The sequence below is a fragment of the Salmo trutta genome, chromosome 40 (assembly GCF_901001165.1).
Source record: "Salmo trutta chromosome 40, fSalTru1.1, whole genome shotgun sequence".
NCBI lineage: Eukaryota > Metazoa > Chordata > Actinopteri > Salmoniformes > Salmonidae > Salmo > Salmo trutta.
Genome location: NC_042996.1, coordinates 24,300,133 through 24,372,221, shown reverse-complemented (window position 1 = coordinate 24,372,221; position 72,089 = coordinate 24,300,133). Strand labels below are relative to the sequence as shown.

At 43.3% G+C, this 72,089-nt stretch overlaps 1 protein-coding gene across 3 annotated transcripts; it reads left to right on the top strand.

The window, feature by feature from the left end:
- Positions 1-32,090: 32,090 nt before the first annotated feature.
- Positions 32,091-63,174, top strand: brd1a (bromodomain containing 1a). 3 transcript variants are annotated; one of them, XM_029742004.1, is made up of 14 exons: positions 32,091-32,474; positions 33,807-34,372; positions 35,595-36,418; positions 37,170-37,335; positions 37,652-37,780; positions 37,971-38,099; positions 39,284-39,596; positions 39,915-40,205; positions 47,225-47,776; positions 48,044-48,182; positions 48,549-48,682; positions 49,684-49,793; positions 62,077-62,231; positions 62,470-63,174. In XM_029742004.1, exons 2-14 carry the CDS (start codon positions 33,824-33,826, stop codon positions 62,651-62,653), a joined length of 3,675 nt encoding a protein of 1,224 aa, XP_029597864.1. In that variant the 5' UTR covers positions 32,091-32,474; positions 33,807-33,823; the 3' UTR covers positions 62,654-63,174. The 3 variants fall into 3 exon arrangements, with proteins under 3 accessions (XP_029597864.1, XP_029597863.1, XP_029597862.1); XM_029742003.1 differs by having other exon boundaries at positions 37,649-37,780; positions 48,552-48,682; XM_029742002.1 differs by having other exon boundaries at positions 32,092-32,474; positions 37,649-37,780.
- The last annotated feature ends 8,915 nt before the right edge of the window (positions 63,175-72,089 follow it).

Genomic DNA, 72,089 nt, shown 5'->3' with positions numbered 1-72,089 from the left:
GATGAGTGGCCGTGACGCTCGTTGACAAGGCAGAGATTATGTGTGGACCACAGTGGGTGCATCAATTCAGGCTATAAGTCTAGGCCTAACAGGGTGCCATGTTCGCGATTTTACCAAAAATTGGGCTACTTTGAAAACGATATTGAGGGTGAAAATGTATTGGTCACGGGTTGCAGGTTTTTGAGCTACTTTTGGCATTTCTCTTAAAAAAATTGTATTTCACAGTGACCTGCTGCTGATGACTATCAGGCAGTGAGGCAGGCTGTTGCTGAGTGAGTGGTTGGGAGGGCCGGAAGGGTGTGTTTGAGGGGTGATTCATGCCAGAATTAAGCCTTGTGAAGCTACTGATATCTCTCACCAAGTCACCTCTCACCAAGTCACCTAACATCTTCCAAGAGCCATCAAATATCACCATGAATTAACATGGGCTGTCAATGGAGACATTGAGACAAAGTTTTTTTCAAAGCCTTCAAACTGCTGAAACGTTAACTTCACGTGACACATACACATCATGTAGGTGTAGTGTTCACATCGTGTAACGTGGCACTGACATGTCACGTGTCAGTTTGCTTGTAAATTTATTATGAAAGATCTCACCATGAACGCCTTAAAAACGTCTACATGACATCTACGTGTACATCATGCTTTCACGTCGTGTACACGCGACATTTACCTGTCACGTGTTAGTTAAAGTTTCTGTTTAGTTTATTATTAAAGATCTCACCATGAACGCCTGACAAACGTCGACATGACATCTACATGTACATGATTTTGTTAAAAAAAAATCCTTGCCAGAGTAATCAAATTTCATTTGTCTATTTAGCTAAAATAGGCCTATCACCTCAATACAAAATGTATTAGACTAGTTGATTTGCAGCCAGCCACCATTACTGTGTAGATATGCCTATTTCTCAAATCAATACGGACACAAGGGCTTCTTTGTTGGAGGTTGCCATATTCAGAAATTAGAGGTAGCCTAGGTCTCTAGTGGCGCATTCAAAACCCCTCGGAACTCTGCAATCTCTGACTTCTGACGTCAGTGCATTCAAGACAACTGGGAACTCGGGGGAAAAAACTAGCTCAGACTGGGAAAATTGTTTTGAATGGTCATCCAACTCAGAATTCCAAATCAGAAACTCTGGCGTCTTTCTCTGACCTGAAAATCACTGATGTTATGATTTGACCTCGTTTTTTCCCCCGGAGTTCCCAGTTTACCACAAATGTACCGGTTTAACAGACACAATCTATCACATTTCAGGTATGACCCAGATGCAGACAGTGTCAAAGAAACAAAAGTTTATTTCTAATACGGGGGCAGGCAAACGACAGGTCAAAGGCAGGCAGTGGTCATTAATCCAGAGAAGGTGCAACGGGTCCAGAACGGCAGGCAGTCTCATGGTCAGGGTAGGCAGGGGTCAATAATCCAGTGAGGTGGGGCAAGGTATAGAACGGCAGGCAGGGTCAGGGCAGGCAGAAGGGTCAAAACCGGGAAGGACTAGGAAACAGGAGCAAGGAACAGACAGGCGCAGGGGAACAACCACTGGTAGGTTTCACTAACAAAACTAACTGGCAACCGACAAACATATAACACTGGTATAAATACACAGGGGATAATGGGGAAGATGGGCGACACCTGGAGGGGGGGAGGACAAGCACAAAGACAAATCAAATCAAATGTATTTATGTAGCACTTCTTACATCAGCTGATATCTCAAAGTGCTGTACAGAAACCCAGCCTAAAACCATAAACAGCAAGTAATGCAGGTGTAGAAGCTCGGTGGCTAGGAAAAACTCCCTAGAAAGGCCAAAACCTAGGAAGAAACCTAGAAAGGAACCAGGCTATGAGGGGTGGCCAGTCCTCTTCTGGCTGTGCCGGGTTGAGATTATAACAGAACATGGCCAAGATGTTCAAATGTTCATAAATGACCAGCATGGTCAAATAATAATAATCACAGTAGTTGTCGAGGGTGCAACAAGTCAGCACCTCAAGAGTAAATGTCAGTTGGCTTTTCATAGCCAATCATTGAGAGTATCTCTACCGCTCCTGCTGTCTCTAGAGAGTTGAAAACAGCAGGTCTGGGACAGGTAGCATGTCCGGTGAACAGGTCAGGGTTCCATAGCCGCCGGCAGAACAGTTGAAAGTGGAGCAGCAGCACGGCCAGGTGGACTGGGGACTGCAAGGAGTCATCATGTCAGGTAGCCTGAGGCATGGTCCCAGGGCTCAGGTCCTCCGAAAGAAAGAAAGAACTAGAGAGAGCATATTTAAATTCACACAGGACACCGGATAAGATAGGAGAAATACTCCAGATATAACAGACTGACGCTAGCCCCCTGACACATAAACTACTGCAGCATAAATACTGGAGGCTGAGACAGGAGGGGTCAGGAGACACTGTGGCCCCATCCGATTATACCCCTGGACAGGGCCAAACAGGCAGGATATAACCCCACCCACTTTGCCAAAGCACAGCCCCCACACCACTAGAGACAGGTGAAACAGATCAGGGTGTGACACAACCACTGTCACCATGCAATCCTTAGGCTACACATTTCTGTGGATATGTCTTATGGTTAAAAGCAGGCCTTGAATTGAGTGGGTATGTGAGGATATAGGCCTAACCCTTGTAATTTTGACAGGTAAAAAGCATATGCTACCCCTTGTTTGCTTAGCCTTAGAAAAAACAACGGTCCAGATTATATAAAGCGATATAGGCTATAACAATGATTAACTCCACGATTATTTCCACATCGTCTACTAGCCCATCAAAGGTCTTGCTCAGCCTCAACATCACAGGACAAATGTGGTTGTTTTAGTAAATGCTCCCTAATTTAGAATATTAGTGGTAGGCTATGCATACAGCAAAAGACCAAAAAGATGGAATTGGTATGGGTCTATCCATAGGTCAAACAGCTATACAGATACACTTTTTTATTTAGGAGAATCACATTGAATCAGGCTATTGATTTCAGTGCAGTTGCGTTCTTACACATAAGCTTAGCCTTAATGGAACCGAAAACATCCCAGCCTATTTTGATCACAGATCATGATGAAGCCTGAGCATTTCAGCTGTTTGTCATTGATTTAGCCCACAGACTTGATTCAAATGAAGACCTATGTTAAATCTGGATTTGACAAATAGCCTGACTAGGATTCTTTGACTTTTCCCCATGTTATATTTGTTCCCAATTAGGCTAAATGTAGTCCTATTATTAAGCTTTGAATGTTTTCCTATTAATTTGCATAAGCTAACCATTGCGATTAATGATATTTACTATCTTCTGTTTTTTATGAATAAACAGGCATCGGGAATAAATGTTTTTAATAATTTGTTTTGATGCCCCCCCACACACAGTAATGTTACCTACCTTACAGATCACAAAGTCAGCTAATTTCCACTCCATTCATATGCAAATACATTTGATTCATACACTGGCTTGTCTGGCTGGCATGTTTTCATTTTAAAATGGGCCTTCCCTTATCTACACTGAAATAATATATCAGTAGTCCTCTATTATGATTTAAAAAAAAATCATAGCTCATTAGTACACCCTTGTGGTTGAATATATATCTGTTTTAGGTCCTAGGGTACAGCCATGAATAATGTAGAACTAGCAAATACCATCAAGGGATAAGTTAAAATGTACAATAATGAACACCTTGTGAAACAGTTGTTGAAACCAATCTGGCAATGTTTAAGATTTAAATATAAACGTAGATTTTATTTATACGTGTGTCAATTTACTTTCACAGATTTGTTGTACACTCACATGGCAATCAAAAACTTAAATACTGAATTCTGGTGTGTGGAATAGAGAGGAGGTGGGTGCTGTGTTGGGTGGGAGGTTTTGCCTGTCACTTGTTCTCAACAGGCAGTCGGTCTCTGAAGGGGGACTCGAAGTCCAGGCACTGATGCGCTCTTTGTTCCGAGTGTTCGTAGTGCTAGTCTGTGCGTCTGTATATCTCACATTATGTGCCCAGTATGATAGTTTTCTTGCTCTTTCTTAGAAGATAATGACAACATGACAATAACAATAGCTGTAGATACCTGTCTGTAATTTGTGAGAGAAACTTCATGGTGGTGTCATGACCACTGGAGTCATACACCTTAACAGTACCTACCTGGAAGTGGAGGTTACTTAATGTGACCCAGTAGTTGGCCTTGAGATTTGGAGAAACGCCTGAGCCAGTGTTGCTACTGCTGACAGCATGGCGATGCCGCCCACCACGAGGAGACAAATGCAAATAGTTATCATCTGAGATTTTTATATTCACCTTAACGGATGGTGACCCCAGCTAGGAGCAAAAGAGCAGCAAGGTTTCCCAGGTCTCACCCTCCTTTTGTCCTTCTTCCAAGCCAAGTCATTCACCCGGATGTCAAAGCACTTGGTCCCCTTCTTGATTCTCCTCCGGTGGCTCTCCTTCTGTTTCTCCTGTGCCTTGTCCATGTTCAGTCTCACCTTGATTGATAATAGAAATAAATGCAATTATATTTCATATTCTTACTAATACATCTCTTACATATCTCTTGGAGGGACATAAAATAAATTAACAGTGGACAATCATTTTTATCGGGTTAATAACATCCACACGCTTCTCAGCCCATGCCTGAAGATAGTACTCGAAGGCGGTCTGATCTGGTTTGACAACTTCCACCACTTCAGGTGGGGTTTCAATGATCTCAGTGATTTCAGTTATAATAAATAGCAATAGACAAACAATTCTAAGTTAATCACAAATTCTAATACTACAATATATGCAAAAATTTTATACACAATTGCGTTGTTTACCTCAGTAAACAGCTGCGGCTCCGGTCCGTACACCAGGCGACAGGATGAGTACACTGGAGGCCTGGACACTGCTGTTGTGTGCAAAGAGAATTACCTTCAAGTTGTCCTCCCACCATTCCTGCCCTTCAAGGGACTTGCCCATGGCAGTCTTGAGGGACTGGTTGGTCCATTCATCCAAATCTGGAGTCACCATAGTTCTCCACATTCACATTATATATAACTCACTGTACTAGCAGTGTGAATTTCGAAAAAGCTATAAATTACTGGAGGCCTATGCGAAACAATGCTACAACCATTACATTATTAAGCAGTAACATGTAAGCTAAGATTGACAGAAAGATTGCCTAGAGCTAGCTAGCGCTTAGCCAAGATGCATTTGGTTAACATCGAGGTAGGGAACTGTTAAACGCTATTTTCATACAAATATTAACACTTTAACACATTTTATCATGACATCATATATTGACATATATTACCTGAACTAAACTGAGCCTTCGTTCATAGAAAATAAAACAAATAGGATCTAAAACGTTGAAAAAAAGTACAGAAATTTTGGATGTACAGAAACCTCCATTAAAATGTGGAAAATTCCAACCAGTTTTTCCACTCAGTTAAAACTCCCTTCAGTTGCCTTCAAACATCACCAAACTCATGGACTATGTAGTTAACCATGTCACCTCAATATTTTGAAAGTCAAATTGCACTTTTGCACATTACATACCTGAATGTAAAATGATGAGAAGGAGAAACGTTAGTTAGTAGTTTTCAGTAGTAGGCAAATGTCCAAGATTAAAGAAAAAACCTCTAAGACCTCACAATCTCACTAAAGCTCCCCATTGACGTTACAGCACCACCTAGCGGCAGTAATCATATACATTACTTTAAATGCAAATAGTTGGGAGGCCTACAAAATGGTACAAGGGATGGCTTGATAAATAACAAACAAAATAAAACAAAAAATATAGCCATACATATTTGTGTGTGTCATATATACACATGGCATATGCTTGGGTATCACCTTGACATCTCTAATCTGCTTGCCTCAATAAATAAATGCAAGAACATTGGAAGCCAGGATTAGCTATTTATGTAAAGTCGCAAAATAAATGCATAACGGTGCAAGTTAGACACATGTTGTCAGACGGTTGCTAGGAGTGGTGGTAGGAGTCAGGCGCAGAGAGCAGAGGTACGGAACTTTGTGTTTATTTAAACAAAAACACAACACGATAGACGCCAACACAAACGGCGTGGAAAAAATGCCCAAAGTGCCCAAAACGGGTGCACAGCATGCATACAATATTACAGTAGTAAATCGCCAGCACATCCAACTACAAAAACACAACCTGACGCTAAAATAATCCCGCACAACACTGGGCGGGCTAACCAGGCTTAAATAACCAAAATCAAAAGACCAAATGAGGAACAGGTGCAAACAATAAGACATACCAAACGAAAAGGAAAAAGGGATCAGCGGCGGCTAGTAGGTCGGTGACGACGACCGCCGAGCGCCGCCCGAGCAGGCAGGGGAGCCACCTTCGGTGGGATTCGTGACACATGTTATCTTTTGTTTACATATGAGCATGTCTTTTTCTGTCAGTCCTGTCAATGTTGAGGGATCACACATGCCTCAGTACGCATAGGTTACTTTCCCTGCTTGAAAATGTGTGCTAAAAGTGGTGATGTTTCATATTATTTCTGATTATCTTAATTCCCCACCACCAATTAACCATTTTAGAAAAATTTGAAAACCACGGAAACACCACTGCAATATAGGCCTACACTCAGAAAAAAAGGTGCTATCTACAACCTAAAAGGATTATTCCGCTGTCCTCATAGCAGAACCCTTTTTGATTCCAGGTAGAACCAATTCTGTACCAAGATAGAACCTCTGCTCAGACTATAATATGTAAACTGGAAACCACATATCCTTAGGCTGCATTTATTGTAGCTGGGGATTTTAACAAAGCTAATCTGAAAACAAGGCTCCCTAAATTGTATCAGCATATTGAATGCACGACCTGGGCTGGCAAAATTCTGGATCATTGCTACTCTAATCTGATTCCATGCTTTAAGATTGCTTCGATCACGTGGACTGGGATATGTTCCGGATAGCCTCAGACAACAACATTGATGTATACGCTGATTCAGTGAGCGAGTTTATTAGCAAGTGCATCGGTGATGTTGTACCCATGGTGACTATTAAAACCTTCCCCAACCAGAAACAGTGGATTGATGGCAGCAATCGCGCAAAACTGAAAGCGCGAACCCCTGCTTTAATCATGGCAAGGCGACCGGAAACATGACCGAATACAAACAGTGTAGCTATTCCCTCCGCAAGGCAATCAAACAAGCTAAGCGTCAGTATAAATACAAAGTAGAGTCACAATTCAACGGCTCAGACACGAGACGTATGTGGCAGGGTCTACACTCAATCACAGATTACAAAAAGAAAACCAGCCCCGTCGCAGACACCGATGTCTTGCTCCCAGACAAACTAAACAACTTCTTTGCTCACTTTGAGGACAATACAGTGCCACTGACATGGTCCACTACCAAAACCTGCGGGCTCTCCTTCACCGCAGCCAACGTGAGTAAAACATTTACACGTGTTAACCTTCGCAAGGCTGCCAGCCCAGACAGCATCCCTAGCCACGTCCTCAGAGCATGCACGGGTTTACGGACATATTCAATCAATCCCTATCCCAGTCTGCTGTTCCCACATGCTTCAAGAGGACCACCATTGTTCCTGTTCCCAAGAAAGCTAAGGTAACTGAGCTAAATGACTATCATCCCGTAGCACTCACTTCCGTCATCATGAAGTGCTTTGAGAGACTAGTCAAGGACCATATCATCTCCACCCTACCTGACACCGTAGACCAGCTCCAATTTGCTTACCGCCCCAATATGTCCACAGACGATGCAATCGCAATCACACTGCCCTAGCCCATCTGGACAAGAGGAATACCTATGTAAGAATGCTGTTCATCGATTACAGCTCAACATTTAACACCATAGTACCCTCCAAACTTGTCATTAAGCTCGAGACTCTGGCTCTCGACCCCGCCCTGTGCAACTGGGTCCTGGATGTCCTGACGGGCCGCCCCCAGGTGGTGAGGGGAGGAAACAACATCTCCACCCCGCTGATCCTCAACACTGGGGCCCCACAAAGATGCATTCTCAGCCCTCTCCTGTACTCCCTGTTCACCCATGACTGCGTGGCCATGCACGCCTCCAACTCAATCATCAAGTTTGCAGACGACACTACAGTGGTAGGCTTGATTACCAACAACGACGAGACGGCCTACAGGGAGGAGGTGAGTGCCCTCAGAGTGTAGTGTCAAGAAAATAACCTCACACTAAAATGTCAACAAAACAAAGGTGATGATTGTGGACTTCAGGAAACAGCAGAGAGAGCACCCCCCTATCCACATTGACGGGACAGTAGTAGAGAAGGTGGAAAGTTTTAAGTTCCTCTGCGTACTCATCACGGACAAACTGAAATGGTCCACCCACACAGACAGCGTGGTGAAGAAGGTGCAACAGCGCCTCTTCAACCTCAGGAGGCTGAAGAAATTTGGCTTGTCACCAAAAACAGTCACAAATATTTACAGATGCACAATCGAGAGCATCATGTCGGGCTGTATCACCCCCTGGTACGGCAACTGCTCTGCCCACAACCGCAAGGCTCTCCAGAGGGTAGTGAAGTCTGCACAACGCATCACCGGGTGCAACCTACCTGCCCTCCAGGACACCTACACCACCCGATGTCACAGGAAGGCCAAAAAGATCATCATGGACAACAACCACCTGAGCCACTGCCTGTTCACCCCACTATCATCCAGAAGGCGAGGTCAGTACAGTTACATCAAAGCTGGGAACGAGGGGCTGAAAAACAGCTTCTATCTCAAGGCCATCAGACTGTTAAACAGCCATCACTAACATTGAGTGGCTGCTGTCAACATAGTGACTGAAATCTCTAGCCACTTTAATAATTAAAAATTAGATGTAATAAATGTATCACTAGTCACTTTAGTCACTTTAAACAATGCCACTTTATATAATGTTTACATACCCTACATTACTCATCTTATATGTACATACTGTACTCTATACCATCTACTGCATCTTGCCTATGCCATTCGGTCATCGCTCATACATATATTTATATGTACATATTCTTATTCATACCTTTATACCTGTGTGTATAAGGTAGTTGTTGTGAAATTGTTAGATTACTTGTTAGATATTACTGCACGGTCGGAACTAGAAGCACAAGCATTTCGCTACACTCGCATTAACATCTGCTAACCATGTGTATGTGACCAATACAATTTGATTTGATTTGATTTAATAGCAGTGTTCCAAGAACCTCCACCAGGGGTGACTGTAGTGGCCTCAAACTGACAAAAAGAAGACACAATCATTTTAGATACCAAGGTATCTTTATTTTCATACTGTATGCTCTTACTCTCATCACTATCTCCTTTGCCATCTTCCATTTTTGGCATTTCGACATTGACACAGAGGGGCACATCACACTCATATCTTTTCTTGGAACTCCACACACACACACACACACACACACACACACACACACACACACACACACACACACACACACACACACACACACTCTTGTAGCATCTTGTTTACATTTCTCACATTTTAGGCGTCCAACTGAGGCCTTGGAAGGATCATGTTGCAATGAGATGGGCACAGGGGTATGTATGTACAGTCCTTTTCAGTTTGGCGACAAATTAGTTGAACAGGAGAAGAGGATGTGGTTGCTTGTGGAAGGACAGCAGTGGGGGTGGTTGGTAGAATAGCTGTAGTAACGCTGATAGGTTGCTCTGGATCATTACTTCTTGACTAAAAGAAAGATAGATTTAGAAATTAGAGAATCAGAGAATCTTGTTTCTCATGGTCTGAGAGTCTTTAGGTGCCTTTTGGCAAACTCCAAGCGTGCTGTCATGTGCCTTTTACTGTCACGTCCTGATCTGTTTCTTCTGTCCTTGTGCTTGTCTCCACCCTCTCCAGGTGTCGCTCATCATCCCAAGTGTATAAATCCCTGTGTTTTCTGTCTCTCTGTGCCAGTTCGTCTTGTTGACTTGCGAAGTCCTAGCTCCTATTTTTCCCAGTCTCTGTTTGTCCTAGTTCTCCTGGTTTTGACCCTTGCCTGTCCTGACACCGAACCTGCCTGCCTGACCATTCTTCCTGCCCTGACCTCGAGCCTGCCTAACGCCTTGTACTGTTTGGGCTAGGACCTGGTTACTGAACCCCTGCCTGTCCTGACCTCAAGCCTGTCTTGCGCCTTGTACTATTTGGACTCTGACCTGGTTTATGAACGCTCACCTGTACCCTACCTGCCTTTTGCCTACCCCTTGTGTTATAATAAATATTGGAGCTCAACCATCTGCCTCCTGTGTCTGCATATGGGCCTTATGCCCTTATATTTACTGAGGAGTGGCTTCCGTCTGGCCACTCTTCCATAAAGGTCTGATTGGTGGAGTACTGCTGAGATGGTTGTCCTTCTGGAAGGTTCTTCAATCTCCACATTAGGAAATATGTATGTATCTTACAGTACAATGGCATGTAGCGGTAGTGTATTACAATGTAAAGTATGTATATATCTTATAGCACCACGTGTGTATATTTTAATTTACAAATTATTTAATCCATTAAATAAATAATAGTGGCACATAAAATAATGTTATTATTGTACACTAGCCTACTCCTCTATCGACACAGGAAATAATATTGCCAACGTGTTTTCGACAATACTTTATCAACTCGTTATCAAAAAAAGTAATTATTTTCAATTAAACCAAATTTGCCTTAATGCTAATGTCTTGCCTCACGCAGACGTTAGTAAGGTGTTGTTATGATGACATGTTAGTTACACGTTCAATGGTAGGCGACAGCCACACGATGGTATTGTTGCCTAACGCTGAATTTAGGCCTTTATCACCCCCATAGGTGTGTGTGTTGACAAAGCACTGTAGCGTGCATCCACTATTGGTTGAGTCACGTGAGCGAGAGGCGACAGAGCAGCACATGCGCACATCGTGATAACTTTTTACCAGTCATTATAAGCAAGTGGAAATTTGAATTGGAATTTATGGCACTCCCTCGTGTGCTTTTGTTATGGGAAAAAGTACTCAATGAAACTGACATTAAATGTGGAGAATGATACATTTGCATCTTTTGGCCATCAAGTAGCCTATTTATTTATATGCCATTGTAGGCTACTTTAGGCTACAATTGGATACAATAAATATGTTGATGTTGAAATGACTATATATATATATATATATATATATATATATATATATATAATATACAGATAAAAAATGTTTTACCTTTATTTAACTAGGCAAGTGTCATAAGGGACAGACCAAGGCGCAGCGGGTATAGTGCTCATCTTCTTTCTTTATTTAGAGTGAACACTCAAACAAAATAAATAAACGACCAAACAGTTCCATAAGGCACACGGCTATACAGAAAACAACCACCCACAAACCCAAAGGAAAAAACAGGCTGCCTAAGTATGGCTTCCAATCAGAGACAACGAAAGACACCTGACTCTGATTGGAAACCATACTCGGCCACACATAGAAAACGAACATAGAAAAAGAAAACTAGACCAAATCACCTCTAAATAAACCAACCCCAAAACACACAAAAACAACACCCCCTGCCACGCCCTGACCATACTACAATGACAAAGACCCCTTTACTGGTCAGGACGTGACAGCAAGTCAGTTAAGAACAAATTCTATTTTTAATGACGGCCTAAGAACAGGCCATATTTATCACTGGAGTCATTGCAATTTGTGTTACTTGTGTAGCCTACCTGGAGCTGGCAAACAGATTTAATAAATAGCCCATAACATCAGTGTATTGTTGTTGTAGCCTTGTGTTATTATGCAATTATTAATAGTCATGTTAGTAAAATTGGAAGTTATCAAAGCTCTATGGCAATTGCCGATCAGTTGTTTGAACTCATTAGATTGATGGTAACAGTCAGTAAGATTAGGCTACAGATAAAACAAAATAAACACTGACTGTTCTTGACAAGCATATTCAGTTCATATACATACATTTACATTTGAGTCATTTAGCAGATGCTCTTATCCAGAGCGACTTACAGTAGTGAATGCATACATTTCATTTCATGCATTTTTTTGTACTGGCCCCCCATGGGAATCAAACCCACAACCCTGGCGTTGCACACACCATGCTGGCATTGCAAACACCATGCTCTACTAACTGAGCCACAGGGAAGGCTATGTTAGTCACATTTAATTCAGTGATTGAAATTACGACCCCATCCTCAGTAGCCTATTCCAGCAGGATATTGGAAAACACAACCATTTCTTACCTAACTATTCATGTTGAATAAATGAGTCTGTTAAATTGAACTAAGAAAGCTGCGAAATCGTTCACTTTATATCTTGCCTACATTTTGCCTAGGCTACTGTAGACTTACCTAAAATAAAATGTCAGCCGATCAGGGGCTATAGGCTGCCTGCATCAACACACTATACAGTACATTCAGAAAGTATTCAGACCCCTTCCCTTTTTCCATGTTTTGTTTCGTTACAGCCTTATTCTAAAATGTATTAAATTGTTTTTTCCCCTCATCAATCTACACACAATACCCTATAATGACAAAGCGAAAACAGATTTTTAGAAATGTTTGCAAATGTATTAAAAATGAAAAACAGAAATACCTTGTTTACATAATTATTTAGACCCTATGCTATGAGACTTGAAATTGAGCTCAGGTGCATCCTGTTTCCATTGATCATCCTTGAGATGTTTCTACAACTTGATTGGAGTCCGTATATGGTATATTAAATTGATTGGACATGATTTGGGAAGGCACACACCTGTCAATATAAGGTCCCACAGTTGACAGTGCATGTCAGAGCAAAAACCAGGCCATGAGGTCGAAGGAATTGTCCGTAGAGCTCCGAGACAGGATTGTGTCGAGGCACAGATCTGGGGAAGGGTACAAAAACATTTCTGCAGCATTGAAGGTCCCCAAGAAAACAGTGGCCTCCATAATTCTTAAATGGAAGAAGGTTGGAACCACCAAGACTCTTCCTAGAGCTGTCTGCCCAGCCAAACTGAGCAATTGGTGGAGAAGGGCCTTGGTCAGGGAGGGGACTAAGAACCCGATGGTCACTCTGACAGCTCTAGAGTTCCTCTATGGAGATGGGATAACCTTCCAGAAGGACAACCATCTCTGCAGCACTCCACCAATCAGGCCTTTATGGTAGAGTAGCCAGACAGAAGTCACTCCTCAGCAAAAGGCATATGACAGCCTGCTTTGAGTTTGCCAAAAGGCACCTAAAGGACTCTCAGTCCATGAGAAACAAGATTCTCTGGTCTGATGAAACCAAGATTCAACACTTTGGCCTGAATGCCAAGCATCACGTCTTGTTTAAACCTGGCACCATCCCTTACAGTGTCACGTTGGTATAAATGGGTCGGGAGACAGGGGATGAAGACCAAACAAACACTATACAAAACACAGGGAAACCAAAAACAAAAGTGCACAATGATTAACACACGGGACAAGACCCGTAATCATCTGCGCAATCTACAATGGCACGAAAACAAAAACACACAGCACATGTACTCACACACACCAACGGACATTGTAACAATAATCGACAGTACACTGGTAAACCAAGGGCACACTTATACAATTACTAATCAGTGGTAATAGGGGCCAAGTGTGCGTAATGAAAGTTCCAGAGGGATCCGTGACATACGGTGAAGCAGGCTGGGGGCAGCATCCTGCTGTGAGGAGGTTTTTCAGTGGCAGGGACTAGGAGACTAGTCAGAATCAAGGGAAAGATGAACGGAGCAAAGTAAAGACAGATCCTTGATGAAAACCTGCTGCAGAGTGCTCAGGACCTCAGACTGGGGCGAAGGTTCACCTTTCAAAAGGACAATTACCCGAAGCACACAGCCAAGACAATGCAGGAGTGGCTTCGGGACAAGTCTCTGAATGTCCTTGAGTGTCCCAGCCAGAGCCCGAAACTTGAACCCGATCGAACATCTCTGGAGAGACCTGAAATGCTGTGCAGCGGCGCTCCCATCCAACCTGACAGAGATTGAGAGGATCTGCAGAGAAGAATGGGAGAAACTCCCCAAATACATGTGTACCAAGCTTGTAGCATCATACCCAAGGAGACTCAAAGGCTGCAATCACCACCAAATGTTGTAGAAAGAGGAGGAAGGGAAACGCTACTAAGGTACACAATAGTAAATGTTGGTAGACAGAAGGTGCTCTTTGGTAAAAGGGTTGAGTTGGTCTTCAAAAAGAAAGGAGGACCAAGGCACTCTTCATATAATTGATTAAAATGCCTTTATTAGTATGGCATGTTCAATAGAAACAATGTTTTTAAAAAACCGACGCGTTTCGGCTGCATGGCCTTCATCAGGGTGTACAAAGAAATAATACAATGTTCTCTGTTTAACAGCTTTTCCAATTAACCCTAATTAGAAGGGGGAGTGGTTAAAATTGATTGGACACACCTAGTAAGCAATAGTATACACACTTTAAAGTGAAATACTGTAGCTATGTTATCATAAAAATGTAACTCCAAACTAGAAGTATCAGAACACTTAGAAAGGTAGTTCTAACCTTAAATATGTCTGGGCGAAGTGTCAAGAATAAGAAAGCAATACATTCCATAGTACACTAGAACACAGCAAAACATGAACAACAAGAGTCTAAACATAGCTGAGGGCAATTGAGCAAAGATATCCACTAGATGACAGCAAATGTACCCATCACAACCCTACAGGAAGGGTGAGAAATCCATATCTTCATTCAAACCCGGGTATTTAGTGGCCTGTAGTTTGTAAATCCAAAAACTTTCCATTTGGTTTAACTGTTTAAGGCGGTCCCCTTTTCTAATAGAGGCCGGGATATGATCAATACCCATAGCTTGTAGGGAGGCAGGGTTGCCATGGTGTAAGGACTTGTAGTGCCTTGCCATGGGGTAGTCTTCATTGCCTACCCGTATGGCGTACTTGTGTTCCGCTAGGCGATCTTGAAGGCGTCTCTTTGTCCGTCCAATATAGAACACCTTGCACTGTGGACATTCCAATCTACAGATGACATGAGTGGTTTTGCAGTTAATGAAATGCTTGACGTAATATTCCATTTTGGAAGCTGTATCAACGAAATACTTTTTCTGTGCAATATTTCTGCAATGGTTGCACTGGTTACATTTAAAAGAGCCCTTGGGTTTGTGGCCAAGCCAAGTTTTTTGAGAGTCACCCGGAAGATAACTGTGGACTAATTTGTCCTTTAGGGTAGGACATCTTTTAGAGCTTATGACTGGTGGCTCAGGAAAGACTTGGCGTAGTAGCGTATCACTTTGGATGATTCCCCAATTATTTTTAATGATCCTTTTAATGTTCTCTGCTTCAGTGCTGTATTTTGTAACAAAATACACTCTCTCTGATGCATCACGAGGCACTCCCCTTCGCAACAAGTTCTCTCTGTCAAGTAATCCAGCCCTTATACCTGCATCTTTCAGGACCTGGACGCTGTAGCCCCGATTCAAGAAACGATTCTCCAATTCAGCAGATTTGACAACATAGTCTGTTTCCTGATCGCAAATTCTGCGGACTCTTTGGAATTGGCCATATGGAATATTCTCTTTTAGCCTTTTGGGGTGAAAGCTGTCTGCTCTCAGAATGGTATTCCCATCTGTAGGCTTCCTAAAGATTGATGTGTGCAAACAACCTTTGTCATTTTTACTGATGTCGAGGTCCAAAAAATGAATGTTATCCTTGCTATACTCCATAGTTAGTTTGATGTTAGGGTTAATGCTGTTAAGGTATTGGTGGAAGGAAATAAGTTCATCTTCTGAGCCGGACCAAAAGAGGCAAACATCATCAATATAGCGCCCCCACCATATAATCCGGTCAAAGAACTGGTTATTAGAAGGATCCAAAATGAAGTCATTTTCCCATTTACCCAAGTACAAACCAGCGTAGGAAGGGCTATAGCAAGCTCCCATGGCACATCCTTTGACCTGTTTAAAAATACGGTCCTGAAAGATAAAGATGTTATGATTAAGAGTCCATTCAGTCAGTGAGACAATGAATTCTGTAGGAGGCATCTCAGTTTCAGGTCGGGTACTCAAGAAATGGTGCATAGCTGCCAAACCTTGTTCATGTTCAATGGTGGTGTAAAGAGACTCCACATCCATGGTGACTAAAAAGGAAGCTGTACCTATATTATTCAATTCCTTAATTTTGTTCAACACATCTGTGGTATCTTGAAGATAGGCTGGGAGTGACGTCAGAAAAGGCTTAATAAAGTAGTCAATGTACTTAGAGATGGGTTCTGTCAGACTTTCATTACCACTAATGACTGGCCTGCCTGGGGGATTTTCAAGATTTTTGTGGACTTTTGGAAGAAGGTAAAAAGAAGCCATACGTGGACTGCCATTGAAAAGAAATTTGAACTCATTGTCTGAAATGTAGCCATTCTCCTTAGCTTCTGTGAGGATCCCTTTCAACTCAATTTTTAGGTTCTCTGTAGGGTTGAAGCTAAGAGATTGGTAGAATTCATCATTGTCTAATTGACGGTAGGCTTCTGTCACATATTTGTCTTTACTCCACACTACTGTAGCGCCACCTTTGTCTGCTTTTTTAACCACAACCCGTTCATTTTTGGACAATGATTCAACTGCATCCCTCTCTATCTTAGAAAGGTTACGTCGTGATTGGTTGGAGTCAATTTTACCCTTAAACAGATTTTCCACATCAAAATTCACCTTCTTGGCAAATGTATTTAGTGTGGCATTCTGGACAATGGGACAAAAGGTGGACTTGGGCTTAAAAGGTGTTTTTGAGGGAACAGAAACTGCCTGACCTGAGACACTGGCGTCTGTAGTTGGAGAGATGTTTTGCTTATACCAGGCCTTCAGATGTAGATTCCTGTAGAAACGAAAAATTTTATTCAACAAAGTACTGGGTAAAGGGTCTAAATACTTTTGTAAAAAGGATATTTCAAAAAACAATTTTTGCTTTGTCATTGTGGAGTATTGTGTGTAGATTGATGAGGGGGAAAAACTATTTAATACATTTTAGAATAAAGCTATAACGTAACAAAATGTGGAAAAAGTCAAGGGGTCTGAACACTTTCCCAATGCACTGTATACAAAAGTATGTGGACACCCCATCAAATGAGTTGATCCGGCTATTTCAGCCACACCCGTTGCTGAGAGGTGTATAAAGTCAACCACACAGCCATGCAATCTTGATAGACAAAGATTGGCAGTAGAATAGCCTTTCAGTAGAGCTCAGTGACATTCAAAGTGGCATAAGTCATAGGATGCCACCTTTCCAACAAGTCAGTGCGTCAAATTTCTACCCTGCTAAAGCTGCCCCGGTCAACAGTAAGTACTATTATTGTGAAGTGGAAACCTACCCTGGTCAACTGTAAGTGCAAATAGTCTGGGTAGCCATTTGATTAGCTGTTAATGAGTCTTATGGCTTGGGGGTAGAAGCTATTAAATACCGATACCGCTTGCCGTGCGGTAGCAGAGAGAACAGTCTATGACAAGGGTGGCTGGAGTCTTTGACAATTTTTAGGGCCTTCCTCTGACACCGCCTAGTATAGAGGTCCTGGATGGTAGGAAGTTTGGCCAAAGTGATGTACTGGGCCGTATGCAATACCCTCTGCTCTCGATGGTGCAGCTGCAGAACATTTTGAGGATCTGAGGACTCATGCCAAATATTTTCAGTCTCCTGAGGGGGAATAGACTGTGTCATCTTGACGACTGTCTTGGTGTGTTTGGACCATGTTAGTTTGTTGTTGATATGGAAACCAATGAACTTGAAGCTCTCAACCTGCTCCACTACAGCCCTGTCGATGAGAATGGGGGCGTGCTCTGTGTTGTTACCTACCCTTACCACCTGGGGGTGGCACTTCCGGAAGTCCAGGATCCATTAGCAGAGGGAGGTGTTTAGTCCGTGGATCCTTAGCTTACTGATGAACTTTGAGGGCACTATGGTGTTGAATGCTGAGCTGTAGTCAATGAATAGCATACTCACGTAGGTGTTCCTTTTGTCCAGGTGGGAAAGGCAGTGTTGAGTGCAATAGAGATTGCATCATCTATGGATCTGTTGGGGCGGTATGAAAATTGGAGGGGATCTAGGGTTTCTGGGATAATGGTGTTGATGTGAGCCATGACCAGCCTTTCAAAGCACTTTATGGCTACAGACGTGAGTGCTACGGGGCAGTAGTCATTTAGGCAGGTTACCTTAGTGTTCTTGGGCACAGGGACTATGGTGGTTTGCTTGAAACTTGTTGGTATTATAGACTCAGTCAGGGATAGGTTGAAAATGTCAGTGAAAACATTTGCCAGTTGGTCAGTGCATGCTCGGAGTACACGTCCTGGTAATCCATCTGGCCCTGCAGCCTTCTGAATATTGACCTGTTTAAAGGTCTTACTCACATTGGCTACGGAGAGCGTGATCACACAGTCGTCTGGAACAGCTGATGCTCTCATGCATGTTTCAGTGTTGCTTGTCTCGAAGCGAGCATAGAAGTAATTTAGCTCGTCTGGTAGGCTCGTGTCACTGTGCTTCCCTTTGTAGTCTGTAATCGTTTACAAGCCCTGCCACATCCGACGAGCGCCGGAGCCGGTGTAGCATGATTCAATCTTAGTCCTATTCCTTGAAAGCGGCAGCTCTACCCTTTAGCTCATGTTGCATGCAATCCATGGCTTCAGGTTGGGGTATGTACAGTTGAAGTCGGAAGTTTACATACACCTTAGCCAAATACATTTAAACAAAATGTTTCACAATTCCTGACATTTAACACTAGTAAAAATTGCCTGTCTTAAGTCAATTAGGATCACCACTTTATTTTCAGAACGTGAAATGTCAGAATAATAGTAGAGCGAATGATTTATTTCAGCTTTTCTTTCTTTCATCACATTCCCAGTGGGTCAGAAGTTTACATACACTCAATTAGTATTTGGTAGCATTGCCTTCAAATTATTTAATTTGGGTCAAACGTTTCGGGTAGCCTTCCACATGCTTCCCACAATAAATTGGGTGAATTTTGGCCCATTCCCCCTGACAGAGATGGTGTAACTGAGTCAGGTTTGTAGGCCTCCTTGCTCGCACACACTTTTTCAGGTCTGCCCACAAATTTTCTATAGGATTGAGGTCAGGGCTTTGTGGTGGCCATTCCAAAACCTTGACTTTGTTGTCCTTAAGCCATTTTGCTACAACTTTGGAAGTGTGCTTGGGGTCATTGTCCATTTGGAAGACCCATTTGCGACCAAGCTTTAACTTCCTGACTGATGTCTTGAGATGTTGCTTCAATATATCTGCATAATTTTCCTTTCCCCATGATGCCATCTATTTTGTGAAGTGCAGTGGCTTCTTCCTGGCTGAGTGGCCTTTCATGTTATGTCGATATAAGACTTGTTTTACTGTGGTTATAGATACTTTTGTGCCTGTTTCCTCCAGCATCTTCACAAGGTCCTTTGCTGTTGTTCTGGGATTGATTTGCACGTTTCGCACCAAAGTACATTCATCTGTAGGAGACAGAACGCGTCTCCTTCCTGAGCGGTTTGACAGCTGCTTGGTCCCATGGTGTTTATACTTGGGTACTATTGTTTGTACAGATGAATGTGGTACCCTCAGGCATTTGGAAATTGCTCCTAAGGATGAACCAGACTTGTGCAGGTCTACAATTTTATTTCTGAGGTCTTGGCTGATTTTATTTTATTTTCCCATGATGTCAAGCAAAGAGGCACTGAGTTTGAAGGTAGGCCTTGAAATACATCCACAGGTACACCCCCAATTGACTCAAATAATATCAATTAGCCCAACAGAAGCTTCTAAAGCCATGACATCATTTTCTGGAATTTTCCTGTTTAAAGGCACAGTCAACTTCGTGTATGTAAACTTCTGACCCACTCGAATTGTGATACAGTGAATTATAAGTGTAATAATCTGTTTGTAAACAATTGTTGGAAAAATTACTTGTGTCATGCACAACTTGCCAAAACTATAGTTGGTTAACGAGACATTTTTGGAGTGGTTGAAAAAAAGTGTTTTAATGACTCCAACCTAAGTGTATGTAAACTTCCGACTTCAACTGTACATATGGTCACTGTGGGGACGACGTAATCAATGCACTTATTGATGAAGCCATGAAGTGATGTGGTGTACTCCTCAATGCCATCGGAAGAATCCTGGAACATATTCCAGTCTGTGCTAGCAAAACAGTCCTGTAGCTTAGCATATGCGTAATCTGACCACTTCTTTTTTACCGAGTCACTGGTGCTTCCTGCTTTAGTTTTTGCTTGTAAGCAGGAGGATAGAATTATGGTCAGATTTGCCAAATAGAGTGCGAGGGAGAGCTTTGTATGCTTTTCTTTGTGTGGAGTAAAGGTGGTCTAGAGTTTTTTTCCCCTCTGTTTGCACATTTGACATGCTGGTAGAAATGAGGTAAAACCGATTGAAGTATCCCTGTATTAAAGTCCCCGGCCACTTGGAGTGCCGCCTCTGCATGAGCGTTTTCCTGTTTCCTTATGGCCTTGTACAGCTCATTCAGTGCAGTCTTAGTGCCAACAACGGTTTGTGGTGTTAAATAGACAGTATTGAAAAATATAGATGAAAACTCTCTTGGTAAATAGTGTGGACTACAGCTTATCATGAGATACTCTACCTCAGGTGAGCAAAACCTCGAGTCTTCCTTAATATTAGATTTTGTGCGCCAGCTGTTGTTTACAAATATACACAGACCACCACCCTTTGTCTTACCGGAGGCAGCTATTCTATCTTACCGATGCAGCGTGAACCCCGCCAGCTGTATTTTATCCATGCTGTCGTTCAGCCACGACGCGATGAAACATAAGATATTACAGTTTTTTTATGTCCCGTTGGTAGGATATTCATGATCGTAGCTCGTCTACTTTGTAATCAAATGATTTTACATTGGCAAATAGGACTGAGGGTAGAGGCAGATTACCCACTCGCCTTCGGATCCTTACAAGGAACCCTGACCTACGTCCCCGATATCTCCGTCTCTTTATCATGTGAATGACGGGATGTGGGCCTTGTCGGGTGTCTGAAGTAAATCCTTCACGTCCGACTTATTTAATAAAAAACTTTGTCCAGTACGAGGTGAGTAATCGCAGTCCTGATATCCAGAACCTCTTTTCGGTCATAAAACGGTGGCAGAAACATTATGTACAAAATAAGTTACAAGTAAAGCGAAAAAACAAAAATATATTTTATAGCCAAGATACACCCCTCTCAACCTACATGACGAACCACAGATCTTAGCAACAGTTCACAAAGAAATACTTTTACTTGAAAGAGGAGTATCCCATAGCCAGATAGCATTCGCTATAAATTATCGTTCAATTTGGTCCCTAAGACAAGGTTCTAATCTCATTCCTGGTACTTCATAGCACAAAAACATTACCTCATGTTATTCTGGAATGCTCTTTAGGTTTTATCACCCAAAGACATCGTAAATCTCCTCTGTCAGTGCTATCTCATAGAAGCCCATCCTCAGTAAAACACACACACAATAGTTAACAGAATACTCTATTCTGTTGAATAAAACAACCAATATAATACAATACAAGCATTATAACATAATCTTGCATTTTTCCACAACAGACCGTAAAACGGCAGCCACTAGAATCCACAGGAAGAAAGGACTAAAATAGACTATATACAAAAGTATGTGGACATCCCTTCAAATTAGTGGATTCAGCTATTTTAGCTGCACCCATTGCTAACAGTCCTCACTACTGAGTTTCAAACTGTCTCTGGAGGCAACGTCTGCACAATAACTATTTGTCAGGAGCTTCATGAATAGATTTGTGAGGCAGGACTGGTGAGGTAGTTTCCCCATGAGTGACAGAACCAGTGGCGAACTGTTATTCAGGGCAGGTGGGGCTCTTTTGAGACCCACATTTTTAGCAAAATTTTTTTTTTTAAAGAATAATAATATATATATTATTTTGGGGGGGGGGGCTTGCCTGTTTTGCATGTTATTTTGGCATTAATACAAGTCACATATCACTTTGCAAAAAATGTAAAAATATATATACATCATTGAGTTAATAAAGCCGCATACAAACATGGTGTCTTTTTTGTTTTCTTTAGTAAGGCAGCTCCAAAATGTAGGTGTTTCAGCCTAGCTCAGTGCTTTCTGTGGTAGTGTGGCAAGCCAGCAGAAAATAGGAGCGTTGTGCCGTGATTGGCTCAGGGTTCTGTCACTCATGGGAAAACTACGTCAACAGTCCTTAGTAAGGGTAGACATCAAAAATTCTATCCCTCTGCATCCTGCCATATAGTTACTGTAACGGTCGTCATATAGAGTAGACCAAGGTGCAGCGGGTTGAGTGCTCATCTTAACTTTTATTGAACACTTAACAAAACAAGAAAACGAATGAACGCACAGTATTGCAGGCTAAACACAGCTATGCAAAAACAACTTCCCACAAACGACAGGTGAAAAAGGGCTACCTAAGTATGACTCCTAATCAGCAACAACGATGTACAGCTGTTCCTGATTGAGAGCCATACCCGGCCAACACAAAGAAATATACAACATAGAAAAACCATAGAAATACAAAACATAGAACAATACCCAAAAACCCTGACAACACAAAACAAACACACCCCTGCCACGCCCTGACCAAACTACAATGACAAATAACCCCTTATACTGGTCAGGACGTGACAGTTACATTAGTAGTGCCCTTCCAAGAATGCTCAAGGTCATTGGCCACAGATGAAATTACTTCAAATCACGTTATATGTACAGTAACTTTGATTGGACTGATCACGTCAACATCTTATAATCAAAATCTTAGCTAGCAGTCATCATCATGAATCAAGTCGACAATCTACTGGCAAATCCTTTAAATCCTTGTCATATGAAGAGAAATAATTAAGATAAATTATAGATAAAACGTATCAGTGCTCATTGGCCATTGGACATAAACATTACACAAGTTGGAAATCACAAATTCAACAATGATTGGTTTGGAAGGAATTGTTGACAGTGGCTTAACCACAAGCATTGCAACTGGGAAGTTGGGAATAAACGATATCAGGCTGAGAAAATACGTTTGGAGTGGTCATCCAACTTGGAATTGTAAATCTTTTTCTTTCTTTGATGACAAAATTGCCCACGAAAGACCGCCACGCCACCTTCCTGTTCAAGTGAGCACATCACAACAAGATGAGTCCATGATGTAATATGCCAGGGAGATATGTATACTGTACCTAAGAAAGTAATATTAGGTGTATGATGTCTTATGTAGTAAGCTGTTACTAGCCCATGTACCTCACCGTAATAATGTGGTTTATTTTCACCTCTAAATTTCCAGCTAATATTACTGTTCTGACTCGGTGGTGCACATGTAGCCTATAACTTGTTTTTGAGAAATGTCATCATTGTCACACCCTGATCTGTTTCACCTGTCTTTGTGATTGTCTCCACCCTCCTCCAGGTGTCACCTATCTTGCCCATTATCTCCTGTGTATTTATACCTGTGTTCTCTATTTGTCTGTTGCCAGTTCGTTTTGTTTCGGCAAGCCTATCAGCGGTTTTCCCCTCTGCGCCTGTCTCGCGATTTGTTCCTGTTTCCTAGTTTTCCCGGTGTTGAAAAAGTGTGAACACATACTTATATTGACTACGTCCGTCTTAGCTTGCTCAGTAATGTCTTAATCAAAATTACGGAATGCCTCTTATCCGCTAATCATTCCCTTATACCATAGTTTGTACATCTCAATTGTCAGTAGGAACCACATTTGTTTAAGCAAGTCAGCCATTTCAGCTATGTTTTTTAAAAAGGTATTAATGAATTGTTTCGCTGCCAAACAAGGCTCTGCTGATAGCCAGGTGTAGCAGTGGTAAGGATTCACTCCATTGTGCTGGAAAGAAAGCTCTGCTGTTGGAACATCTTTATGTAGGCCCTAACAGTTTGTTGGCACCGCTTGTCGCCGTTATAGTGCAATTAATGTATTGTTTAGTGTTGTGTTATGTAGTGGCTTTGCTGGCATGCATCCTGCCAAAAATTGGGGAGTTTGCCCAACCAAGAGTTTTTTTTTTTACATTGTTTGCAAACTGATATGTGACTCGTATTAATGCCAAAATAACATGCAAAACAGTTAAGCCCCCCAAAAATATACACTACCGTTCAGAAGTTTGGGGTCACATAGAAATATCTTTGTTTTCCATGGAAACATACATGAAATACAGTGAGGTAAAAAAGTATTTGATCCCCTGCTGATTTTGTACATTTGCCCCCTGACAAATAAATGATTAGTCTATAATTTTAATGGTAGCTTTATTTGAACAGTGAGACAGAATAACAAAAAAATCCAGAAAAACGCATGTCAAAAATGTTATAAATTGATTTGCGTTTTAAGAATAGAATAAGAATCCTCCATTTGCAGCAATTACAGCCTTGCAGACCTTTGGCATTCTAGTTGTCAATTTGTTGAGGTAATCTGAAGAGATTTCACCCCATGCTTCCTGAAGTACCTCCCACAAATTGGATTGACTTGATAGGCACTTCTTACGTACCATACAGTAAAGCTGCTCCAACAACAGCTCAATAGGTTTGAGATCCGGTGACTGTGCTGGCCACTCCATTATCCTCTATGGGACCCCTTCCCGTTCTCATCCCGGTAACAGGATTGCTTGACAAGATAGAAAAAAGCTAATCATTTCAATTTCTCAAACAATCAACTATTTTACACCATTTGAAAGATAAACATCTCCTTAATCCAACAACGTTGTCCGATTTCAAAGAGGCTTTACGGCAAAAGCATAAAGTTAGATTATGTTAGGACAGTACATTGACAAAACATTACACACAGCTATTTTCAATGCAAAGACAGGCGTCACCAAAAGCAGAAAACCAGCTAAAATTATGCAATAACCTTTGACAATCTTCATCAGATGACACTCCTAGGACATTATGTTAGACAATACATACATTTTCTGTTCTATCAAGTTCATATTTATATCCAAAAACAGCATTTTACAATGGCGGTGATGTTCAGAAAATATTTTGCCTCCAAAACTGCCGGTGAATCTGTGCTACAATTTACAAAATTACTATTCGAAAACATTGGTAAAATATAATATTGTCATTCAAAGAATTATAGATTAACATCTCGTGAATGCAACCGCATTGCCAGATTTCAAAATAACTTCACTGGGAAATCACACTTTGCAATAAACGAGGTACTATGCTCAGAAAAATAGGCTAGGGGATACAGGTTAGCGCCATCTTGGAACCATCTAAAATCAAATATACTATTGTAAATATTCCCTTACCTTTGATTACTACAACGTTTTTAGACAAGATAGAATGACCAAAGGGGGCGGTGTTGCAATCTACTGCAGAGATAGCCTGCAGAGTTCTGTCCTGCTATCCAGGTCTGTAACCAAACAATTTGAACTTCTACTTTTAAAAATCCACCTCTCCAAAAACAAGTCTCTCACCATTGCCGCCTGCTATAGACCCCCCTCGGCCCCTAGCTGTGCTCTGGACATCATATGTGAACTGATTGCCCCCATCTATCTTCAGAGCTCGTGCTACTAGGTGACCTAAACTGGGACATGCTTAACACCCCAGCCATCCTACAATCCAAGCTTGATGCCCTCAATCTCACACAAATTATTATTGAACCCACCAGGTACAAACCCAAAGCCGCAAACACTGGCACCCTCATAGATATCATCCTAACCAACGTGCCCTCTAAATACACCTCTGCTGTTTTCAACCAAGATCTCAGCGATCACTGCCTCATTGCCTGCACCCGTAATGGGTCAGCGGTCAAACAACCTCCACTCATCACTGTCAAACACTCCCTGAAACATTTCAACGAGCAAGCCTTTCTAATCGACCTGGCCCTGGTATCCTGGAAGGATATTGACCTCATCCCGTCAGTAGAGGATGCCTGGTTATTTTTTTTAAATGCCTTCCTCACCATCTTAAATAAGCATGCCCCTTTCAAGAAATTTAGAACCAGGAACAGATATAGCCCTTGGTTCTCCCCAGACCTGACTGCCCTTAACCAACACAAAAATATCCTGTGGCGTTCTGCATTAGCATCGAACTGCCCCCGCAATATGCAACTTTTCAGGGAAGTTAGAAACCAATACACACAGGCAGTTAGGAACGCCAAGGCTAGCTTTTTCAAACAGAAATTTGCTTCCTGCAACTCAAACTCTAAAAAGTTCCGGGACATTGTAAAGTCCATGGAGAATAAGAACACCTCCTCCCAACTGCCCACTGCACTGAGGATAGGAAACTCTGTCACCACCGATAAGCCCATTATAATTGAGAATTTCAATTAGCATTTTTCTACGGCTGGCCATGCTTTCCACCTAACTAACCCTACTGCATTCAACAGCACTGCACCCCCCACAGCTACTCGCCCAAGCCTCCCCCATTTCTCCTTCTCCCAAATCCATTCAGCTGATGTTCTGAAAGAGCTGCAAAATCTGGACCCCTACAAATCAGCTGGGCTTGACAATCTGGATCCTTTCTTTCTAAAATTATCTGCCGAAATTATTGCAACCCCGATTACTAGCCTGTTCAACCTCTCTTTCGTGTCGTCTGAGATTCCCATAGATTGGAAAGCAGCTGCTGTCATCCCCCCTTCAAAGGAGGTGACACTCTTGACCCAAATTGCTACAGACCTATATCCTACCCTGCCTTTCTAAGGTCTTCAAAAGCCAAGTCAACAAACAGATTACCGACCATTTCGAATCCCACCGCACCCTCTCCGCTATGCAATCTGGTTTCAGAGCTGGTCATGGATGCACCTCAGCCACGCTCAAGGTCCTAAACGACATCGTAACCGCCATCGATAAGAAACAATACTGTGCTGCCGTATTCATTGACCTGGCCAAAGCTTTTGACTCTGTTAATCACCACATCCTCATCGGCAGACTCAGTAGCCTTGGTTTCTCAAACGATTGCGTCGCCTGGTTCACCAACTACTTCTCTGATAGAGTTCAGTGTGTCAAATCGGAGGGCCTGCTGTCCGGATCTCTGGCAGTCTCTATGGGGGTACCACAGGGTTCAATTCTTGGGCCAACTCTTTTCTCTGTACACATCAATGATGTCGCTCTTGCTGCTGGTGAATCTCTGATCCACCTCTACGCAGACGACACCATTCTGTATACTTCTGGCTCTTCTTTGGACACTGTGTTAACAACCCTCCAGACGAGCTTCAATGCCATACAACTCTCCTTATGTGGTCTCCAACTGCTCCTAAATACAAGTAAAACTAAATGCATGCTCTTCAACCGATCGCTGCCTGCACCTGCCCCCCTGTCCAGCATCACTTCTCTGGACGGTTCTGACTTAGAATTTGTGGACAACTACAAATACCTAGGTGTCTGGTTAGCCTGTTAGGGCTAGGGGGCAGTATTTACATGGCAGGATAAAAAACGTACCCAATTTAATCTGGTTATTACTACTGCCCAGAAACTAGAATATGCATATAATTATTGGCTTTGGATAGAAAACACCCTAAAGTTTCTAAAACTGTTTGAATGGTGTCTGTGAGTATAACAGAACTCATATGGCAGGCAAAAACCTGAGAAGATTCTGTACAGGAAGTGCCCTCTCTGACCATTCCTTGGGCTTCTTGACTCTGTTTATTGAAAACGTAGGATCTTTGCTGTAACGTGACACTTCCTACGGCTCCCATAGGCTCTCAGAACCCGGGAAAAAGCTGAATGATGTAATTCCAGCCCCTGGCTGAAAAACATTAGCGCCTTTGATAAGTGGTCTATCAGAGGACAATGAGACTGAGGCGCGTGCACGAGGCGACCCCATGTTTTTATTTTCTCTCTCTTTGTACTAAAACACAGATTCCCGGTCGGAATATTATCGCTTTTTTACGAGAAAAATTGCATAAAAATTGATTTTAAACAGCGGTTGACATGCTTCGAAGTACGGTAATGGAATATTTAAAAAGAAATTGTCACGAAACGCGTCGGGCGCGTCACCCTTCTTTAGACTTCGGATAGTGTCTTGAACGCACGAACAAAACAGAGGATATTTGAACATAACTATGGATTATTTTGAACCAAACCAACATTTGTTATTGAAGTAGAAGTCCTGGGAGTGCATTCTGACGAAGAACACCAAAGGTAATAACATTTTTCTTATAGTAAATCTGACTTTGGTGAGGGCTAAACTTGGTGGGTGTCTAAATAGCTAGCCCTGTGATGCCGGGCTATCTACTTAGAATATTGCAAAATGTGCTTTCACCGAAAAGCTATTTTAAAATCGGACATAGCAAGTGCATAGAGGAGTTCTGTATCTATAATTCTTAAAATAATTATGTTTTTTGTGAACGTTTATCGTGAGTAATTTAGTAAATTCACCGGAACTTTGCGGGGGGTATGCTAGTTCTGAACGTCACATGCTAATGTAAAAAGCTGGTTTTTGATATAAATATGAACTTGATTGAACAAAACATGCATGTATTGTATAACATAATGTCCTAGGTGTGTCATCTGATGAAGATCATCAAAGGTTAGTGCTGCATTTAGCTGTGGTTTGGGTTTATGTGACATTATATGCTAGCTTGAAAAATGGGTGTCTGATTATTTCTGGCTTGGTACTCTGCTGACATAATCTAATGTTTTGCTTTCGTTGTAAAGCCTTTTTTGAAATCGGACAGTGTGGTTAGATTAACGAGAGTCTTGTCTTTAAAATGGTGTAAAATAGTCATATGTTTGAGAAATTGAAGTAATAGCATTTCTAAGGTATTTGAATAACGCGCCACAGGATACCACTGGCTGTTACGTAGGTGGGATGATTTCGTCCCACCTACCCTAGAGAGGTTAGACTGTAAACTCTCCTTCCAGACTCACATCAATCATCTCCAATCCAAAGTTAAATCTAGAATTGGCTTCCTGTTTCGCAACAAAGCATCCTTCACTCATGCTGCCAACCATACCCTCGTAAAACTGACCATCCTACCAATCCTCGACTTCGGCAATGTCATTTACAAAATAGCCTCCAATATCCTACTCAACAAGCTGGATGCAGTCTATCACAGTGCCATCCGTTTTGTCACCAAAGCCCCATATACTACCCACCACTGCGACCTGTACGCTCTCGTTGGCTGGCCATCGCTTCATAATCGTCGCCAAACACATTGGCTCCAGGTCATCTACAAGACCCTGCTAGGTAAAGTCCCCCCTTATCTCCGCTCACTGGTCACCATAGCAGCACCTACCTGTAGCACGTGCTCCTGCAGGTATATCTCTCTGGTCACCCCTAAAGCCAACTCCTCCTTTGGTCGTCTCTCCTTCCAGTTCTCTGCTGCCAATGACTGGAACGAACTACAAAAATCTCTGAAACTGGAAACACTTATCTCCCTCACTAGCTTTAAGCCCTGTTTACAGGGTATGGCATGGCATTGCAAAATGGAGTGATAGCCTTCCTTCTTCAAGATCCCTTTTACCCTGTACAACTTTCCCACTTTACCTCCACCAAAGCACCCCCAGACCATCACATTGTCTCCACCATGCTTGACAGATGGCGTCAAGCACTCCTCCGGCATCTTTTCATTTTTTCTGCATCTAACGAATGTTCTTTTTTTGTGATTCGAACACCTCAAACTTAGATTTGTCTGTCCATTTAACTTTTTTCCAATCTTCCTCTGTCCAGTTTCAGAAGATAGTGCTTTGTTTCTGGCCATTTTGAGCCTGTAATCGAACCCAAAAATGCTGATGCTCCAGATACTCAACTAGTCTACCGAAGGCCAGTTTTATTGCTTCTTTAATGAGCACAACGGTTTTCAGCTGTGCTAATGTAACAGGGTTATATTGATGATTCCCCTTGCCACTTTATTGTTAAGCCAATGGGTTTTTGGTTTTTAGTTTTGTCTTGCCTTCACCTACTCAACGTGTCATCTTATTGGCTGGTTTGCATAGCTTGCTTAAGAGGGAGGATGTTTCAGTTAGAATCGTTCCAGTGAACAAGCACCAAAACAGCGGTAAGTTGTTGGTTGAAAAGCACTCTAAGTCGAAAGTGATTTTTATACTCCCAAGTGATGATTTGAATGTACAATTTATATAAATTTGTTTGTAAATGTTATTAAAACACCACACATAAGATGCAGCGTTTTTTGGTGGATATTTGTTGTGCATTTAGTTTAGAGAATTTGTTGTGCATTTCATTTAGAGAATTTCAGCTAATACTAGCTAGCAACTTACTGTGTCTGGTGGGGGGGGGGTTGTATATTTTGTACAGTGCGTGAGTGCAGAGTTGGGGGTGAGCCGTGCATTGCATGACGTGCAATTTTTTGCTGTTTCTATCAGGTACATGTTCAAAATATTATATGTAATTGCTGTATTATTTTGGTAACTATGTTGCCCAGTGAACAAGCACCAAACCAGCGTGCGTGAGTGCAGAGTTGGATGGTGAGACGTGCATTGCATGACGTGGAATTTTGTGCTGTTTCTAGCAGAATAAATCTCCATGATTGGTGCTACAAGTTGGAGTTCGTGTTGATGATTAATTGAACACAACGCAAGAAGAGTACTGTTACACTAACATAATTACAAAAGGGTTTTCTCATGATCAATTAGCCTTTTAAAAGGATAAACTTGGATTAACTAACACAATGTGCCGTTGGAACACAGGAGTGATGGTTGCTGATAATGGGCCTCTGTACACATATGTAGATATTCCATTAATAATCAGGCGTTTCCAGCTACAATAGTCATTTACAACATTAACAATGTCTACACTGTATCTCTGATCAATTTGATGTTATTTTAATGGTCAAAAAATTTGCTTTTCTTTCAAAAACAGGAAGATTTCTAAGTGACCCCAAACTTTTGAACGGTATTGTGTATATATTTTATTTTTATTTGTAATAATTTTTTTAAATGTGGGGCTCAAAACAGGTGGGGCTGTACACAGTGACCAAATGTTCGCAAACACCTTAGTTAAGTGATTGTTTGACAATTAGATGAAAACATCATGACTGGTTGTTTCTGCCACATTACAATGCACAAGCCTTCCCTGAAGTAAATGATATTAAATTGCCAAAATTATACAGGCCTAGTCTTATTAGCTTCCTTCTGTCTATAGAGAAATAAATAAAATCATAAAAAATAGGCTATTACACCATAAAGCATGATTTAGCCACAGAGGATCATTAGCTTTTTTTTTTAAATCAGAAGGGCAAGCACTTTAGGCAGCACACACTGCAAATATTGAATAGATTTTTGAGTTGCGATTTTGAGTGTAAAGTAGAGAGACCCAGTCAGGCATATCTCAATATTTTTTTAAATACAATCTCGATTAGGGTCACCCCCTCCGCGGTGCGGGGGCAATAAATAGACCAGAGTGGCCCCGATCAGAAATAAATTAGGGGGCCAAGTGTCTCGCTGAGCTTTCTGGTCGTCACTAATTACCAGAGCCACAAAGTCCACCTTATCGACCAATCACACTCCATTTGATTGGTTGACTAGGCGGGCCTTCTGACATTTTACATTTTAGTCATTTAGCAGACGCTCTTATCCAGAGCGATTTACAATAGTGAATGCATATATTATTTTTATTTTTTTCGTACTGGTCCCCCGTGGGAATCGAACCCACAACCCTGGTGTTGCAAACACCATGCTCTACCAACTGAGCCACACGGGACCAATGCGTGACTTTGAGAACGTGGTAGCTGATGACGACCTTCTTTTCTGGTTTGGATAACAAAGATTTTTTATAACTAACCAAAAACAGACCAGAGCCTGTCGTTGCCAATGGGAGCAAATTACTCATAGTGGGCAGAACAAGCAAGGAGTTGGGCAGAGCCAAGCACAAATTAGTGAAATCCTATTGGCTCGTTCTAGCATTTATTTGCATATTTCCATTAGGGAACGCCTAGTCTGTGAAGTGCGCGTGTGCAATTACTCAATTCGCCCTTGCACGCATAAACAATGTAATTCTTTGTACATTTGGCAAAGGCTAAAGTCTACTCTGTTTGTTACAGATTCTTGGAAACATACAACTGTATGGAGTTCAAATGTTTCATCGATGAGCAAATTTGCAGAATGTCGGCCAAAATCCATCTCGCTCCATCTACTCCCACTGCCGGCCACTGGGCTTCCTCTCATCACCATATTTGGTAGTGAGTGTTAAACTCCAACCGGATGCGTCAGAGTTACACATCCGATGAATATCGAGCTCATTGTTCTATCTGTGTGTATAATCTGTGTACCTACACTACAACATGACCTATAGTGTACGTAGTTGCGTCGTGCGTAGCGGGTGGGACAACGCTCGTGCACTGCATTGTTGTGGGGGGAGAGCTCGAGCTTGCAGTTGCAGCCTCAAAACGGTTCCAGGCTATAGGGAAGAAGCCAATTCAGATCCTTGAACAAATGCTTTTATGCGCATGATAGAACCCAATCTAGTATTTAACAAGACGCAGAGGGCTCCCAACTGCATTCGTCTCCTTTATTACTGAAAAAGCCTAAGCATCTTCCGCTGGATAAGAACATTGTGTACGGAATTACAGCCACTGAGCAGGCCACATCGCCATTGCTTTCAAAGGCTGTTGACAAGCTACTATCTTCAACCAGCAAAGCTGTTTCTAGTTCTAAGGTATGTGCTTTTTTTGGGTTATTTTTTCCGATGCATTTTATCATGGATTATGAAGAGCATAGTCGGTCAGTAACTGATGAATTATGCATGTGTTGTAGGAAGCGCAATACACGTTTAAAGGGCTCCGTTGCCCTGTTTTGTTTGACGCCATTTGCTAACGTTAGGTTGTTAGCTAACCGTAACTAGCATTAGTAGCTACAGTAATGTTATTGTTAGCTACTAGCCCACACTGGCTTCATCTTTTTTGCGCTATTCGTTGTTATCGCTGTTCTGTTTCTTCAGCCAGCTGCTCGTTTTCTAGAAAGAACCATGACATCCTCGGAACGCGGTAAATTAAATGGTGCAATTTATCATGGTGCAGTTTTATAGTTTGGTGGGTGGGGGGGGCTTGGCTCAGTTGCCTGCCACTCCTAGGCGCAACAAAGTTAGCACAATTTTAAAGGGCACAAATTAACACTCCCCTTGCTTTACGCAGGCTGTGTGAACAATTTGTCCTCTCTGGCACAGCAAACGTTTTTGATTAGACATTTTAGATTGTCTCTGCAACCCAAAACATTTCCTGTGTCTATCTTGTGTTGTAATGTTTAGGCCCTGTGTGATTTACTGCGGACTCTTGCAGTCTCATCTTGAATGATTCTTAAGAATAACCAGACAGTATTTATACATCCATCATCCACTCCAAAACGGACCACATTCTCCATACAAACCCATGCATTTCTTGTTTGTTGTTCAAACTTTTAATTTAACTCTTATCTTGTCATCAGCTGCCTGCACTGCAGCGGTGGTGATAACATTAGCAGTTATCTCATACTTTTTCTGTCATGGGAAACCTGAGTTTCTTTTGAACACAAGCCATGCCTTTTCCCTCAAATCACTACTATCCCCTTGTCCCTCATGCTTTTTAGTGAGACACTTTATTATTCATATGTCTCAGCAGATGCTCTACTCACTCAGTCCCCATTTCCACTCACAAGTATACATTATAGTTTCTAATGTAAACTAATTAAAATTCAACAATGCTATGGAAATTTAAATCCTCAAACTTATATCACACATTGTCGATCAACAGGCCAGCTTCCAGCTATCTATCTATTCAAATACCTTCACCAATTGATGCTTGTTTACATTGTCCTGGTGTTTGTCTCCGTTACCACACCCTTAGGAGGTAAAACCAGTCAAAAATAAACTATTTGTAAAGTTTTTTTTTAACTTAATGACTTAATGTATTGTGATGGTAATCTATGTCTGCTTCTGTTGTCATCCCCATGCTTGTTTACTTTATTGTGTTGTGATATAGACTCCTCTATGTACCTGCTTCTCTTCTCCTTGCAGCTGTTCAGGTGTTGAGGATGAGGAAGAAGGCTCGGTACCACAGGGTCCCCGAGCCCCAGCGGCCGCCCTCCCCCATCCAGCCATCCCCCAACAAACAGACTCTGACCTATGCCCAGGCCCAGCGCATGGTGGACATGGAGATTGATGGCCGGATGCACCGGATCAGCATCTACGACAAGCTGGACGTGATCTCGGATGATGACCCTACGGCTCAGGAGATTATGGAGTGCACCAGCAACAAGGAGAACATGGAGAAGCCTCAGCAGACGCTAATGCGCTCCGTCCGGTTAAAAAACAACCAGGAGAAGAGAAGTGCAGCTGCGGTCGCACAGAACCACACAACACATGGAGCTACAGCATCACCAGTACAGACACTTCCAGAGGCCAAGATCCGGACTGTGGAGTATAACCTACCAGCGGTCCCCAGGAGGCCCCCAGTGTACTATAAGTATGTGGAGAAGACGTCAGAGGAGTTGGATGAGGAGGTGGAGTATGATATGGATGAGGAGGACTACGCCTGGCTGGAAGTAGTTAATGATAAGAGGAGGAGTGAGGGCGTCAGTCAGGTAGGCCTTCTCTTTTTAAATTACACCTTTTCATAAGTACGAAAGTTCATGGTGAGGCTGCTCCCCTGTAGCCTGGGTGCCAGTCAATAATTTTTTCCATGGGGTTTTGTACTGTGTATTTAAATACTGTATTCTTGACAGCATATTATAATATTTCTAGTGCTGTACATTGCATTTTAGTTACTCTTTATACACTGCATATTTATTTTTATACTGGATTCTTGCTCGCTCTGATACTCGGTGCACAAAACATTAGGAACACCTGCTCTTTCCATGATGCTGACCAGGTGAAAGCTATGATCCCTTATTGATGTCACCTGTTAAATCCACTTCAATCAGTGTAGATGAAGGGGAGGAGACAGGTTAAGGAAGGATTTTTTAAGCCTTGAGACATGGATTGTGTATGTGTGCCATTGAGGGTGAATGGGCAAGACAAAATATTTAAGTGCTTTTGAACTGGTTATGGTAGTAGGTGACAGGCGCACTGGTTTGTGTGACAAGAACTGCAACGCTGCTGGATTTTTCACGATCAACAGTTTCCTGTGTGTATCACCAATAGGCCACCACCCAAAGGACATCCAGCCAACTTAACACAACATTGGGAAGCATTGCAGTCAACATAGGCCAGCATCCCTGTGGAATGCTTTCTTCACCTTGTGGAGTCCATTCCCCAATGAATTGAGGCTGTTCTGAGGGCAAAATGGGGTGTGGCTCAATATTAGAAAAGATGTTCCTGATGTTTTGTACATTCAGTGTATAGCTACCGCTGTACATATACTAAGAATGCTATCTGGTGTATATACGCATAGATTGCATTTGGATTACTGTTAGTGGTATTACGGTTAATTGGACTAATTCTGGTATTTCTTGTATTTTAATTTTATTTATTCATACATTTTTTTGATTATTTGTGAACTTTGACATTGTACTGCATTGTTAGGAGCTAGTAACATAAGTGTTTCGCTGCAGCCACTGTAACATCTGCTAAACTGTGTATGCGACTAATAAACTTGGATTTGATTTCAGTCTGTTTCTACTCTTTTGCCAACTAGACAAGAGAGCAGAAACACTGACACTCAGGCTAGCTCCCCCCTCCCCCAAAAGAAAGAAAAACAAATGGATCACAGGCTAAGAAAATAATACAACACAACAATAGTCAACAATGTAGAATTAATACTACAATACATGTGCAAATGCTTACTGTTCTCCCTCCATCCACCAGGTGTCCCACAACGTGTTTGAGTTCCTGGTGGACCGCTTTGAGAAAGAGACACAGATGGAGAAGGTGAGCCAGGGCCAGGACAAGCTGACCATAGACGAGGATGCTGTCTGCTGCATCTGCATGGACGGAGACGGCCAGGACAGCAACGTCATCCTCTTCTGTGACATGTGCAACTTGGCTGTGCACCAAGAGTGTTACGGTGTCCCTTACATCCCAGAGGGACAGTGGCTATGCCGGCACTGCCTCCAGTCGCCCACCCAGCCTGCAGGCTGCATACTGTGTCCTAACAAAGGTGGAGCAGTGAAAAAGACTGACGATGACCGCTGGGGTCATGTGGTGTGCGCCCTGTGGGTGCCGGAGGTAGGGTTTTCCAACACAGTCTTCATCGAGCCCATCGACGGAGTCAGCAACATACCGTCCGCCCGCTGGAAGCTCACCTGCTACCTCTGTAAGGAGAAGGGGGTGGGGGCCTGTATCCAGTGTCACAAGGCTAACTGCTACACCGCCTTCCACGTCAGCTGTGCTCAGAAAGCAGGACTCTTTATGAAGATGGAACCAATCAAGGAGTTTACAGAGACCGGCGAACCAACGTTTTCGGTGAAGAAGACTGCTTACTGTGGGGCTCACACCCCCAATAGCTCGGTCAAAAGACCCCTCACCATCTACGAGGACGCCAAACCCAAAAATGGATTGTGTTCCCCTCTGAAAGGGGAGAAGATGAGGGGCGCCAATGCACTGACGAAAGGCAGGAAGAGGAAGAGCAAGAAGGTGGAGCCAGAGGAAGAGGTCCCACCCGTGGCTGTGCCTAGCTTTCCTCCCCAAAGGTAGATTCACTCACCATTCATCTAAGCATGATTTTCATAATTTGCAGATGATCAGACGTATCAGTAAATGTGACAATACACAATACAGTGCCGTGACATGTTTTTGCCCCATTCAAATTTTCTGTCATTTTTTACACTGAATGCTATTAGATTTTCAACCAAAACCTAATATGAAATAACAATGTTGATAATTATTTCATTTATTTAATTAACAAAATTATGCAATACCCAATGTCCCTGTTTGAAAAATGTATTGCCCTCTTCCACTCAACGGATTGTGCCACCTTTAGCTGCAATGACTGCAACCAAATGCTTGCTGTTGATATTAATATTAGGTTTTGGTTGAAGATCTGATAATTCAGTGTAAAATATGCAAAAATAGAGAATCAGACGGGGCAAACTCGCTGTTGGCTGGGCTCCCCGCTTGTGCCATCAAACCCCTGCAACTTATCCAGAATGCAGCAGCCTGCCTAGTTTTCAACCTTCCCAAGTTCACTCATGTCACCTCGCTCCTCTGCACACTTCACTGGCTTCCAGTTGAAGCTCGCATCCACTAAAAGACCATAGTGCTTAGCTATGGAACAACAAGAGGAACTGCCCCTCCCTATCCTCAGGCTATGCTCAAACCCTACACCCCAGGTCAGGACTTAAAGTGAAAAAACATGTTATTCAATTTCAGACCTGGACATTACTTCAATAAGCAACATTTAAAAAAAAAAAAATCATGAATATCTTCTCCATCTGTTCCCAGGTTAAACACCATCCTCAACCGGGTGTCTATGCAGAAAAAGAAGGTGTTTGTGGAGCTGGCTCTAAACTACTGGACTCTAAAGAGACAGGCGAGGAACGGAGTACCCCTCATCAGACGACTACAGTCCAGCCAACAGTCCCTCCAGAAGACCCATGCTGCACAGCCGGTCAGTTAGACGGTCAAGCACTCTTGTCCCCCTGTTTCTGACACAATTCTCATCCCCTGGCTGGTACACTCAATTCCCTCTCACACTCCTATCATTATAAGATACCCCTCTCCTTATTACCATAGCAGTGTCAAAGAGAACAGGCCAAAACTGCCCAGAGGCATATGATTGTTTGTATAAATGAGAGCTCCACTGCTCTCCTTGCATGATTAACAATTCCACTGTTTTCTAACCCTAATGTTGGTGATATTGTTTTTTTTAACTGTACATGTCTGCAATGTTTTAGAAGTCCTGATTTGTGTGATTCCCACAGAAGGAGAGTGAGGAGGAGAGCCGGGCTCTGAAGGAGCAGCTCAAGGAGTGGCATCGTCTAAGACATGACCTGGAGAGAGCCAGGCTATTGCTGGAGCTCATACGCAAGAGGGAGAAACTCAAGAGAGAAGAGGTAGGTTAGATAACTGTAGCTGTCCGTGCAAGCCAACAATGCATAAATATAGCTAACAAGCCAACTATAAGACAATTAGTAGTATAGTATAAATTGGAGCTGCAGGTCCTCCCCCCTCTCTTTCCCCCTCCATGGTTCAGCAGGCATTTACAGTACATCATGATGCTAACGGTCCCCTGTGTGTCCTCAGATGAAGCTGCAGCAGAGCCTGTTGGAGGTCCAGCTGACTCCCTTCAGTATCCTGCTCAGGTCTGTGCTGGAACAGCTACAGGAGAGAGACCAGTCCTTGATCTTTGCTCATCCTGTCGACATCAAAGAGGTAAGGCTTACTTACCATGGTTAGGAGAGCAGCTCTTACTATAACATCTACATACGGCCTGAGATGTTGGAGAGTTGAGGTATTCTTGCTGACGCGACTCGCGTGGTACACAGCGAGGGAGAGCCACTGGTCTGGACAGTAGTCCGTTTGATAATGTAATATTCGGCCAGAAATTGATCAAGCTTTTATTGGTTCTCTCAAACGTCCCCGCCGGTGAGTTTAAACCTCTTGTTGTTTGGATTTATAAATCCAATAGTTACAATGTAAGGGGGCGGTGCTCTGGGGCTGCACATGTGGGTGCAGACACAGAGAATCAAGCAGTAAAAGCACAGCCCCCATCATTATCAACTTCATTAACCCTAACATCGGCAAGGTAGCCTAGAGTGGCAGGGTAGCCTAGAGTGGCAGGGTAGCCTAGAGTGGCAGGGTAGCCTAGAGTGGCAGGGTAGCCTAGAGTGGCAGGGTAGCCTAGAGTGGCAGGGTAGCCTAGAGTGGCAGGGTAGCCTAGAGCGGCAGGGTAGCCTAGAGCGGCAGGGTAGCCTAGAGCGGCAGGGTAGCCTAGAGCGGCAGGGTAGCCTAGAGCGGCAGGGTAGCCTAGAGCGGCAGGGTAGCCTAGAGCGGCAGGGTAGCCTAGAGCGGCAGGGTAGCCTAGAGCGGCAGGGTAGCCTAGAGCGGCAGGGTAGCCTAGTGGTTAGAGTGTTGGACTAGTAACCGAAAGGTTGCAAGTTCGAATCCTCGAGCTGACAAGGTACAAATCTGTCGTTCCCACCCCTGAACCCACTGTTCCTAGGCCGTCATTGAAAATAAGAATTTGTTCTTAACTGACTTGCCTAGTTAAATAAAGGTAAAATAAAAAAATCAAACATTCTTTGAAGTCAGGAGTCTGGCCAGACTAGAGTTGAGATGCTGCTTATGCCTTTTCAGTTTTTATATTTTTATTTAAAATGTAATTATATATATTTTTTAACTTCAATGATTTTATTTTGTTTACTATAGTAGATTTATATCTCAATTCTTCATTCTCCTCCTAGCATAGCATCTGGCCCATCTCATTTGGGCTGATTTTAAAATCCTCAAAGTTTTCCCCAAAAGATATCAGACTGGATTTTACATTTACATCTCAATGCCCTGTAGGTGCTGACTTTCAGATGTTTTTGTATCTCTGTCTATCATTAAACCTGTAGGTGCCTGACTACCTTGACCACATCAAGAACCCCATGGATTTCTCCACTATGAGGAAACGCATTGACGACCAGGCCTACAGCAACCTGGATGATTTTGAGTCTGACTTCAATCTCATCATCTTCAACTGCATGAAGTACAACTGTAAGGATACCTTCTTCCACCGGGCAGCCGCCCGTCTCCGAGACCAGGGTGGGGCTTTGATCAGGAAGACGCGGAGGGATGTGGAACGAATCGGCTTCGAGAAAGACAGCGGGATGCACCTGCCCGAACCGCCCAAGATCGAAGTGCCTCCACCGTTTTCTTGGGAGGACGGTAGGCCTAGCAAGATGAAGAGTTTAGATATATATATATATATATATAGATATAGATATAGATATAGATAGATAGATATAGATCAGTCAATATAGAATACTGGAACAGACGGCAGTGTTTGCAAAGATCCAAATTAATAAAGCATATTCCTGGTCTAAGAGGCACTTTCAATTGAGATGCTCTTTTGAGAATTTTTGTCTAGCAGTTTGCTTAATCTGGATCCTCAATATAATTCTACTTACCTAGGCTACACATTGTTTAAATTAACATCAAGCAAATGTCTCCCAATGACAGTGTTATCTTGGTGTCCTTTCCCAGTGGACCAGTTATTGGTCCCAGCCAACCGGCAGCACATGCCTCTGGAGGAGCAGCTGAAAGAGCTGCTGGAGAAACTGGACCTGACATTCTCCATGAAGTCCAGCCCGTCACGCTCCAAACGCCTCAAGCTGCTCAAGAAGACCATCAACGACGTGCGCAGCGAGTTGAGCTTCGGCCTGAGGAGGGCGTCCCACCACTCCTATTCGCACTCTTCTCCCTCCCATCCAGAAAGGAGTAAAGCTGGGGAGGCAGAGGGCGTGAAGACCAATGGACAGAGTCCTGATAATGAGGGTAGGTTTTTCCAAGTTGTTACTTTATCTGCATTGGGAAACCCAATATGTTGTTATTATTGTAATAATACATTTAATTTGTATAGCGCTTTTCATTACATAGTTATGTCAAAGCTCTACGGAGGATTTATTTATTTATTTTACAATATATACAATTAAAATGTACAACACATTTTAAGGCCGTAAAAGTTCTAAGTGATGAAGAGGCTCTCAGAAGGTCAGGGAGAGCATTCCATAGAGGGGCAAGGGAGCAGAAGGCCCCCATAGTTCTGAGATGTTTCTTGGGGTTTTTAAGTAGTAGGGAGTGGCTTAAGCGGAGAATCCGAGGTGTCTCACTGACTGAGATGAGGTCGCTGATGTAGGTGGGGGTTAATCCATTCAAGGCTTTAAATACAATAATGAGGATTTTGAAGTTGATCCTGGAGTTGTCCGGTAGCCAGTGAACTTGGGCCAGGATCGGTGTGATTTGGTTTGACTTCTTGGTCCTGGTCAGGACCCTGGCAGCACTGTTCTAGATTACTTGGAGCCTCTGTTGTGATATCAATGGCTTCCGGCAGGGTAGCTCTCTCTTCAGGATGACCAAGTCAGACAGTAGCTAGGTTTCCATCCAATTTGTGACAGATTGTCATGCAAATATTCTAATATATGTATAAAGAAAATCTGCACGTTTCATCTACTGAATAAAAATCTAAAGTTCAATGTGTTTCCATCGCATTTAAAAAAATCTACTGATGGTTTTGTCACTAAAACTGTTGCGATTATATAGCAAACTTGCGCAATCTGGTTTTGGCGCATGCATCGATCATCATGTCACCAGCATTCAAATAAAACCCTCTATTTGTTGGAATTTTGCATCAAGCTCATCAACGTCCAACATCTACCTATGCTTTTCCATGTCGTGGTGGTAGTACGACGTAGCATATGGGGAAGCGTGACTTCAAGTTTACTTTGACATAATGGTTTATTATATAATATTTGCCCATAAAGGAGGGGGGTGTGCCTTTAGGAGAGAAGGCGTTATCTTGGAAGCTGGAGTTTTGAACTGGAATGGCAAGGTGGCCTGCTGTGGTGGAATGGATTGCGTGTGTAGTTTGGTAGTGGAGAAGGTCTGAGAGGTAAGGGGGGGCAGGAGAGGTCGACCGATTATGATTTTTCAATGCCGATACCGATTATTGGAGGACCAAAAAAGCCGATACTGATTAATCAGCCGTTTTTATTTTTTGTTGTAATAATGACAATTACAACAATACTGAATGATAACGTATTATATTAAGTTAAAATAAATCAATAAAATTAATTTAGCCTCAAATAAATAATGAAACATGTTCAATTGGGTTTAAATAATGCAAAAACAAAGTGTTGGAGAAGAAAGTAAAAGTGCAATATGTGCCATGTAAAAAAGCTAACATTTAAATTCCTTGCTCAGAACATGAGACCATATGAAAGCTGGTGGTTCCTTTTAACATGAGTCTTCAATATTCCCAGGTAAGAAGTTTTAGGTTGTAGTTATTATAGGAATTATTGGACTATTTCTCTCTATACGATATGTATTTTATATACCTTTGACTATTTGATGTTGTTATAGGCACTTTAGTATTGCCAGTGTAACAGTATAGCTTCCGTCCCTCCTCGCTCCTACCTGGGCTCGAACCAGGAACACATCGACAACAGACACCCTCGAAGCAGCGTTACCCATGCAGAGCAAGGGGAACAACTACTACAAGTCTCAGAGCAAGTGAAGTTTGAAACGCTATTAGCGCGCACCCCGCTAACTAGCTAGCCATTTCACATCGGTTACACCAGCCTAATCTCGGGAGTTGATAGGCTTGAAGTCATAAACAGCACAATGCTTGAAGCATTGCGAAGAGCTGCTGGCAAACGCACGAAAGTGCTGTTTGAATGAATGCTTACGAGCCTGCTGGTGCCTACCATCGCTCAGTCAGACTGCTCTATCAAATCATAGACTTAATTATAACATAATAACACACAGAAATACGAGCCTTTGGTAATTAAAATGGTCGAATCCGGAAACAATCATTTCGAAAACAAAATGTTTATTCTTTCAGTGAAATACGGAACCGTTCCGTATTTTATTTAACGGATGGCATCCCTAAGTCTAAATATTGCTGTTACATTGTACAACCTTCAATGTTATGTCATAATTAAGTACAATTCTGGCAAATTAATTACGGCCTTTGTTAGGAATAAATGGACTTCACACAGTTCGCAATGAGCCAGGTTGCCCCAACTGCTGCATATACCCTGACTGCTTGCATGGAAAGCAAGAGAAGTGATACAATTGTTAAGAAATTCATGTAAGCAGGCAATATTAACTAAATATGCAGGTTTAAAAATATATACTTGTGTATTGATTTTAATGGAAGGCATTGATGATTATGGTTAGGTACAACGACAGTGCTTTTTTTTCGCAAATGTGCTTGTTAAATCATCACCCGTTTGTGGAAATAGGCTGTGATTCAATGAGAAATTAACAGGCACTGCATCGATTATATGCAACGCAGGACACGCTAGATAAACTAGTAATATCATCAACCATGTGTAGTTAACTAGTGATTATGTTAAGATTTTTTTTATAAGATAAGTTTAATGCTAGCTAGCAACTTACCTTGGCTTCTTGCTGCCCTCGCGTAACAGGTAGTCAGCCTGCCACGCAGGCTCCTCGTGGAGTGCAATGTAAGGCAGGTGGTTAGAGCGTTGGACTAGTAACCGGAAGGTTGCAAAAACAAATCCCCGAGCTGACAAGGTTAAAATCTGTCGTTCTGCCCCTGAACAAGGCAGTTAACCCACCATTCCTAGGCCGTCATTGAAAATAAGAATGTGTTCTTAACTGACTTGCCTAGTTAAATATATAAACAAATCGGCAAATCGGTGTCCAAAAATACAGATTATGAAAACTTGAAATCGGCCATTCCGATTAATCGGTCGACCTCTAGGGGGCAGGGTGGTGAAGGGGTTCGTAGGTCAGAAGGAGGATCTTGTAATTCATTCGTTGAGAGACAGTGGAGTTCACAGAGGACATGGGTGATGCTGCCAGGGCTTTGTGTGGGTGAGAAGTCAGGCTGCTGAGTTTTGAACCCTTTGGAGCTTATGGAGGGAGCTTGAGTTGATGCCGGAGAGTAGTGAGTTGCAGTAAAGACTGGAGGAGATTAATGCATGTATGAGGATTTCAGTTTCAGGATGGGAGAGGGAGAACCTGACTTTGGCCAAGCACTCAGATATCCCCAGTGACCTGGTCTCAGGATGTCATGTGCTTCTCAGTCCTTTGTTTTATTGGCGGAAACTAGATATAAACAAAAGCTAGATCAGGAATAAACTATAACCTCTAACCCCTAGTTAGTTAATCCATCATACCATGTAGTGTGCTTAGTCATGCTAACCTGCTACCACGTAGTCATGCTGGGTTCGATTTATATCCCTTGCCTCAGGACATCCCTTTGCCTGGTTGATGAGTGTGCCTGCTGAAGTGGGATACTATTGTAGTTATACAGTGGCAAGAAAAAGTATGTGAACCCTTTTAGAAATAACTGGATTTCTGCATAAATTGGTCATAAAATTTGATCTGATCTTCATCTGGGTCACAACAATGGACAAACAGTCTGCTTAAACTAATAACACACAAACAATTATACATTTTCATGTCTTTATTGAACACACTGCGTAAACATTCACAGTGCAGGGTGGAAAAAGTATGTGACCCTTTGGATTTAATAATTGGTTGACCATCCTTTGTCAGCAATAACATCAACCAAACGTTTTCAGTAGTTGCGGATCAGACCTGCACAACGGTCAGGAGGAATTTGACCATTCCTCTTTACAAAACGGTTTCACTTCAGCAATATTCTTGGGATGTCTGGTGTCATGCCGAGGTCACGCCACAGCATCTCAATCGGGTTGATTTCAGGACTTGTATTTTCTCCTGAAGCCATTCTGTTGTTGATTTACTTCTGTTTTGGGTTGTTGTCCTGTTGCATCACCCAACTTCTGTTGCGCTTCAATTGGCAGATAGTCTAACATTCTCCTGCAAAATGTCTTGATCAACTTGGCAATTTATTTTTCCGGCGAAGATATCAAGCTGTCCGGGCCCTGAGGCAGCAAATCAGCCACAAACCACAATGCTCCCTCCATCATACTTAACAGTTGGGATGAAGTTTTGATGTTGGAGTGCTGTGCCTTTTTTTTCTCCACACATAGTGTTGTGTGTGTGTGCTTTCCAAACAACTAAGAATATTTGGCCCGTAGCGCTGTGGAACAGCCAGGTGCACCTTTGCTAACTTCAGATGTGCAGCAATGTTTTTTTTTGGACAGCACTGGCTTCTTCCGTGGTGTCCTCCCATGAACATCATTATTGTTTACTGTTTTACGTATCGTAGACTCTTCAACAGAGATGCTATCATGTTCCAGAGATTTCTGTAAGTCTTTAACTAACACTATAGGATTCTTCTTAACCTCATTGAGCATTCTGCGCTGTCCTCTTGCAGTCATCTTTGCAGGACGGCCACTCCTAGGAAGAGTAGCAACAGTGGTGAACTTTCTCCATTTATAGACAATTTGTCTTACCGTGGACTGATGAACATCAAGGCTTTAAGAGATACTTTTGTAACCCTTTCCAGCTTTATGCAAGTCAACAATTCTTAATCTTAGGTCTTCTGAGATCTCTTTTGTCCGAGGCATGGTTCACATCAGGTAATGCTTCTTGTGAATAGCAAACAAAAATTTTGTGTGTTTTTCATAGGGCAAGGCAGCTCTAACCAACATCTCCAATCTCGTCTCATTGATTGGACTCCAGGTTAGCGGACTCGTGATGCCAATTAGCTTTTGCAGAAGTCATTAGCCTAGGTGTTCACATACTTTTTCCAACCTACACTGTGAATGTTTAAATTATGTATTTAATATAGGAAAAATACAATAATTTGTGTGTAATTTGTTTAAGCACACGGTTTGTCTATTGTTGTGACTTGGATGAAGATCAGATCAAATTTGATGACCAATTTATGCAGAAATCCAGGTAAATCCAAAGGTTTCACATACTTTTTCTTGCCACTGTATCTGCTTGGTAGCATGGCTTTCTCTTTAACATGGTCATGGTACAGTGGAGTTGATATGCTAGGAGCCTGAATTGATTCACAGTAAACTTACACTAACTCAGTACCTATTAGATTGCCTTCTAGAAAGCAGAATACTTTGCGTGATGTGATTTTTAAATATACACAGCTCAAAAAAATAAAGGGAACACTAAAATAACACATCTTAGATCTGAATGAAATAATCTTATTAACTACTTTTTTCTTTACATAGTTGAATGTGCTGACAACAAAATGACACAAAAATAATCAATGGAAATCCAATTTATCAACCCATGGAGGTCTGGATTTGGAGTCGCACTCAAAATTAAAGTGGAAAACCACACTACAGGCTGATCCAACTTTGATGTAATGTCCTTAAAACAAGTCAAAATGAGGCTCAGTAGTGTGTGTGGCCTCCACGTGCCTGTATGACCTCCCTACAACGCCTGGGCATGCTCCTGATGAGGTGGCGGATAGTCTCCTGAGGGATCTCCTCCCAGACCTGGACTAAAGCATCCGCCAACTCCTGGACAGTCTGTGGTGCAACGTGGCGTTGGTGGATGGAGCGAGACATGATGTCCCAGATGTGCTCAATTGGATTCAGGTCTGGGGAACGGGCGGGCCAGTCCATAGCATCAATGCCTTCCTCTTGCAGGAACTGCTGACACACTCCAGCCACATGAGGTCTAGCATTGTCTTGCATTAGGAGGAACCCAGGGCCAACCGCACCAGCATATGGTCTCACAAGGGGTCTGAGGATCTCATCTCGGTACCTAATGGCAGTCAGGCTACCTCTGGCGAGCACATGGAGGGCTGTGCGGCCCCCCAAAGAAATGCCACCCCACACCATGACTGACCCACCGCCAAACCGGTCATGCTGGAGGATGTTGCAGGCAGCAGAACGTTCTCCACGGCGTCTCCAGACTCTGTCACGTCTGTCACATGTGCTCAGTGTGAACCTGTTTTCATCTGTGAAGAGCACAGGGCGCCAGTGGTGAATTTGCCAATCTTGGTGTTCTCTGGCAAATGCCAAACGTCCTGCACGGTGTTGGGCTGTAAGCACAACCTCCACCTGTGGACGTCGGGCCCTCATACCACCCTCATGGAGTCTGTTTCTGACCGTTTGAGCAGACACATGCACATTTGTGGCCTGCTGGAGGTCATTTTGCAGGGCTCTGGCAGTGCTCCTCCTGCTCCTCCTTGCACAAAGGCGGAGGTAGCGGTCCTGCTGCTGGGTTGTTGCCCTCCTACGGCCTCCTCCACGTCTCCTGATGTACTGGCCTGTCTCCTGGTAGCGCCTCCATGCTCTGGACACTACGCTGACAGACACAGCAAACCTTCTTGCCACAGCTCGCATTGATGTGCCATACTGGATGAGCTGCACTACCTGAGCCGCTTGTGTGGGTTGTAGACTCTAGCTCATGCTACCACTAGAGTGAAAGCACTGCCAGCATTCAAAAGTGACCAAAACATCAGCCAGGAAGCATAGGAACTGAGAAGTGGTCTGTGGTCACCACCTGCAGAACCACTCCTTTATTGGGGGTGTCTTGCTAATTGCCTATAATTTCCACCTGTTGTCTATTCCATTTGCACAACAGCATGTGAAATTTATTGTCAATCAGTGTTGCTTCCTAAGTGGACAGTTTGATTTCACAGAAGTGTGATTGACTTGGAGTTACATTGTGTTGTTTAAGTGTTCCCTTTGTTTTTTGAACAGTATATTTTGCTGTCTCATTGGTTATTTAGCTATGCATTATAGAAGGCAAGATCATTTGTATTGAATTCTTGTAATAAGGGATACGTCTTCACCCTGAGGATGATGTGCTTTAGGAATGGTTCTGGTGTTTTAATTAATGTACAATTCCCTCTTTTTATATTACGTTGTGATCTATATAATGTTATGCTTTCTATGTATTTTCTAACTCTTCTTCAACAGGGGACAAATCATTACCTCCCAAATTGGAACCCTCTGACTCCCTAACTCCTCTCCTGCACTTCGAGAGTAACTCAGAACCCCCTACCCTCAAACCCATCCACCCCAACCATACCCCGGACAGCAAGACCCATGGACAGGTCAAATTTGACCGGGAGAAACCCAACAATGCTTCCTCCACCACTACCAAGACCCTTCTCAATGGCCACTCCGACTCCCAGAACCCCCTGCTTCTTTCAAAGGGGGACGTGAGTGTGGTGGCCACCTCCACCCTGGCCCAACCCTCGGGAACGACTGTCAACCGCCGCACTGCCGTGCTCTTCAGGAAGTCCAAGACCACTAGCTCTGGGAAGAACCAGGGTGGGAGAGGAGGCGGCGAGGCCCAGACAGGGTGCCCTCAGCTGGGCACCAAGACCTTCCTGTCGGTGATGATCCCCAGGCTGGAGACCCTCCTCCACCCAAGGACTAGGAAGAGGAGCCACAGTCCCCGTGGGGTGTATAGCGAGGGGGGTGGAGAAGGGGAGGAAGAGTCCCCTGTCAAACACATTAACACAGGTAAATAGGGTTCTTCTCACTTGTCAGAAAATTAAGTACTTATCTTAATGGGACTCTTAAATAGAGCATGAAGTAGAAAATGATCTTCAGACTTGTGAATTAAGAGATTAGGTTCCCCTTGTCTATGTAATCTTATTAATTATAATTATCTAAAATGTTAAATTGATCTAAGATCAGCACCCCTACTCATAATGTTGTAGGTCTATGCTATAGTTGGTTTATGTATAGTACACTGACTACTGTACTGCTCTGTGTTACTCGCCTCAGGCCTGTCTAATGGTTTTGTGATGGAGGAGGTAATTGATGAAAAGAAAGAGCTAAGTGCCAGCAGGCCTCTAGAAACTAGGAGACGGTGTGCCTCTGAGTCCAGCATCTCATCTAGTGGTAGTCTGCTGGGCAGCACCAGGTAGGTACATGCATATACCTCACAACAGACCTGCGTTCAAATAGAATTTAAACTGAACTTGATTGAGCCCGCTTGGCTCAATGGAACCACTAGAATAGTCCCAACTGTGGAAACGCAGGCAGGCTCAATCAAACACAGGCCGTCATTGTAAATAAGAATTTGTTCTGACCTGCGTAGTTAAAGGTTAACAAAAAAAAACATCTCAAAGCAACAGGCTAGGCATCTCTAGCTGGTGCACTTTTCACTGCTGAACATGGTTGGTGGTACTTGGTAGTTCAACTATGTAGTCTGGTTATTTCTCTCTAGTGTTTCATGTATATGACAGTCTCACTCACATACAGTGTGGATGTCTTTTCCTGATTTCAGCAGCACCCTCAGTCTTCCAACATGTGGTAAAGGCAAACCGGCCCTGGTCCGAAGAAACACTGTGGATGATAAGAACGACCTCATTGCCTGCATAGAAACCGGGAACTTTGCCAGAGCTGCTAGGATTGCCGCCGGTAAGTTTTCTGTCTTGATGTTCATCATACAGTAAAGTGGAGACTGCGGAGGGTAGTGTGTATTGTCAGATGAGGTCTGGCTGGGAGTCAGTGGAGTAGATGTATTGCTATAGGGCCAGGAGTTTTGGGATAGCTTTTGAGGTACTGTTCCTTTACTGGTATTTCCAGCATGATCCACTAGGGTTGCTGCAGGTAGATCATCCTAGAAAACTGTCTCCATCAATCAATCAATGTCTTGTTGTGCGTGTGTGTTTGGTGGGGGGGGGGGGGGGGGGTCGCCTAAGCCATGCGAAGCCATTAACAGTCGCTGGATCCAGGTTCAAGAGTCCCGGTCTGGGCTACACCCCAAATTTTCAACAATATACTTCCATGGTTTGTTTAATTGACTCTCCCCTTTTACTGCCCCTAATTGACCTATTTTTTTTTAGTTACAACTTCCAAGTCTGTTGGAGAGGATCATCTTGAGCAAAGTGAGGTGTAGAATCACTGCTCTACAAATAGTATTCTCTGCAAAATAATAGGATTTGTGCAATTTTAAGATTCGCAGAGCTACTCCTCCCCTGGCTTAAGCAATCCCTCCTGCCAAACACACACACACACACACAGAAATTGATTGGAGACAGCTTATGTCAATTATAGAACATTTCCTAGGATTTCCTACCTCCAGCAACACTAGTGGACAATGCTGGAAATACCGGTAAAAGCACAGTACCTCAAAATGTGCCCCAAAACTCTTGGCTCTAGCTATAGGATGTAACCAGAGCCCAGAGTTTTCCTCATTAGTATGCTACGATGCAGGCTATATAAACATAACTTAAAGCAATTATATTCATGATTTACAGTCCACAAATTGTATTTTTGTAATATCACGTTTTTCAGTGAGCTGTGATGTATTTATCCTGTGTGTTTATGCTGTCACTATTAGCATGGCTCTGGAAGTGTTTTGCTCTATTTACAGTGAACCCCTCCTAACTTGATTGTTGTTATTCCTGCATCCATAGAAGTTGGCAACAGCAATATTTGGATGCCTGCTAGTGCTGCAACAGTTGTTCTGGAACCTTTAAAGCTTGTTTGGGCAAAATGTAGCGGATACCCTTCCTATCCTGCCTTGGTGAGTGACAGTGAGCATATGTATGACACCTGACTATCTCATTCTCACTTTTGTGCTTGCTACCAGGGCCTACAACTAACTTTTTTGTCTACCAGCCACTCAGATTTTTTTAGGAGTCAAAATATATATTTTTGCTTTAATTATAGCATAGAACACATCTAAATGGATGAGCATGCTTAGTAATGTTTCTAAATCAAGGAATGTATTACTAATAAGAAGTAATGTGGTATATTGCTTACTTTAATATTTTGTGACCTGAGTCTTTTAAACAAAATATCACAGATGAGACAAATGTTCAGCTGCCCCTTTAAGCTTACCGTGGTAATGGAGCCACTCAAGTCGTCACGTGCCGTAAGTCATTAGTATGCTAGGCGAACCGAACGAGTGTGCTTGCATACTTCCTTAAAAGACCGTCGCTTGAAAAACTAGACTTCGGCTACCGAATTCGGCTTGCCTCATGAAAAATGTTTGTGTGCTCGAACAGCTGAAAAAACCCTTGCCGAAGTCCAAAATTAACAAAAATGTTGTCAAATATATGCACGAACTGTTAGACTCCCAAAAGGAACTGAAACAGACGTACACACCACCTCATTATTGCAGCGTCCTACTAGGAAGACTACATTTGGGTTCTAACCCTAACCCCAAACATACAATTATCTGTAAGGTCGTGCAGTGAATTCTAAACACAGATTCAACCACAAAGACCAGGGAGGTTTTGCAATGCCTTGCAAAGAAGGGCACTTACTGGTAGGTGGGTACAAAGAAAAAAAGCTCACATTGAATATCCCTTTGTAGTGACTGGGTGTATTGATACACTATCCAAAGTGTACTGAATAATTTCACCAAGCACAAAGATACAGGCATCCTTCCTAACTCATTTGCTGAAGAGAAAGGAAACCGCTCAGCGATTTCAACATGAGGCCAATGGTGACTTTTTAAAACAGTGGCTGTGATAGGACAAAACGGACGATGAATCAACATTGTACGTACTCCACAATATTGATTTAATTCACAGTGAAAAGAAGGAAGCCTGTACAGAATAAAAATATTACTAAATATGCGTCCTGTTTGCAACAAGGCACTAAAGTAATACTGCAAAAAATGTGGCAAAGAAATGTACTTTATTAAACACAAACGCAATACTTGAATACAAAGTGTTATGTTTGGGCCAAATTCAATGCAGCACATTACTGAGTACCACTCCATATTTTCAAGCGTAGTGTTGACTGAATCAGTGTATGCTTGTAATCATTAAGGACTGCAGTTTTTCAGGATAAAAATAAATGGAATGTAGCTAAGCACAGATATAAACCTGGTTCAGTCTACTTTCCACCAGACGCTGGGAGATGAAATCACCTTTCAGCAGGAAAGAACAATAACCTAAAACACAAGGCCAAATCTAAACAGGAGCTGCTTATCAAGAAGACAATGAATGTTCCGGATTGGCCGAGTTACAGTTTTGACTTAAATCTATGGAAAGACCTGAAAAATGGTTGTCTAGCAATGATCAACAACCAATTTGACAGAGCTTAAATAATTTTTATTTATAAATAACAATGGCCAAATGCTGTACAATCCAGGTGTGGTAAATTCTTTCGAGACTTACCCACAAAGACTCGCTGTAATCACGGTCAAAGGTGCTTCTACAAAGTATTGACTAAGGGGTGTGAATACTTATGTTAATGAGATTGATGCATTTCATTTGCAATACATTTGCAAACATTTCTAAAAACGTGTTTTCACTTTATCATTATGGAGTGTTGATGGGCGAGGAAAAATCTATTTAATCCATTTTGGATTCAGGCTGTAACACAATGTGAAATAAGTCAATGTGTATGAATACTTTCTGAAGGCACTGTAGGTGTCCTCATAATATTTAAATGTATTAAGTGTGATCATAATCAATATTTTAGCGATCGATGGTAAGTGTCCTTACTAATAACAATGCCCGCCATCCTCATGATTTAAGCTGCTGAACCGTATTTGCAATGGAGATGCATTTTATGGATGAGAAAGTGAACTTGCCATTTCCAACAAGTTTAGTGGGGATGCCCTGCTTTGCGATCTATTGCCAAGGACCGTTTCTCCAACCCTGTTCCTGGCGAGGTACTGTCCTATAGGTGTTCACTCCAACCCTAATCTATCGCATCTGATTCAATAATTAGCTGGTTGATAAGCTGAATCAGGTTAGTTACAACTGGGGTTGACGCGAAACTCTCCAGGAACAGGGTTGGAGAGCCCTGACTTTGGACATCAAGAGCCAGCCAGGATTGAATTAAATAAGCTATAGGCACAATAACTTTTATTGCACATTTAGGCCTAATTAAACTGATGCATTTGGCGATGTTTAACTTCAATTCACTAGTACTATGAAGAATAGCTTAGCCATTGATAGCCTAATATATGCTTTAATGTACTTTTTGGGGAATTTATGAGATTGCAAGACAAGACATTGCGAGATACAGATTACCAAAATGTAGCCTGTGCGCATGGTTGTCTGTCTGCCTGCCTCGATCCTCTCGCTGGCTCGCCTGGTCTTTCTCTTCGCTATGAAAAATGCAAGTGTGTGTGTGTTTGGTCTTCGGTCTGTTTAGCTCAGTCTACTCCTTTATAGACCCTGCTGGTGAATTTGCGCGAGACATTGCAAGCCAAGAAATTGCAAAAGACAGCATTGCGATCAGTGGCAATTTTTAGCATGTAAATGTTGGTGGGGCAAACTTCCAAAAATGTTTTAGATGCATGCCAGCAAAGCTACAACACTATACATTAATTGGACTATAAGGGTGACAAATGGTGCCCACATACTGTTAGGGCCTACATTAAGCTGTCCCAATAGTTGAGTCCCAACACCTTACCACTTGTTAGCCAGGTGTATCAGACGATCCTTGTCTGCAGTGAAACTGTTCATTCAACCTCATTTACTGCCAGAAAAAAATAAAAAAATAACTGAGCTGATATAGTTTACTTGAACAAATGTGGTTTGAGATGTATAAAGGGGATGACGTGCAGATAAGAGGCAATTTAATGAGCGAGGTAGGACAGACGTAGTCAATATAACTATTTGTTCAGCACTTTTGAAATGTGCAACGACAGAATTCTCCCTGTGCACCAAGTCAGAACCGTAGGATAAATAAAGGGGGCATGAAAGCTCTTACAATATTTGATGACATTTCGCTAAAACAGGCTATAGGCTACATGTGCACCACCAAGAAACAGTAGGCTAAATTATGAGGGGGAAAAGGGGCCAAATTATCAGGGTGAGGAACATGGGCTACTAACAGCTTACTACACAACATACACTTAGTATTACTTTCTTAGCTACAATATACATATCTCACTGGCATATTACATTATTTATGCAGCAGCATACAATACATTTTTGGACTCACCTTGTGCTGTGCTCACTTGAACAGGAAGGTGGTGCGGTGGTCCTTGTGGGCAAATCTTGTCATCAAAGTCTGGCATTCTCTGGATTTATGGTAGAAGTCATGCTGGATTGACAGCATGGCCAATGTTGAATGTTTATCCTTTTTAAGCTTGGAAAGAGACCCTTAAACCTAGACTTGGACCACACATCCGTTCCACTGAATAGCAGGCTAGTTATTGCTTTGCAATGCTTGCAGTTAGCCACTGATTTGCGATTTCCAAATTGTTATGTAATGTTTATGGCTGATGAGCACCGGTACGTTTTATCTATAATTTCTCTTTATATGACAAGGATTTGCCAGTAGTTTGTCGACGTGATTCATGATGATGACTGCTAGCTTGCTAGGTAAGATTTTGATATCAGTCCAATCAAAGCTACTGTAGATATTTGATGTAATTTTATCCGTGGCCTATGACCTTGAACCTTCTTGGATGGGCACTTCTAATGTAGCTCTATGGCAGCACCCAAGGGGCTTGAATTTTCGAGCTCTCCCCATAGATGTTGCGGTGACGTAGTGTCCCCATGAGTGACAGAACACTGATCCAATCATGGCACAACGAGAACATTACCAACCCCTACGCTCTGTATTTTCCGCTGACTGCCCCGATACCACAGAAAGCACTGAGCTAGGCTGAAACGCCTTCAGTTTGGAGCTGCATTACTCAAGAAAGCAAAAAAGAGTTGACGTGTGTTTTTTATATATACACTGCTCAAAAAAATCATTACATTTACATTTAAGTCATTTAGCAGACGCTCTTATCCAGAGCGACTTACAAATTGGTGCATTCACCTTATGATATCCAGTGGAACAACCACATTACAATAGTGCATCTAAATCTTTTAAGGGGGGGGTTAGAAGGATTACTTTATCCTATCCCAGGTATTCCTTAAAGAGGTGGGGTTTCAGGTGTCTCCGGAAGGTGGTGATTGACTCCGCTGTCCTGGCGTCGTGAGGGAGCTTGTTCCACCATTGGGGTGCCAGAGCAGCGAACAGTTTTGACTGGGCTGAGCAGGAACTGTGCTTCCTCAGAGGTAGGGAGGCGAGCAGGCCAGAGATGGATGAACGCAGTGCCCTTGTTTGGGTGTAGGGCCTGATCAGAGCCTGAAGGTACGGAGGTGCCGTTCCCCTCACAGCTCCGTAGGCGAGCACCATGGTCTTGTAGCGGATGCGAGCTTCAACTGGAAGCCAGTGGAGAGAGCAGAGGAGCGGGGTGACGTAAGAGAACTTGGGAAGGTTTAACACCAGACGGGCTGCGGCGTTCTGGATGAGTTGTAGGGGTTTAATGGCACAGGCAGGGAGCCCAGCCAACAGCGAGTTGCAGTAATCCAGACGGGAGATGACAAGTGCCTGGATTAGGACCTGCGCCGCTTCCTGTGTGAGGCAGGGTCGTGCTCTGCGAATGTTGTAGAGCATGAACCTACAGGATCGGGTCACCGCCTTGATGTTAGTGGAGAACGACAGGGTGTTTTCCAGGGTCACGCCAAGGTTCTTAGCACTCTGGGAGGAGGACACAAGGGAGTTGTCAACTGTGATGGCGAGATCATGGAACGGGCAGTCCTTCCCCGGGAGGAAGAGCAGCTCCGTCTTGCCGAGGTTCAGCTTGAGGTGGTGATCCGTCATCCACACTGATATGTCTGCCAGACATGCAGAGATGCGATTCGCCACCTGGTTATCAGAAGGGGGAAAGGAGAAGATTAATTGTGTGTCGTCTGCATAGCAATGATAGGAGAGACCATGTGAGGATATGACAGAGCCAAGTGACTTGGTGTATAGCGAGAATAGGAGAGGGCCTAGAACAGAGCCCTGGGGGACACCAGTGGTGAGAGCACGTGGTGCGGAGACAGATTCTCGCCACGCCACCTGGTAGGAGCGACCTGTCAGGTAGGACGCAATCCAAGCGTGGGCCGCGCCGGAGATGCCCAGCTCGGAGAGGGTGGAGAGGAGGATCTGATGGTTCACAGTATCAAAGGCAGCAGATAGGTCTAGAAGGATGAGAGCAGAGGAGGGAGAGTTAGCTTTAGCAGTGCGGAGAGCCTCCGTGACACAGAGAAGAGCAGTCTCAGTTGAATGCCCAGTCTTGAAACCTGACTGATTAGGATCAAGAAGGTCATTCTGAGAGAGATAGCAGGAGAGCTGGCCAAGGACGGCACGTTGAAGAGTTTTGGAGAGAAAAGAAAGAAGGGATACTGGTCTGTAGTTGTTGACATCGGAGGGATCGAGTGTAGGTTTTTTCAGAAGGGGTGCAACTCTCGCTTTCTTGAAGACGGAAGGGACGTAGCCAGCGGTCAAGGATGAGTTGATGAGCGGGGTGAGGTAGGGGAGAAGGTCTCCGGAAATGGTCTGGAGAAGAGAGGAGGGGATAGGGTCAAGTGGGCAAGTTGTTGGGCGGCCGGCCGTCACAAGACGCAAGATTTCATCTGGAGAGAGAGGGGAGAAAGAGGTCAAAGCACAGGGTAGGGCAGTGTGAGCAGGACCAGCGGTGTCGTTTGACTTAGCAAACGAGGATCGGATGTCGTCAACCTTCTTTTCAAAATGGTTGACGAAGTCATCCGCAGAGAGGGGGGAGGGGGAGGAGGATTCAGGAGGGAGGAGAAGGTAGCAAAGAGCTTCCTAGGGTTAGAGGCAGATGCTTGGAATTTAGAGTGGTAGAAAGTGGCTTTAGCAGCAGAGACAGAAGAGGAAAATGTAGAGAGGAGGGAGTGAAAGGATGCCAGGTCCGCAGGGAGGCGAGTTTTCCTCCATTTCCGCTCGGCTGCCCGGAGCCCTGTTCTGTGAGCTCGCAGTGAGTCGTCGAGCCACGGCGCAGGAGGGGAGGACCGAGCCGGCCTGGAGGATAGAGGATATAGAGAATCAAAGGATGCAGAAAGGGAGGAGAGGAGGGTTGAGGAGGCAGAATCAGGAGATAGGTTGAAGGTTTGAGCAGAGGGAAGAGATGATAGGATGGAAGAGGAGAGAGAGAGCGGAGGTTGGGACGGCGCAATACCATCCGAGTAGGGGCAGAGTGAGAAGTGTTGGATGAGAGCGAGAGGGAAAAGGATACAAGGTAGTGGTCGGAGACTTGGAGGGGAGTTGCAATGAGATTAGTGGAAGAACAGCATCTAGTAAAGATGAGGTCAAGCGTATTGCCTGCCTTGTGAGTAGGGGGGGGAAGGTGAGAGGGTGAGGTCAAAAGAGGAGAGGAGTGGAAAGAAGGAGGCAGAGAGGAATGAGTCAAAGGTAGACGTGGGGAGGTTAAAGTCACCCAGAACTGTGAGAGGTGACCCATCCTCAGGAAAGGAACTTATCAAGGCGTCAAGCTCATTGATGAACTCTCCAAGGGAACCTGGAGGGCGATATATGATAAGGATGTTAAGCTTGAAAGGGCTGGTAACTGTGACAGCATGGAATTCAAATGAGGAGATAGACAGATGGGTCAGGGGAGAAAGAGAGAATGTCCACTTGGGAGAGATGAGGATTCCAGTGCCACCACCTCGCTGGCTCGATGCTCTAGGGGTATGCGAGAACACGTGGGCAGACGAGGAGAGAGCAGTAGGAGTAGCAGTGTTATCTGTGGTAATCCATGTTTCCGTCAGCGCCAGGAAGTCTAGGGACTGGAGGGTAGCATAGGCTGAGATGAACTCAGCCTTGTTGGCCGCAGACCGGCAGTTCCAGAGGCTGCCGGAGACCTGGAACTCCACGTGGGTCGTGCGCGCTGGGACCACCAGGTTAGAGTGGCAGCGGCCACGCGGTGTGAAGCGTTTGTATGGCCTGTGCAGAGGGGAGAGAACAGGGATAGACAGACACATAGTTGACAAGCTACAGAAGAGGCTACGCTAATGCAAAGGAGATTGGAATGATAAGTGGACTACACGTCTCGTATGTTCAGAAAGTTAAGCTTACGTTGCGAAAATCTTATTGACTAAAATGACATGATACAGTACTGCTGGCTGGTGGAGTAGGCTAGCTAGCAGTGGCTGCGTTGTTGACTTTGTTTGAACATGTAGCTGGCTAGGTAACCTCGATAGTTACAGTACTACACCTTGTCATGATACAAAAGCAACTTTGTAGCTAGCTAACATAACACTAATCAATACGTTCCTTTGTAATGTATTTAGTTTCAACAATGCTGCTCGTCGGTAATAGTTGGCTAGGTTTGGAAAAATGGCGTCGCGGGGGATGAAAATAGCTGGCTAGCTAACCTCGATAATTACTAAACTACACAATTATCAAGCTATGACAAAGACAACTATGTAGCTAGCTAGCTAACACTACACTAGTCAAATCGTTCCGTTGTAATGTATTAGTATCTACAGCGCTGCTAGTCGGTAACGGTTGGCTAGCTAGCAGTGGGTTTGATGATGACTAGGTGTGTTGACTAAGTCTGGAGTCTGGACAACGGCGTCGCGGCGCAGCTGGCTAGCTAACCTCGGTAATTACTCTAAACTACACAATTATCTTAGATACAAAGACAGCAAAGACAACTATGTAGCTAGCTAACTAATACTAACACTACACTAATCAAGTCGTTCCGTTGTAATGTAATAGTTTCTACAGTACTGCTAGTCGGTAGAAGTTGGCTAGCTAGCAGTGTTGACTACGTTAGGAGGACGAAAATAGCTGGCTAGCTAACCTCGATAATTACTCTAAACTACACAATTATCTTTGATACAAAGACGGCTATGTAGCTAGCTAAGAAAAATTGCTCAGATCAAACAAATCAAACCGTTGTAATGTAATGAAGTGTAATATTACCTGTGGAGCGATGCGAAGTGAGACTGCTCGCTCCAAACCGGAAGTAGATAAAGGGAACACTTAAACAACACAATGTAACTCCAAGTCAATCACACTTCTGTGAAATCAAACTGTCCACTTAGGAAGCAACACTGATTGACAATACATTTCACATGCTGTTGTGCAAATGGAATAGACAACAGGTGGAAGTTATAGGCAATAAGCAAGACACCCCCAATAAAGGAGTGGTTCTGCAGGTGGGGACCACAGACCACTTCTCAGTTCCTATGCTTCCTGGCTGATGTTTTGGTCACTTTTGAATGCTGGCGGTGCTTTCACTCTAGTCGTAGCCTGAGACGGAGTCTACAACCCACACAAGTGGCTCAGGTAGTGCAACTCATCCAGGATGGCACATCAATGCGAGCTGTGGCAAGAAGGTTTGCTGTGTCTGTCAGCGTAGTGTCCAGAGCATGGATGCGCTACCAGGAGACAGGCCAGTACATCAGGAGATGTGGAGGAGGCCGTAGGAGGGCAACAACCCAGCAGCAGGACCGCTACCTCCGCCTTTGTGCAAGGAGGAGCACTGCCAGAGCCCTGCAAAATGACCTCCAGCAGGCCACAAATGTGCATGTGTCTGCTCAAACGGTCAGAAACAGGCTCCATGAGGGTGGTATGAGGGCCCGACGTCCACAGGTGGGGGTTGTGCTTACAGCCCAACACCGTGCAGGACGTTTGGCATTTGCCAGAGAACACCAAGATTGGCAAATTCGCCACTGGCGCCCTGTGCTCTTCACAGATGAAAGCAGGTTCACACTGAGCACGTGACAGACGTGACAGAGTCTGGAGACGCCGTGGAGAACGTTCTGCTGCCTGCAACATCCTCCAGAATGACCGGTTTGGCGGTGGGTCAGTCATGGTGTGGGGTGGCATTTCTTTGGGGGGCTGCACAGCCCTCCATGTGCTCGCCAGAGGTAGCTTGACTGCCATTAGGTACCGAGATGAGATCCTCAGACCCCTTGTGAGACCATATGCTGGTGCGGTTGGCCCTGGGTTCCTCCTAATGCAAGACAATGCTAGACCTCATGTGGCTGGAGTGTGTCAGCAGTTCCTGCAAGAGGAAGGCATTGATGCTATGGACTGGCCCGCCCGTTCCCCAGACCTGAATCCAATTGAGCACATCTGGGACATCATGTCTCGCTCCATCCACCAACGCCACGTTGTACCACTGACTGTCCAGGAGTTGGCGGATGCTTTAGTCCAGGTCTGGGAGGAGATCCCTCAGGAGACCATCCGCCACCTCACCAGGAGCATGCCCAGGCATTGTAGGGAGGTCATACAGGCACGTGGAGGCCACACACACTACTGAGCCTCATTTTGACTTGTTTTAAGGACATTACATCAAAGTTGGATCAGCCTGTAGTGTGGTTTTCCACTTTAATTTTGAGTGTGACTCGAAATCCAGACCTCCATGGGTTGATAAATTGGATTTCCATTGATTATTTTTGTGTGATTTTGTTGTCAGCACATTCAACTATGTTTAGAAAAAAGTATTTAATAAGATTATTTTTTTTATTCAGATCTAGGATGTGTTGTTTAAGTGTTCCCTTTATTTTTTTGAGCTATATATATATATATATATATATATATATGTACTTTTTTTTTCATTGTTTGCAAACTGATATAAATTCCAGAATAACATGCAAAACTGGCACAAAACATGCCCTGAATGACGGGTCGCCACTGATGGCCTGTACATCTTTTGATTACCGATGCATGGTTCTGACTATGCCTGGTGGCCGACATGTCTACCTATGCCTGACTGTGCCCATCCCCTCTTTCACTCCCTTGTTAGCGCGCTCTTTCTTTGCTGTGATAGATTCCAGAGTTTGTTCTCGGAAGTAGTTTACGGCAACTACTTTCCTCCCTTGAAAATATACTGAGTCTTAGGAGTCGTGGTGTCGATTCCTCTCCTAAATGAGTCTGCAACTGGAGTCGATGGGCAAGGAGTCGAGGAATCGATTCTTGTGTGCCTGTGAGAATCTGACTAGTTGAGGCTGACTGTCTTCTTCTTCGCTTGCAGTGGAAGCAAACTCAAACATTGAAAAAACAACCTAGTTTGTGAACAAAGCAATGTAGATGTCCAATGCTATAAATCAATACTCGTGCATGTGCTGTCGTGACGTTGTATTAGTTAATGTGACGACTGTTGCTCATCGAATGATTAACGGTTTATAATTACGTGATTAAATGAATTAAGCAATGAATCAAGCAATTATTAACTCATTAACCTGGGGCACCATGGGAACATTGTTTTGATTGAGTTTCTATTTCCCAAATTAACTCAAAGGATATCAGAATATCGATTACAACAGTCGCTAAATTAATCAATTTCCTCTACAGTCTCATAATCTGAAAGTCGTATAATCCGGGAATCTGCACGGACCCGGGCTTTACCACTGAATTTACCACACCAATCTTAGTTGATTATTTATTTACTAGCAAGCTAAAATGACGATAAAAATGCACATACACAAAACACAGTCTAGCTATCGATTAGGACTTAGTATAACGGGCCAACACACTATGGCGCTTGTTACCCAAAATGGGGATTTTAAAGAGAGAGAAATAAAGGAAGTACACGAGAGAAATATACATTTGGGTTCATTTGTCAGCCATGCTTATTTAAAATTAGCCTTGCCCCGAACTGCCGCTCTTATGGGTCAGAATATAATGATGTAATTACGTGTTGGAGTTCTCAGGTGGGAAGCTCCGCGTGGGTCGTTTAGGCTTCTAAATGACGCAGTTCTCCGGCGCAACTCTCTGGTTGTCCTCACGATGTCAGTGTCCTTCTTGGCTAAGTGGTCTGATCCTCACCCTTGATCGGAAAGGGGTCTTCTGAGGACAGACAGCTCTGTAGCTCAGAGCTCACAGCTTCGGCTCGAATGGTGTCGATACCACGATTCAATGGAGAGTGGAGGCTGGGTGGTTCGGCTTGAATTCACCCGCTTAGACACAGCTACTCGTCCGTAGCTCGTGTAGAAAAATATTTCTTTGTCTTCAACCTTGTGTTTCGTTTTGGGGTTCGTCGACTTTGTTAGACCTTGGCTGCAGCTTGGGGTCAATAGTCTTCTATGTTAATTCTTCACTCTCCTGTCTTATACCCTCGGGTCAGAAGTGGGTGTAACAGCCTTTAGGGCGATTCTCTGGGCGGACCAAGTAAAGGGGGGCAAGGCTTAGATTTGGCTAAAAATCCGATTTTAGACACTAACTTCACATTTCATCTTTATCAAAACATTCTGTTTGATTTGGATATTTTCCAAACAGCGTACAATGTATAAACATCAGGCATATACTGGGAAAACTCTTAAAGGTACAATGTTTTCATAATAACGTCATCTCTTAACCTTTAAAAACAAATACAAAAGTTACATACATTTTAATATTCCACTTTTCGTCATAACCACCATTGTGGCTGACGGAAACCATTGTTCCAAAGTCCCTTTATTGCATGTTTAATGTTCTGAGGCCAGTTCTCCATTGTTAGGACAAAGGAATTTCTCTGTATTATGGGCATGAGGTGTCATAAAACCCCCACATCTTCAGACCCCTAGATCTCTCCTCCTCTGTTGGGGGTTTGGGAGATAATCTGTAGGGTGGTGGTCTCCTGTACCCTGACCTGATCAGGACAGTCATGACAGTGCCAATACTTAACTTTTTGACCAATGTGGCCTGTGAATTAGAAATTCAGACCCGCCAATGCCAAAATCTACCCGCATTTGGTGGGTGTTAATTTTAGGCCCTGCTCAAATCGTGAGTGAGGGTTGTTTACACACTCTAGATGTTTGAAAGGTAACATACCCACACACCCTACAATGTTGTTTTGCCTTTCATGGTAGAGTAAAACCTAGGTCCATATCGTTCAAGTCCTCTAGATGGCGTCATTGTCAAATAAACAGGTCTGATTTTACCTTAGTTTGAGAGGACTAAGTGGATGCACCTAGTCATCACAAGCACCAGCTATGTATTTGAGCGTGTGTTTGCGCATGTGTGTGCAATGCATGTCTGAGTGTATGCAAGTATACTGTGTCATAACACTCCAGACACCACTCCCTAGTAACCCTGGTACACCTCTTCCACCACGTTAGATCGTCGACCCCCACATGCCCCGGGTGGGGTGCCAGCACAATGGGGTGTCTATCCCCATGCCCCCCCTCGACGTCCTCAGGGTTGGAGAACGGATGCAGTACAAGAACGAAGAAAAACTCTTCCTCGTCCTTTTCTTTGACAACAAACGCAGCTGGTGAGACTTCTTCTCCAATATTAAATGCTATGAGAGATTTTTTTTTTTTTTATAGTAACATGCATGGATACACCATTTTACAATCCACATTTGCAATATTAAAAGTGTTATTTCAATACATGCTGTGAATACACAACCAACAGAGAACTCAAATTTGTATTGGAAGTTTTACATTTCTTCTGATACAAATCTGCAAAAATGGAACTGTGAATTTGATTTCGTTCTTCACTCTTCCCAGGCAATGGCTTCCTAAGTCTAAGATGGTCCCTCTGGGGATTGACAAGACCATCGACAAGATCAAGATGATGGAGGGCAGAACGTCCAGCATCCGTAAGGCTGTTCAGACGGCCTTCAAACGTGCCATGAACCATCTTAGCATCGTTCAGGATGAACCTGTCAGCGACATGAGCGATGTGGACTAACACACACTTACTCTCCATTACACACACACCCAACCCCCTGAATTACTGCTCATGGCCTTGTCCTGTACCTGAGTCTGGCATACTCTCTTTCCTTCTCTATGTCAGTCTTTCCAGAGTTCTATGCTGACTGTGTTTACCAGGTGCCTGGCTACCCCCTGGCTTGATACGGTGCCTCCTTCCTCGTCAGCCCCCGCCCGCTGGTCTGACGGCTGCTGCTTTAATGAATGTGCCCGAGTTCCCCTCCTATCTACCTTTCTCCAAGGTCGTGTTCTAATTGAAAACTAATTGAAACAGGGTGGGTTTAATGGACTTGCCCAAAAAGAAACGCTCATTTCCGTTTTCTTTCAAAACAGTTTTGATATGTTTCATGTTGTGTTCCATAAGGAACATGACCCCATAACTGTGCTGCAAGACTGCTGCCATGATCCTCCTCTATGCCCTATGACCATGCCACTGCCAAGATGGGCTGCTTCTTCCTCACCTCACTCATCTCACCTTATGCCATTTATTTCCACCCAAAACTACCTACTATCTTTTAAAGTTAACTGTAAATAACTGCAATATTTGTCTGACACACTAACTTATTGTGTAGATTTAAAGAAATTGGTACTGTACAATGGCTTTTCTTACTAGTATTTATACATTTTGGTGAATTATGTAAGCACTATGGTGTGGTATTTCCAAGTGCTGTGTAAAAATCCTTACCAGTGTAAAACATTATTTTTTATTTTTTTTCCTTTTACAGTTTTGTATTTTAAGTTATTGAAGTTTCTAAATAAGCTTCCCTTTGGCATTAGTCCTTTTGTAATATTTTTTTTTACGATAGTTTTAGTATATTTTGTTCGTACATATTTATATGATTGAGTGCCTTCGGAAAGTATTCAGACCCCTTGACTTTTTACACATTTTGTGAGGTTACAGCCTTATTCTAAAATGTATTAAATTGTTTTTTCCACCTCATCTACACACAATACCCCATAATGACAAGGCAAAAACAGGTTTTTAGAAATGTTTGCTAATTTATAAAAAATAAAAAACTGATCACATTTGCATAAGTATTCAGACCTTTTACTCAGTACTTTGCTGAAGCACCTTTGGCAGTGATTACAGCCTTCAGTCTTCTTGGGTATGACGCTACAAGCTTGGCACACCTGTATTTGCGGAGTTTCTCCCGTTCTCTGCAGATCCTCTCCAGCTCTGTCAGGTTGTATGGGGAGCGTTGCTGTACAGCTATTTTCAAGTCTTTCCGGAGTTGTTCGATCGGGTTCAAGCCCGGGCTCTGGCTGGGCCACTCAATGACATTCAGAGACTTCTCCCAAAGCCACTCCTGTGTTGTCTTGGCTGTGTGCTTAGGGTTGTTGTCCTGTTGGAATGTGAACCTTCACTCCAGTCTGAGATCCTGAGTGCTCTGGAGCAGGTTTTCATCAAGGATCTCTCTGTTCTGCTCTGTTCATCTTTGCCTCGATCCTGACTAGTCTCCCAGGCCCTGCCACTGAAAAACATCCCCACAGCATGATGCTGCTACCACCATGCTTCACTGTAGGGATGGTGCAAGGTCTCCTGCAGATGTGACACTTGGCATTCAGGCCAATGAGTTCAATCTTGGTTTCATCAGACCAGAGAATCTTGTTTCACATGGTCTGAGAGTTTTTAGGTGCCTTTTGGCAAACTCCTAGCAGGCTGTCATGTGCCTTTTACTGAGGAGTGGCTTCCTTCTGGTCACTCTACCATAATGGCCTGATTGGTGGAGTGCTGCAGAGATGGTTGTCCTTCTGGAAGATCTCCGATCTCCACAGAGGAACTCTAGAGCTCTGTCAGTGACCATTGGGTTCTTGGTAACCTCCCTGACCAAGGCCCTTCTCCCCCTTTTTTGCTCAGTTTGGCTGGGTGGCTAGCTCTAGGTGATTCCAAACTTATTCCATTTAAGAATGATGAAGGCCACCGTGTTCTTGTGGACCTTCAATGCTGCAGACATTTTTTGGTACCCAGATCTGGGCCTCAACACAATTCTGTCTCGGAGCTCTACAGACAGTCCCTTCCACCTCATGGCTTGGTTTTTGCTCTGACATGCACTGTCGACTGTGGGACCTTATACAGACAGGTGTGTGTGCCATTCCAAATCATGTCCAATCATTTTAATTTACCACAGTTGGACTAGCAATCAATTTGTAGAAACATCTCAAGGATGGTCAATGGAAACAGGATGCACCTGAGCTCAATTTCGAGTCTCATAGCAAAAGGTCTGAATACTTATGTAAATAAGGTATATTTTTTTATTTATTTGTAATACATTTTCAACATTTCTAAAAACCTGTTCACTTTGTCATTATGGGGTATTGTGTGTAGATTGCTGAGTATTTTTTTAAAATCCATTTTAGAATAAGGCTGTAACGTAATGTGAAAAAAGTCAAGGGGTCTGAATGCTTTCCGAAGGCAATGTGTATGTATGTGTATATATATATCTGTATAATTCAGATGCTCATATGTTGGGAAGTATTTTGTTGTTATGGAAACCGAAAGTGCGTTCTCAAGAAACCAAATAACTTGCTGCCCAGATTATTTTATACTTGGATTTGTTTGTGCCTGTGGTGTGAAAGTTAATTGAAAAAAAAAAAAAAATGTTTAAAAGTTTATTTTTTACAACAGGATTTCGACTGTTACTTACTTCTAGGACCTTTATTGTAGAGTTAGGAAGATGTGCCTGTTATTTATTGTAAAGTATGTGTTACTTTATATTTGGAGAATCATGTAAGAGTTTCTAGTGGTTATTGGCTCATTTTGTGGTGAATCCTTGGGTTGTGTTTTTTCTTAGTTTCTTCTGGTTAATTTGATGGTTTAGCTGTAGACTTCACAACATTCTTTTATAGTAATTTCTTTTTCTGGGTAGCATTGGGTAGTTTTTGGATAATTTAATTCTTAGTTTTTCTTTTTTATCATCAGGTCTATTGCTGGGACTGTCCTTCCTTTTTATCAAGACACAGATAATAAAAAGACAAGGATGTAAAATCACTATGAGCAAAGTCATCTCTTATTATGATACAATCTATATTTCAACAGTACTGTACACACTTCTCATGCCATGCCTCTTTCAGCAGTTTTGACGGTCAGAGATCACATATGGAACAGGTCAGGAGTGACATCGGACTGAAGAAGGATGAGATTGCGTCTGCAATGGAGGACAGGCAGCTCTGGAAGACCCACTTTACATCCCGTCAGCCGCAGATGACCAGACGATGCTTGCTTACCTGACTATTAAACTATCTAATACAGAAGGGGGAGTAAAAGGAATGAGCGGCCCTTATGCGGAATATTGCAGCTCCCCCAGTGCTTTATTAATGCACCCAAATCAATATTGTTTTGACTTCAAAGAAGTCTTTGTCAGGTGAGTACAAACAGTAGGTGGCTATACTAGCTTTCACAAATCAAATTATTTGGAGATCAGTGATAACTTGAAGGAAGGCAGGATGCTCATTCAAACAGACTGTCCCAATGATATCACCTGAAGTGTGCACTCGTTCACTACTTCCCGCAAATCTAAAAGCATTGTGTTTGTGGAGGCATGGGATATTGGGGATTTCCAAGGGTCAATAATTGTTTTCAAATGGGGTGTCATTCTAAGACTGTTCACATAGGGGCGCTGTGGCTCTACAGAAAATGAGAACGCTTGATCCCTGGCATAGACATCCTGAAATCAAATTTTATGTTTCACATGCGCAGTATACAACAGGGGGGGTGCAATGCAAATAGTCTGGTAGCCATTTGATTAGATGTTCAGGAGTCTTATGGCTTGAGGGTAGAAGCTGTTTAGAAGCCTCTTGGACCTAGGCTTGGCGCTCTGTTACCTCTTGCCGTGTGGTAGCAGAGAGAACAGTCTATGTCTAGGGTGGCTGGAGTCTTTGACAATCTGTAGTGCTTTGCGGTCGGAGGCCGAGCAGTTGCCATACCAGGCAGTGATGCAACCCGTCAGGATGCTCTCGATGGTGCAGCTGTAAAACCTTTTGAGGATCTGAGGACCCATGACAAATATTTTCAGTCTCCTGAGGGTGAATAGGTTTTGTCGTGCCCTCTTCACGACTGTCTTTGTGTGCTTGGACCATGCTAGTTTGTTGGTGATGTGGACACAAAAGAACTTGAAGTGTTGAACCTGCTCTACTACAGCCCCGTTGATGAGAATGGGGGCGTGCTCGGTCCTCCTTTTCCTGTAGTCCACAATCATCTCCTTTGTCTTGATCACATTGAGGGAGAGGTTGTTGTCCTTGCACCACACAGTCAGGTCTCTGATGACCTCCTATAGGCTGTCTTGTCGTTGTCGTGATCAGGCCTACCACTGTTGTCATCAGCAAACTTAATGATGGTGTTGGAGTCGTGCCTGGCCGTGCAGTCATGAGTGAACAGGGAGTACAGGAGGGGACTGAGCATGAATCATCTGTGGATCTGTTGGACGGTATGAAAATTGGAGTGGGTCTAGGGTTTCTGTTTAATGGTGTTGATGTGAGCCATGACCAGACGTTCAAAGCACTTCATGGCAACAGACGTGAGTGCTACGTGTCAGTAGTCATTTAGGCAGGTTACCTTACTGTTCTTGGTCACAGGGACTATGGTGGTCTGCTTGAATGTTTTTGGTATTACAGACTCAGACAGGGAGAGGTTGAAAATGCCAGTGAAGACACTTGCCCGTTGGTCAGCGCAAGCTCCGAGTACATGTCCTGGTAATCCGTCTGGCCTTGTGAATGTTGACCTATTTACTCACATCGACTGCGGAGAGAGTGATCACACAGTCGTCCAGAACAGCTGATGCTCTCCTGCATGTTTCAGTGTTACTTGCCTCGAAGCGAGCATAGAAGTAATTTAGCTTGTCTGGTAGGCTTGTGTCACTGGGCAGCTCTCGGCTGTGCTTTCCTTTTGTAGTCTGTAGTAGTTTGCAAGCCCTGCCACATCCGACGAGCATCAAAGCTGGTGTAGTACGATTCGATCTTCGTCCTGTATTGACGCTTTGTCTTTTTGATGTTTCATCGGTAGGCATAGCGGGATTTCTTATAAGCTTCCGGGTTAGAGTCCTGCTCCTTGAAAGCAGCAGCTCTATCCTTTAGCTCGGTGCAGATGTTTCCTGTAATCCATGGCTTCTGGTTGGGGTATGTACGTGCAGTCACTGTGGGGACAACGTGATCGATGCACATATTGATGAAATGAGTGACTGATGTGGTGTACTCATCAATGCCATCAGAAGAATTCCGGGAACATATTCCAGTCTGTGTTAACAAAACAGTCCTGTAGCGTAGCATCTGCTTCATCTGACCACTTTTTTATTGACCGAGTCACTGGTGCTTCCTTCATTAGTCAGCTATGTTAGGTGTGCTGGAGAATCAGCTTGTTTAACGTGTGGCTTGTACCCATACCAGACATCATGTCAACATATGGTAAACCCACCCATTCCAAATAATTGTTTATTAATGATCCATATTTTTATTTGTTTTTATCTGTATTGTTGTCTATCACAAATAAATGAATTAATTACAGCACAACTACAACTGGGGTTTCATCCCAAATGGCACCCTATTCCCTACATCAAGTCAAAATGTATTTGTCACATGTACAGGATACAACAGGACGACCATAGGGTATAGGGTGCCATTTAGAATGCGGTCTGAGGCTTACTCTACTCTCACATCATACTACACAAATGAAGCCAGGTGTGATCATAGCATATTATATAGAAACCATTATATAGAGTTATGATACGTACATTTTCATGAAGACACTGCAATGGCTTGCATGGATTTCACATAATACAATATATGCCATTTAGCAGATGCTTTAATCCGAACGCAACATATAGTCATGCGTGCATACATGTTACTTATGGGTGGTCCCGGAATCGAACCCACTACCCTGGCGTTACAAGCGCCTTGCTCTACCAACTGAGGACCACATGTTCAGAGAAATCGTTTTTTTCCACAGAATGAAAGAGCACAGTATTAACCTGTATTTTTTTGCAATATGAAAAATAAGTTGCCGGTGACATAGAGGCCAGATGCATATTCCTCCAACCTCCTAATCATCAGGTTGCACAGTGAGATCCCTTCACTCAGTCCCCAACCATCAACAATCAGATTCTAATTGTGTAGGGAAGTAAACAACACAACAGCAAGCACTCAGGTGGAGAGAGAGGACGGGAGAGTCAAGCGTGAATATCAATCTCCCACATCAGTGTCATCAAATGACTTTGACAGAGTTAAGAGCCCTCTAATTAGCCTAGTGGCATGTGGTGCCGCATACACACACACACACACACACCGAGAGAGAAGCACTCACGCGCACACACACCATGCCGCTGGCAGCCGAGCTTGGCAAGGCCTGGGGCTCGACGTGCGCGACATCACCCTGCCTGACACGTTGATAGGATGGCATGGAGGCAGCCAGCAGGTGAGACCATAGTGACAACTAGAGAGGGAGGGGAGGGGATGAATGCATAATATCACCAACATACAGATGTGTCACCAACCTGGGTTAGGAAGGAATAGGAAATGTCAGTGGTTTTATGCATTTTACATTGATGTGCTCTGGAGCGTGAGTGCACACGCATATGAAGCACACACACACTTTTTGGTTTATGTCAAAATTATGCAGTTCCAAGACACTCATTGATGAGAGGAATCTCTCCTCAGGAACATTTGTGACAAGAAGAAAAGGGTATGACGTAGCACATTTTAAATTAATGTATATTTAAAAACCGCATCTCGTTCATAAACATTTACACACAAACAGTCCAACTTTCAACTGAGAAACATGCAAACTCTGGCAAATATTCAACATTATCCCCCCAATATATTCCTCCTCCCTCAAATAGGCCCGTTCTCCAGTTGCTATGGTGAAAACACTAGCTCGGCCGGATAGGGGCCCTAGGTAGATTAATATAAATATTTATGCACAGCGCTTATACATACCACAGAGGGGAAATAGGAATTGAGTGTTTCCAAGGTAAGTCAAACAAACAACTTCAAAAGAATATAAATGCAAGTCTTATAATTTCATTCATCATACATTACATTTCTATGCGGCCATGCATGTTGGAATTGGCTGCTGCTAGTAGCTAGTTAGTAATTAACACTTTACTTGATGACCTGATTACTATGGTCTGTCTCCGAGTGTGTTCCAAATGGAACCCTATTCCCTTAATAGTGCACTACTTTTGACCGGTACCCATAGGTTAGTAGTGCACTATATAGGGAATAGGGTGCCATTTGGAATGCCGCCTCTGTCACTGAATGTCAGAGAACAGCAGAGAATTATTGGCAGGTGAGTAAATAAGTTCAAACACTGCTGTTGGCCTGATATCATGCCCACTCTGGATCCACATGCTTCAGTCGAACAACTGCATTTGAGTCAACTGTGATTAGATCAGTTAACTCTCTTGAATCATAACAGATCATGGTGTTTTAATAAAATGAGCCATTGGCTCTCTTTTCGTCATGTTGTAGCGATCCATAGTCTGCATCTGAACAGAAGATACCTCGTTGAGAGGTTTGGACCTCTGGTGTAACGGCTTGGATGTTGCCCTGACAAACAGCATGGTTGTTCAGAATAAACGTTAATGTCCTCGAGTCAATTCATTTTGTAGCAGTCAAAGTATATACAGACAACATCACATATTAAAATATAAAACACAACAACAGAAAAAATAATCAGATATTTACAAAATATTTGCAAAAAAGTTGTCAGGATAGTGCAAGGGTCTAAAAATGTCGAAGTAAGGGTAGGCCTATATTTGCATGTCAAAGTGTTTAGTGCTCAAAGTCTATATATATAGTCTATATATACTGCAACTCGCTGTTGGCTGGGCTCCCTGCCTGTGCCATTAAACCCCTACAACTCATCCAGAACGCCGCAGCCCGTCTGGTGTTCAACCTTCCCAAGTTCTCTCACGTCACCCCGCTCCTCCGCTCTCTCCACTGGCTTCCAGTTGAAGCTCGCATCCGCTACAAGACCATGGTGCTTGCCTACGGAGCTGTGAGGGGAACGGCACCTCCATACCTTCAGGCTCTGATCAGGCCCTACACCCAAACAAGGGCACTGCGTTCATCCACCTCTGGCCTGCTGGCCCCCCTACCTCTGAGGAAGCACGGTTCCCGCTCAGCCCAGTCCAAACTGTTCGCTGCTCTGGCACCCCAATGGTGGAACAAGCTCCCTCACGACGCCAGGACAGCGGAGTCAATCACCACCTTCCGGAGACACCTGAAACCCCACCTCTTTAAGGAATACCTGGGATAGGATAAAGTAATCCTTCTAACCCCCCCCTTAAAAGATTTAGATGCACTATTGTAAAGTGGTTGTTCCACTGGATATCATAAGGTGAATGCACCAATTTGTAAGTCGCTCTGGATAAGAGCGTCTGCTAAATGACTTAAATGTAAATGTAAATGTATATTGTACATCTGAAGTATTGCACTTGTAATAAAATAATTTCTGGCGCTGTTGGTTATTACTTTTGGCTGGCTGTGCCTGCGGCCAGAGAGGATGGAATTCGGGGTGGAGTTGATGGGAAGAGTCTGATTCGATTTCACTCTCTTTCTGCAGAGCTTTGCCCAGATAGACAGATAGAGGTCTATGGCACCTTTAAGTCATGCAGTGGTCCAAGGTGTTAATGCGTATGTGTAGCATCCCCCTTATCTCTCAAATTACAAGTGTGTGTCTGTGAGTGTGTGCATTCCCATGTGATAGTGTTAATGCTTATGTGTGAGTGTGATTTTTAGTACCCAACCTGTAGGGGCTCTCACATGTCCTTTCATCAAACACAGCAGCAGCATGGTGATCAGCCAATTATCTGTGAATGTCATGCTTCAGTCTGCACAGGAAGCTGTGGGACCGGGCTTCATGGAGAGAGGGAGAGAGACTGCGTCCAAAATGGCACCCTTTTCTTTATATAGTGCACTATGTAAGGGATAGAGCGCCGTTTGGGATGCAGACAGAGACTTTGAAGTGAAGAATAATTACTTGTGTAGTTAAGATAATTAGTTAAAGTCCAGCACCTTAAGTAAATAGACTTGTTAATGCTTTTTGACTGTACGTTACTGTACGAGCTTTTGTGTCTGAAAGGTAAAAACCTAATCAAACAGTGAGTCGTTGTTGCTTTTGGGTGGGTATGTGTCGTGTTTGTATGCGAGTGTGAATCATGTATCTGTGTGTTTGTAGTGTGTGTCCACATATGTGTTGGATTTGGCATGCGGTAGTGCTCTCAGTGTGGCGTAATCTTGTTTCCAGTGTTTGATCGGCTGAGTTCCGGTGTCTAGTGCCGGGGAGTCAAAATGTGTTGTGTGTGTATTCGCGTTTATGCATGCTTCATCCCTTGTGTGTGTGTATGCGCGTGCGCACATTTGTTTTTGTGTGCGTTTGCGTGTTTGTCCATACATGCACATGTGTGCGCGTGTGAGTTTACACT

Coding starts and splice junctions, on each gene's coding strand:
- brd1a (XM_029742002.1), top strand. CDS start 33,824: ATGAGGAAGAAGGCTCGGTACCACAGGGTCCCCGAGCCCCAGCGGCCG. Junction 48,683..49,683: donor AGCTGCTAGGATTGCCGCCG/GTAAGTTTTCTG, acceptor CTGCATCCATAG/AAGTTGGCAACAGCAATATT. Junction 49,794..62,076: donor ACCCTTCCTATCCTGCCTTG/GTGAGTGACAGT, acceptor CCACCACGTTAG/ATCGTCGACCCCCACATGCC.